The sequence below is a fragment of the Ziziphus jujuba genome, chromosome 12, assembly GCF_031755915.1.
Source record: "Ziziphus jujuba cultivar Dongzao chromosome 12, ASM3175591v1".
NCBI classification, from domain to species: domain Eukaryota; kingdom Viridiplantae; phylum Streptophyta; class Magnoliopsida; order Rosales; family Rhamnaceae; genus Ziziphus; species Ziziphus jujuba.
The window spans coordinates 14728439-14799705 of record NC_083390.1 but is presented as its reverse complement, the minus strand read 5'-3'; the positions used below and the strand labels follow the sequence as shown (position 1 = coordinate 14799705).

Sequence of the window (71267 nt, the reverse complement as noted above, 5' to 3'; positions counted from 1 at the left end):
TTAACTCATTATCAACTCTCCTTCGGGTATTTTGCTTGTTGTTCCACCATTGTTAAGCATAATGTCCAAATTCGAAAGCTACCAACTTAACTTTTTTGCCTCTGAATAGTTATGGCAATTAAAAGTCATCTCTATGTATTCTTTCTATTCTAAATAAGCCTCAATATCACTTTTTCCCAAAAATGGTGGTATACTAACTTTGATATCTCCTAAATCATCATCTTCATCCCGGTGTTGCCTACCTTGGTTTTGTCTTCCTTTGAATGCAAATATATCGTCTTACTCCTCATCAAAATTGTCTCAAAAATCCCTTTGTTTAATTTCTTCCCGAAATGTCCATGTCATCCTTGTGGTTCCACCCTAAGGTTTAGCCTTCTCTGTGTGTTCACAAACTGGTCCATCCTTTTATCGATTTGATCAAATCTAGCATTCATCCTTTGCAATTGCTCCAACATCACCTGCATATCAGTAGGTTCAGCTAAACTTGCCGATGCTCTGCACTCTCCTTTGAATCCCATGGAATCATCCCTAAGATCTCTTATTAAGTCACCTCCTTTCTTATTCTTGAATCTGTCATGTTGGTAAAATAATGTGAGAAACCTCACCAAGTTCACTCCCTCACGTGTATCACTTAAACAAGGTCTCGTTCACTCGTGTTTTTACACTAGTTTCAACTTTTAGCCCTCTTATAAGCTCACACTCTATTGCCTTTTTCCACTCAAAGATTATTTCAAAGTTCTAATAGAACACACTTAAAACAGCAACTAGTTCACCAGAAGCAAAAAACAAGCAAATTCCGAGTGAATTATAAAACCTAATTCTCAGCTTTTACTATCCAACAACAAGGAAAATAATAAGGCAAATTTTGAATTCAATAAGAAAATAAACCAGAGTATTAAGAGACCAACAATTCCTAGAATAAATTTAGAAAATGATTCAATCAATGAATAAGAACACAATTTAAACAAAATATGTGATAGTTGTTGGTTGTAATTTTCGTAATCTAGGTCTTTGTCTCAAATCCTTAAACCAATTTTAACCCAATCAATTACACACAATATTTCAATATCCAGCAACCAAAATATCACACAAAACTTCCAGCAGCATAATCACCACAAAAATGCAACTCCAATGCCTAGCAATTTCTCAATTTCGAATTCACCTTCCAAACAAAACAAATTGCAAAATTTTAGGTTTATGCAATATGTTTTTCTGAAATTCCTTTTTTTTTTCTTTTGAATATATGAGTGCAACTAATTAACATTAAAACCAGAAAAATAAAATCAACAATAAACCAAATGAACAAGAACTAATATGCAAAACCAACCAACAAACTAGAAAGCAAACAAAAATTTGGCTAAGCAAAAAGAAACCCTAATTCAGCTATGAATTCTTTTTTTTTATACAAAATGTGTATGGGTTGAAAACAACCTTAATCTAATGCTAAAGTTACAGAATAACACAAAAATAAAACAAAGCAAATAAGATAAATCAAACCTGAACAGAATTCGGCTTTGATACCAAATGATACGAACCTTGGTCGACTTACTCTTAAACTCATATTATGTTAGCCCATATCAAAATTAAGTTCATATTCTAATGGTCACCTTGACCCCTAATCAACTTGTGAATCAAACCTTGGTATATGTCGAAGATGCGACAATAGGTTATTGATTGTCCTATTGATAAGTCAAATGAAAACACTTTTCACTATTCAATGTTTTAGGTGTTCTAAGAGAATAAAGCGAAATCTTTTTCGCAATAATTTTTTTGGATAAATAACGAGGTGTCATTTATTGACAAAATAAGCTTTTAAATAGGTTAAAGTCATAAAGAAATAAAAACCCTAAAACAATAGGTAAAACCGGCCAATATAGCTAAGAACAACGATGGGGACGATTCTCACATGTCTTTCCTAATCTAATTTGTATTGATTAATTCCTTAATTTTGAAATAAGAATTAATTAATTTGCAATCAAAAATAAAATTCAACCACCATAAATAATTTTTTCCAGAAAATAATTAAATAAAAAATAAAAAATAAAAAACTATTTCCTAAAATAAAGATCAAATTTTAGATTTGGAAAGTAGTTGACTAATTTTCCAAATAAGTTATCCTTGTCCAATCTCTAGCTAATTTAGGCTCCAAATCTGATCCAAAATAACATGTAGGATGTCTAATAGGATTAGAACTGGTCCCCATACGTTGCCATTGATTGGAATGGTCAAAGCTGATTACAAGTAAACCCTTTCCCAACTCCAATCATGCAAAATCCAGTCAATGTGAAATCTTGGACGCTAATGACATACTTGGGTGCCCTTGCTTCTGCCTTGATATGATTTCATGGCCTCTTGGTGAGCTCAAACATGTTCATGGGCAACATACTCTCCCTTTGCTGCCCAGAGTTCTCAAATACACCAAAATAGCTTTCTGCGTCCATTTCTACCTTCACAATTTGGATGCTCCGCACGGGCTTAGAATCTTCTAATATTAATACACCTTCTTAAGATTTAATTACTTTTTGTATGAAGCTAACAAGATTGTCTTTAAACCTTTTAGCTTAAGCTTTAGTTATTGGTCCGGTTTTCAGTTGCACAGGATCAGCACCCCAGCAAGTAGTTGGTTATAAGGTACGGGCGGCTTCTCATCACATGTGTTTTTCAATGGATCCACCATTAACAACCAACTATTTTCTTCCCTAGTGGATGTTTAACAATATCCCATGTCTAATTTTGATCAAGGGCTTTTAACATTTCCTACATTACTTTTTTTTCTTTTTTTCAAAACTGGCTTGAATTTAGCTTTTGTAAAGTCCTTTGCTTCTTGATTACTATCTACTACACTTAAAAATGAAGAATGAGATTAAGTGACATATCGTAAATTAAATAAGCTTGCATAAGATACGAAGTAGAGTGATACATAAAGAAATCTTTCATTCCTTTTGGAGGTCGAGATTGCATTCATGTAAATAGCATTGTTTCTATTTTAGTTTCTACAATTTCTATTGCCTCTACCACTACCTCTTCTATAACCTCTCCTATTACCTTTTTTGTCACCTCTATTGGATTTGGAATTTTGCATTCACTTATATATGTTGTAATTGAAGTGATTCCAAATCAAACGAATACTTTTCTTAGAATCGATTCCCTAAATCACTTTGTGTTTGATAGTAAGTATTTTTCAACAAAATGAACATTACAAAATATAATTACTTTCTAGTTACTCATGTTGTAACATATGTAACCTTTTTTGGTAGACAAATATCTAAAAGAATACACACTTAAAAGCTCTAGCATTTAATTTGTCATGATGAATAGCCTGCTGATGTACATAGCCAACAAAACCAAATACTTACAGATGTGATAAATAGTATTTATGATTGTTGAGACCTTCAAATGGAATTTAAAATTTACTATCCAAAGTAATCTAACATTCATGTCAAACATTAGAGCATGCATAGTTTTTAGAATATGTCATGTTTTCCTCTTAACTACTTCATTCTGTTATGGTGTTCCCACATAGTTTGTTTGATGAATATGTCATGGTTGCATAAATATTCATGGAGAAGGCCTTTGGGATTATTCATATCATTATCAGACGTAAATAATTTTAATCTTAGTATCAAACTAATTAGTCACCATATTATGAAAATCTCTAAAAACCAAAAGCTACCTTAGTTCTATATTTGAATAAATATATACAAGTGGCAAGAGATTGATCGTCAATAAATAAATTAAAATATTTATAACCATCATAAGAATCAAAAGGTGCAAGACCTCATAAATTAAAATGAATTAGTTTAAGTGATGCGGAACTGCGAAAAGACAAACTAGTTTGTTTGTGTTGGGGTGAGAAGGTTATGACCAAGAGCAAGCTAGCTTGAAGTGTTAGCAACAAGCAAGCTTTAGGTGATGCTCTTGGGAATGGTTGTGTGTGAGTTGTGTTTTTAGGTTTTGGTTATGGTGTTTTCTGGTTTTTAGGGTTCCTAAAGTGTTCTAAGGTGTTGAAGAAGAGATAAGAAGAAGAGGAACACGTTGGCTTTTGAAAATAAGGCTTGGATGTATAGCCATTTCATTCATTTTACTATATAAGCTTGAAATTACAACTAGTTCACACATGCCAAGCATGTGAGCTTACAAAATGAGTAAAATATTTGAAATTTAAAAAGTAAAATGGTCAACACCTAACTTTTCATACTCAAAAGAGTCAAAAACCAGCTGCAACATGTCTATTCCAAATATAGTAAAAAGTGGCACATGGTTTGAACTAAGTTCCTATTGTTTAACTAGTTTGGGTAAACAACCAAACTAGCTTCACCTACTTAGTTTCCCTTTGTATCTGCCTATGAAACTTGGTTTGAAACATCCTTGGTCATCAATAAATATTGTTCCAAGAGCTAGGAATGTTCTGGAACCGGATCATGGGCCAAACAGCTCCAAAACTGACCCATACTCTGCATACTGGGCCCATCAGATACAGCAATCTGTTTGGAATAGAAAATGGACTTTCCCATGTCATTTGGACCTGAAATGTGAACTATAGTCTTCTATATACGTCTGTAGACATCCCTCAAAATTTCAGCCCAAAACTCCATTTGTAACCTGAGATATAAGATAAATAGTAGAACTATGTTGCTGGAAATTATGAATCCAGCACCATAGGCATTTCAAGCATAACATTCCTACTCTTTTGTGCATAATTTTGCCCATACTTTTGCATACATAACTTAGGCATAAAACATTATCAAAATATACCTTGCATAAATTAAAAGATACAAAAAATATAAACTCATAAAAGGAAAGGATTTGATACCAAGGTGTGCATGCTAGCCGGTGACATGCACCATCAAGTGGCAAAATTGCCACACTTCAACACTCCTCCTTGGCAATTTTGTATGAGACGTTGAGAAGTCCTCTCAATATCTCAAATCTCTTCTTTCCCAATGGCTTGGTGAAGATATCCGCCAAGTTCTCCTCGGAAGTCACATACTCCAACTTCACTTCACCACTTGCTTCAAATTCCCTTAAGGAATGATATCCGCCAAGTTCTCCTCGGTATGTGCTTGGTCCTCCCATGTTGGACTGGATTTTGTGCAATTGCTATTGCTGAAGTATTGTCACACAATATTACCGTGGCTTCCTCTTGCTTCAAGCTCAAATCCTCCAATAATTTCCTAAGCCAAACACCTTGATTAGCACAACTTGAGCAAGCAATATACTTGGCTTCCGCGGTGCTTTGTGCAACGGTTTGTTGCTTCTTGGAATTCCATGAGAAAGGACCATTTCCAATAGTGTAAATGTAGCCCGATGTGCTCTTGCTATCATCCAAAGAACCAGCCCAATCACTATCACTATAACCAAGCAAAGCTTCATTCATGCCATCCTTGTACCATATACCAAAATCACTAGTACCTTTCAAATACCTTAGGATTCTTTTTGCACAACTAAGATGATTTTGTGATGGACTATGCATAAATCTTGACAAAACAGCCACACTAAACATGATATCCGGTCTAGTAGAGCATACATATAAAAGGCTACCAATTAAACTTCTATAGATGGAAGGATTTACCTTTGGAGAATCATCATCCTTCACCAACTTGGTGCCTTCATTCATAGGTGTGGCAACGCTATTACAATCCTCCATGTCAAACTTCTTGAGCAACTCCTTCACATAGCTTTCTTGAGATATGAAGATGCCCTTGGATGATTGGACAACTTCAATTCCAAGAAAGTATTTCATCTCTCCAAGGCTAGACATCTCAAAGTTCAATTCTAGCTCACTTTTGAAATTGCTCACTTCTTTCTCATTACCACCGGTCACTAAAAGGTCATCAACATAAAGAGACACCAACACCATGCAACCATGAGTCCTAATATACAATGTAGGCTCATTAGGACTCCTCTTAAATCCATGCTTTGTCAAAAAACCATCTATCTTGGCGTACCATGCCCTAGGAGCTTGTTTAAGGCCATACAAGGCCTTGTGTAGCTTGTATACCTTCTCTTCACTTCCTTTCTTCACAAAACCTTCGGGTTGCATAACATAGACCTCTTCCTTCAATATTCCATTCAAGAAGGCTGACTTCACATCAAGGTGATATACTTTCCAAGACTTTTGTGCCGAAATTGCAAGAAGAAGTCTTATGGTTTTCATCCTTGCAACCGGTACAAAAGTCTCTCCATAATCCACACCGGCTTGTTGTGCATATCCTTTGACAACAAGCCTTGCCTTGTGCTTATTTATGGACCCATCCGGATTGTACTTGGTCCTAAAGATCCACTTCACCCCAATAGCATTCTTTCCCTTCGGTTTTGTTACCAAGCTCCAAGTGTCATTCTTGTTTATCACATCAATTTCATCTTGCATGGCTTGTCTCCATTCTTTTCTTGCCATAGTCTCATGGACATTGATTGGATCACTCAATGCCACATTACACATTTCATAAATCTCATTAAGAGGTCTTGTGCCTCTCACACCATCACCAATCTCCAAATCAGCCCCTATGGAGATTTCTAGCTCATTCTCATCATATTCATCATCATGGGCAGCACCTTCATCATTTCCTTGTTCCTCATCATTATCATGAGCTTCAAGACGATTGTCTTCATCCATACTAGCCAACTCCTCCTTACTACAAACCCATTTAGCTTCCTCATCAACTTTCACATCTCTACTTATCACAAGTTTCTTGGTTTCCAAGTTATACACTCTATATCCCTTGGTCACATCACTATAGCCAACCAAGACACCAACTTGTGACCTTTCATCAAGCTTTCCTCTCTTCTCTTGTGGTACTAGGATGTAACAAATGCTTCCAAATACCCTTAGATGATCAAGAGAAGGCTTATATCCAAACCAAAGCTCAAATGGGGTTTTACTCCTCAAAGACTTTGAGTAAAGCCTATTTTGGATGTAGATGGATGTATTAACTCCTTCGGCCCAAAACTTCTTTGGCAAGCCACTTTCAAACAACAAACATCTAGCCATCTCCATGATGGTACGGTTCTTCCTTTCACATACACCATTTTGTTGTGGTGTGTATGGTATAGTGAATTGATGAACTATACCATGATCCTTACAAAGTTGTTTGAAAGCCTCACTTGTGTATTCCCCACTATTGTCCGTCCTTAACACTTTTATAGTGCAACCGGATTGATTTTGCACTAACTTCATAAATTCTACAAACTTCTCCAAAGCTTGTGATTTTCTTTCAAGGAAATACACCCAACACATTCTTGAGTAATCATCAATGAAAGTTATGAAATACTTGCTGCCATTTAAGGATGGAATACTCATAGGACCACAAATATCCGAATGTATAAGTCCTAACTTCTCCTTTGATCTCCAAGAACAAGATTGAAATGCTAGCCTAGTATGCTTTCCTTTTTGACACACTTCACACACATGTTCTTGCTTCTCCACCAATGGCATGTCTCTAACAAGTTCATGTGTGCCTACCAATGACTTAAAGCTAGCATGGCCTAGTCTTTTATGCCAAAGTTGAGAGGTGTTCTCAACTTTGGTGTTCAATGCAACCGATGCACCATTTTCATCCATATTCAACCTAAAATTATTGTTCTTCATTCCAACACACATTAATTCATTTCCATGTGGATCAACTATAGTGCATGTCATGTTTGAGAAGTGTAATGCATATTTGTTCTCAAGCATTTGACCTACACTAAGTAAGTTCTCACATAAAGAAGGTACATAGAGAACATCATGGATAGTTTTGATACCTTTGGTGGTGTGTATCACCACATCTCCTTTGCCTTTCACTTCCATCAAGGCTCCATTTCCAATTTTGACTTTGTTGTGGCTGCTCCTATCCAAGTTTGTGAACCACTCATGCTTGTGAGACATATGGTGTGTTGCTCCACTATCAATGATCCATCCTTCATCATTCTTGATGCTACTAAAACAAGTAGCAACAAACAACTCTTCGGATTCACTATCACTTACATTATCTTTAGCAACATTTGCTTGTTGCTTATCTTTCTTGTTAGCCTTGCATACTCTCTCCACATGACCCTTTTGTTAGCATTTATGGCAAAATGCATCCGGACTCCACCAACACCTTCTTGGATGATGACCTTTCTTCTTGCGATGGTGATAAGGTTCATAGGACTTCCTCTCGGGTTTGCTAGTTTCACCTTTCTCCTTTATGACCTTAAGCTTGTTCTTCTTTTGATTTTGTGTCTTTTGATGTTGTTTAGACACAAATGCAGCCTCCATTGATTCTTCATGTCTAATCCTCCTCCTTTGCTCCGTAGCTTGCAAGGCATTCACCAACTCCGTCAAGGAAATTTCATTTAGGTTCCTTGACTCCTCCAATGAAGATATCTTAGCTTCAAACCTCTCGGGCAAGGAGACCAACACCTTCTCCACAATCCTTTGGTCACTTAATCTTTCACCTAGCACCCTAATTTGATTCACCACATTAAGAAGCCTTGTGGTGAACTCCTTAACCGTTTCTTTGTCTTTCATCTTGATGGTCTCAAACTCCCTCCTTAGGTTAAGGATTTGCATTTGCCTTGTCCTTGCACTCCCTTGGAACTCATCTTGAAGTTTGTCCCAAGCTTCTTTGGCACTCTCACATGCCATTATCCTTGTGAAAATGGTATCACTAATACAAGAATGAATGGCGGTGAGAGCCTTGAAACCTTTAGCCAATTCCTCCTCATGGTGCTTGATTTGGTTGACCGTTGCCCCTTATCTCAAAGGCTCGGGTTCTTGGGGATTTATAGTGACCTCCCAAAGACCATAAGCCTTCAAGTAGGCTTGCATCTTGATACTCCAAATGTTGTAGTTCTCCCCATTGAAGATAGGAGGAGAAGGAGTTGAAAAACTTGAAGAAGCCATGTGAATGTTGCTTTCTAGTATGAAGGAATATGAAAATATATTTGTGCTTTCAAGTATCTCTTCACTCTCAAGGAACGAACCAGCCCAAAAACCTCACAAATCTCACAAAAATGTGCCTCGCTCTGATACCACTTTGTTGGGGTGAGAAGGTTATGACCAAGAGCAAGCTAGCTTGAAGTGTTAGCAACAAGCAAGCTTTTGGTGATGCTCTTGGGAATGGTTGTGTGTGAGTTGTGTTTTTAGGTTTTGGTTATGGTGTTTTCTGGTTTTTAGGGTTCCTAAAGTGTTCTAAGGTGTTGAAGAAGAGATAAGAAGAAGAGGAACACGTTGGCGTTTGAAAATAAGGCTTGGATGTATAGCCATTTCATTCATTTTACTATATAAGCTTGAAATTACAACTAGTTCACACATGCCAAGCATGTGAGCTTACAAAATGAGTAAAATATTTGAAATTTAAAAAGTAAAATGGTCAACACCTAACTTTTCATACACAAAAGAGTCAAAAACCAGCTGCAACATGTCTATTCCAAATATAGTAAAAAGTGGCACATGGTTTGAACTAAGTTCCTATTGTTTAACTAGTTTGGGTAAACAACCAAACTAGCTTCACCTACTTAGTTTCCCTTTGTATCTGCCTATGAAACTTGGTTTGAAACATCCTTGGTCATCAATAAATATTGTTCCAAGAGCTAGGAATGTTCTGGAACCGGATCATGGGCCAAACAGCTCCAAAACTGACCCATACTCTGCATACTGGGCCCATCAGATACAGTAATCTGTTTGGAATAGAAAATGGACTTTCCCATGTCATTTGGACCTGAAATTTGAACCATAGTCTTCTATATATGTCTGTAGACATCCTTCAAAATTTCAGCCCAAAACTCCATTTGCAACCTGAGATATAAGATAAATAGTAGAACTATGTTGCTGGAAATTATGAATCCAGCACCATAGGCATTTCAAGCATAACATTCCTACTCTTTTGTGCATAATTTTGCCTATACTTTTGCATACATAACTTAGGCATAAAACGTTATCAAAATATACCTTGCATAAATTAAAACATACAAAAAATATAAACTCATAAAAGGAAAGGATTTGATACCAAGGTGTGCATGCTAGCCGGTGACATGCACCATCAAGTGGCAAAATTGCCACACTTCAACAGTTTGGAAAACTAAAAAACACTACAAGCTCTAGACTGAATAAAATAGAAGGAAAAAAAACTCCATAAAACATGTTTTGATGGATGACCAAGTCATTTTTACAAAGACAAAACTCTCTTCGAGACTTTGGCTATAACACATTTTCCCTGAATAATTTAATAGATTTGTACATGCTAATAAGTTCCATGTCTAATCATCCTCTTCATTATTCAGTATAGAAAAATTACAAAGGTTGGAGAAAAAATAACTTCACAAATTAAATAGAAAAAAGATGGGACAAGTGTGCTAGAAGTGTGAGAATTAGAACGCGGATTATTACACATGGAAATGCTGGCCTTTACCATTAGATTAGCTCCATAGGGAGTTGATATATTAATAGCTAAAGATAATAATTACACAGATTTAAGGGAAAAAAAAAACAACATAGTTGAACCGTTAAGCAAAATAAGTCAATAAAATATTATCACATTGACAAAAAACTAAATAAAATAAAATGTTAGCACATCATTTGCTACATTAGACTTGGCAATGGATTGTATCAGAATATGTTCATGTCGTCTGGTGTCCTATTCATGTAAAATATTTCAATCCAAATGATTGATGATTGACTACAATTTAAATTCTCGACATTAAAGCCAAAAAAGCTTGATTGTTTCAATTTCCACAACATGGAATACTTAAATAATAATAAAAAATGGATAAAGTATCGCTTCCATTGGAATTGTTATCTATGCAAAAATTATGCTAGCTAATTACCAAAGCAATTCACTAGTCAAATTTATCTAGGAAAACATATTTAAGAGCAATTTGCAAGAAATCATAAATTCTATGCTAAATTAACCAATAATTATACAAAATTCAAAGAAAATAAAAATAAGCACCAACAATTGTATTTGAAAATCAAAGAATTTGAACACCTAGTACCTTGATTTTCCCTATACCTTTTATGTAACACTCTAACTGGTACTTATAACCTCCTTCTTATCCAATTATCACACTCTAACTGGTAATTATAATTCCTTCTTATCCAATTATCAATCAAGGATTCCAAAATTCACTAACTCCTTCTCTCAAAATTAAGGTATAATTATAGGTAATTAATTATAAGTTAGAATTTATTCCTAATTATACCAATTACCCAAGCAATTATGCTATCATTTAACAATCCAAGCCTTAAATGTTTTTTTCTCAAACTATATTAAGACTCAAATTTAGGACACCCAAAACTTAAAAGGTTCTCTCAAGCTTTAGCTCTTAAATTGTGTTTACCTATTGCCCATTCATCATAAGATTGTAATTTAATAATCTAGACAACACCAATCAAATTCTCATTCAATTTAATGTATAATTCCCATAAAAATCCAACACAAACAATGGGAAGGAAATAACATCATGATTAACCAATTAAGTCATTATATTAACAATCTAGGCTACATTAAGGTCCTAAATGAAAGATCTAACCTCATATGCTCTTAGAAAAATCAAATACAAAAATAAAATAGAGAAGGGAGTGTAGGATTAGAGAATTCTTAGGTAGAGAGAAGAGAGTGTAAGACTAGAGAATTCTTAGATGAAGATGGGTTCTACGCAACTCAAAGCCTTAGGCTCTTCAAAAATTTCCAAATCCCTATTCTCTTTCTCAAATTGTCTTTCTCTCTCTTAATTGTGGTGTTTCTCTTCAAGAATCAATACCAAAGCGTTCATCTTTAGAAATAATATAGCCACAATCTTGAAAGCCTAAAGAGCCTGATCTTCACCCTTGAATCTCCATCAAATTTATCATTAAAAATGGCACATACTAGTCACATGCTCTTTTAAAAACCTTTTCTCTCTCAATACTTAGCCAAATTTTGAAGAAACATGAGAGATTTATGCTGAAGCTGGCATGTATACTCTCATAATAGAGCGTGCACACCACTTTCTCTTACTTGGCCCTTGAAAATTGGCATGTATACCCCTTAGAGGAGGATGTACATGCCAATGATTCTATATTTTCACATTTGCAAAGCCTAAGTGACATGTACACTTTCTTGGTGAAAGTATGCAAGCCAAACTTATGTCTTTATGGTTTAACTTCAACTCTTTTGCCTTGGCTCATAAGAAATGGTTCTAAAATGGTCAAAAACTTTAATATTTTAGCAATTTAATTTTAAAATCTTATAATTGAAGTTTTACCTATGTCAAATATAACAAAAAAATAAAGGAAACCAAGAAACAATTAAGCTAAAATAGGTTAGATTAGTGAATAAAGAACTCACTAATCATCAAACAAGACTCATTAAGTGAACGGGTAGAGATATCAAAACCAAAACCCATCTGTTAAAATAATGTATTACCCATTAATAACCCATTTAATCTATTAATACAAAATATGATAAAAAAAAATTTTTAAAATATATAATTAAATTTCATAATAAAGTATACTTAAAATTATAATTGTAATTATAAAAAATTAGATCAAAAAGAGAAACATAGGTTTAATATACATATTAACTTTTTGTAATAAATCAAAAATTAAAAAATTAAAAATTAAAAATATAATTGTTTTTGGGAAAAAAAATAATTGTTAGATAGAAAATACATAACAAAAAATAATATTTTATTCCAAAGCTTTTGTAAATCTCATATGTTTGTAGTTTAAAATATAATTATTTATTTAAATATAGAATGAAACTACCAAAAATGCCCTTTCATTTTTAAACAAGTAAATGGATTTTAATATGTTTACCGTTAACATACCGGATCTTAATTGGTTGATCCATTATAGCCTTGAGCTGTACATTATGTGATGTGATTCCGCCTGAGCCCGCTCAACCGATAACCCGTTGGGGTGCTGACCCAACACGGATGAAGACTAGGCCAATTACAAGAGCTCAAATTAATAGATTTAAGGACAATCTGGAAGCATTTATACAGGGGGTAATTAATCTCAACAGAGCTTGTCCATACTTGAAGATACAAAGCCTATTCTAAGCATCCAAGTGGTAGAAGCCGATACGGAACCGGGTAGCAGTTTTGGTGCAAATATGGACAACGGGCAGCATGAAATGGTTCCAACTCTATGGATTCAATACATATGTCTAAGAGGATATGTAATCAATTCAATGCAGCTTCAAAGGCATTCAAAAAGGGGTTGTACAGACAGCTTCAAATTTGGCCTGTTTTTTACTGTATTTTGTGCTGGCTTTATTGTATTTTGCTGAGTTGCATTTTTCTTCCTCTTCCAAGCATGGGCAACATGTGGGACTTCATATCCAGATTATTTGGCATCCTAAAAAGCATATTGAAGCTGATTAGGAACTCAATTTGGTCAAAGATTGGTCAAAGTCAACTTAGTCAAAAAGTTAGTATTATAGTTTCCTAATTTTATTCTACTTTTTATTTTAGGAAATTACCATTACTTTTTAGATTTTATTTATTTATTTTCTGGAACAATAAGTTTAGGAAAGTTATTATTTTATTATTTTCATTGTAAATTAATTAATTCCTAATTCAAAATAAAGGAAATAATTAATCCAAATTAGATTAGGAAAGGAGTGAGAATTTCGGCCACCATAGGAAACTACTTTGTATGGCCGATTTTCCCTTTGTTTTTAGGGTTTTATTTCGTGGCTTTGTAGCCTATTTAAAGGCTTATTTTTTAATAAGGATACAACTTTGATTTGATAAAGAAAAGACTTCTGAGATTAATTATCTCTTTGTTCTTTGAGAACACCTAAAACACCATTAGAGAATTGGCTGTTTTAGGTTGACTTATCAATAGGTTTTCCATCCCCTATTGTGGCGTCTACATTATACCAAGGTTTATAACCATAGGTTGGTTAGGGGTTGAGGTCCATTCCATTAGAACTTGAACTTAATTAAGATCCGGGCTAATATAATACAGGTTTAGGAGCAGGTAGTCCTAGGTTCGTATCATTTGGTATCCGACCTAAATTTTGTTCAGGTTTGATCTATCTTTATTTGCTTTATTTGTTTTTGTGTTATTCTACAATTTTAGCATTACGTTAAGGTTGCATCCATTCCATACACATTATGCATCTTAAAAAAAAAAAAATTCATTCCTAGTTGAATTAGGATTTCCTAGTTTTACCGTATTTTTGTTTCCTAGTTTGTTGGTTGTTTTTCATCATTGTTCTTGTTGATTTTGGTTTTTTTTTATTTTTCTTTGCTGTTTTAGTCTTAAATATTTGCATTCATATATTAAAAAAAAAAAAAAACTGCACATTTGTGTTTATTTTGAAGTCATGGGTTTGGTGTTTGTTTTGGAGTTGGAATTGCAATTTTGGTAATTATTCTTGCTACTGCAGTTGTTTATGTTCTGTGAGTGAAAAAAAAAAAAAAGAGGTAAAGCCGAATAAAAATAAAATATATATATATATATATATTTTGGGTTATTGGAGTTTGATTTGTTGGAGCTGCTGGTTTTTTGGTTATTTATTCAATATTTGAGTTGCTGGGGAATTATCTTTGTTGCTGGATATTTGGATTTTGGGTGCTTAAATTATTAGGATTAAAATTAGTTAAAGGAATTGATACAAAACTTGAATTACAAAGAACAACAACCAACAACTTTTCTATTTTTTTTGTTCTCATTGATTCTTGTTCATATTTGAATTTCTTTTTCAAGAATTTTATTCCTGAACTAATAATATATTACCATCTGGTCCAGTTCTTCAAAATTCCAAAGTTTTCTCATTAATTTGCTTTATTTTGTCTAGAAAAAAAAACCGAAAATAGGTAGTTTCATTCCGTTCGGTATTTGTTTATTTTTGCTTACTGTTTTGTTGATAAGTTTAATTAAAACATACTAGTGATCTAATTGCTGTTTTGTGGGTGTTTTAATTAGAACTTTGAGATAATTCATTGAGTGGAAAAAGGCAAGAGTGTGTGAGCTTAAAAGAAGGTAAAAGCCAAAACTAGTGTGCAAACACGAGTGTCGAGACCTTATTTGAGTGAAACACGTGAGGGAGTGAATATTGTGAGGATTTAGTTTTTTTTTCAGTATTTTACTAACATGGTAGATTCTAGAATAAGAAAAGGAGATCCACCCTTGAGGATCAATGAGGAAGAGTCCGTAGCATTCCATGGCGATGCCCGAGCTACCGGGAGTGGAGACCAAGTGGACATGAGAGCTGTTTTGGAGTCAATACAGAGGGTTAGTGCTCAAGTTGAGCATATGAATCAAAGAATGGGAAGGCTAGAAGCCTCACAAGGAATGCTGAACACAAGAAATAGGCAAGAATTCCATGGAGGACGAGGCCGAGGATGAGGAGGCCGTGAAAGACCGAGAAAGGAATTTGAGGAGGAGAATTTCGGTGGAGACTTTGAGGAAGGCATGGACGAAACCTTTGCTGTCCAAGAGAGAGCTGGCCGAGGAAGGTATAGGAGGGCAGAAACAGATGACAATCTTAGCAATATCAAGATCAACATCCCACCATTCATGGGAAAAAGTGATCCCAAGGCATATTTGGAGTGGGAAGAAAAGATGGAGATGATATTCGACTGCCATAATTATTCGGAGGGTAAGAAGGTGAAGTTGGCAGCAATGGAGTTTGGCCATTATGCACTCCAATGGTGGACAAATGAGCAAGGCACACGAAGGAGAGTTTGTGATGATTTGATCACAACATGGCGACAAATGAAAGGAGCCATGAGAAAGTGGTTTGTGCCATCACATTACCATAGGTTGCTGCATCAAAGGCTTCAATCTTCGTCTCAAGGAAGTAGGTCCATGGAGGATTATTACAAAGAGATGGAGATGCTCATGACGAGGCTGAATATGAATGAGGATAGGGAGGCAACAATGGCGAGATTTCTTGGTGGTTTGAACCGTGACATTGCCAACCAGCTTAAATTGTAACAATACTTGGAGTTTGAGGAGATGTTGCATGTTGCCATTAAGCTTGAGCACCAATTAAAAAGGAGGGGAGTAGGATCACGGCTTAGAGGTGTTTCCAGCAGTGGGAGATTCAATTCAAGTGGCTAGAGAAACAATTCAACTAGTGAAATTAAACCAAAGCCGAAGGTGGGGGAAGAAAGCTCCAATCGGCCAAAGAAGGAGCATAAAACCGAATCTGTCCAAGTCCATGAAAATGAGGTAAATTCTGATCCTAAACATTCAAAATCCAAAGAAATAATTTGTTTTAAGTGCCAAGGAAGAGGACACATAGCCATCCAATGCCCAAATAGAAGAATCATGGTATTAAAGGGTAATGGTGAGCTGGAATCTGCAAGTGAAGAAAGTGAAGCTGAAACCGAGCAAGAGGAGGATTGCAATGAAGATGAAGCCGAACCTGTAGATACATCTAATGCCGAGTTAAGCTTGGTTTCAAGGAGAGTTCTTGCTGTCTACAAAGATGAAGAGCAGATACAAAGAGAAAACATCTTCCACACTCGCTGCGAAATACAAGGTAAAATTTGTAGTATGATTATAGATAGTGGGAGTTGTACCAATGTGATAAGTAATCTTATAGTTGATAAATTAGGCTTGAAAACAATTAAACATCCAGAACCCTATAGGTTACAATGGTTAAATGATAGTGGTGAGATGAGGGTAAATAAGCAAGCCAAAGTTAAATTTAATATAGGTAGGTATGAGGATGTTGTCTTGTGTGACATTGTACCAATGCATGCCGGACATATTTTACTAGGTAGACCATGGCAATTTGACAAAGATGCTACTCATTTTGGTCGAGAAAATAGTATTTTTTTAAGGTTTAAAGGGAAGAAAATCAAGCTGGAGCCATTGACTCCCAAGGAGGTCTACAAAGATTAACTACAAATGCAACAAAGGAGGGAAGCCGAAAGACTCAAGGAGAAAACAAGTATGGCACCAACGGCTTCACCATCCTTTCAAGAAGGTGAGATTGAGGTTGCTGATCAAGGTAAGCTTTCTAAAACCCAAATTGAGTGGAAAAACCAAGAAAAAGTTGAGAGGGGGTGAGAAAAGAGAGCAAACCCAAGAGTACCAGAAATCTGGAAATTTCCGCCCATGAGAGCTAAACCGAGGGAAGAAAAAGAAAAGAGAGGAAAAACCAGAATTTTTATTTGAGTTTTGGGGATGTTAGTAAGGCTATCTTGGGTAAGAAACCATTGCTGGTTATGAATTATAAAGATGCTAATTTAAAAATGCTTTTGTTGTATAGAACTTTATCTGCATTATTAAAAGCTTTACTTAGTAGAAATTTGAGAATTTGAGAGATATTATTTGCTAATATTAAAAAGTGTGATGAATTTGTATTTTTAGTATTTGTTGTGATAGTGTTTGACCCAGGAGATTTGGTTTTGTTGCACTCAAGAAAGAAGAGGTTCCCCAAACAAAAAAAGTCCAGGTCTATGCCGCATGTGGACGGATCTTTTCAAGTTTTGGAGCCAAATAACAAGAATGCCTACAAGCTTGATTTACCGAGTGAGTATAACATGAGTGCTGCATTTAATGTTGCTGATTTAACTCCTTATTCTGCAAGTGATGGTCTTGATTTGAGGACAAATCCTTTTCAAGAGGAGGGGAATGATGTGATTCCGCCCGAGCCCGCTCAACCAATAACCCGCTGGGGTGCTGACCCGACACGGATGAAGACTAGGCCAATCACAAGAGCTCAAATTAATAGATTTAAGGACAACCTGGAAGCATTTATACAGGGGGTAATTAATCTCAACAGAGGTTGTCCATGCTTGAAGATACAAAGCCTATTCTAAGCATCCAAGTGGTGGAAGCCGATACGGACCCGAGTAGCATTTTTGGTGCAAATATGGACAACAGACAGCATGAAATGGTTCCAAATCTTTATGGATTCAATACATATGTCTAAGAGGATATGTAATCAAGTCAAGTCAGCTTAAAAGGCATTCAAAAAGAGGTTGTACGGATAGCTTCAAATTTGGCCTGTTTTTTACTGTATTTTGTGCTAGCTTTACTGTATTTTGTTGAGTTGGCTTTTTCTTCCTCTTCCAAGCATGGGAAACGTGTGGGACTTCATATTCAGCTTATTTGGCATCCTAAAAAGTATATTGAAGCTGATTTGGAGCTCAATTTGGTCAAAGATTGGTCAAAGTCAACTTAGTCAAAAAGCTAGTATTATAGTTTCCTAATTTGATTCTACTTTTTGTTTTAGGAAATTACCATTGCTTTTTAGTTTTTATTTATTTATTTTCTGGAAAAATAAGTTTAGGAAAGTTATTATTTTATTATTTTCATTGTAAATTAATTAATTCCTAATTCAAAATAAAGGAATTAATTAATCCAAATTAGATTAGGAAAGAAGTGAGAATTTCGGCCACCATAGGAAACTACTTTGTATGGCCGATTTTTCCTTTGTTTTTAGGGTTTTATTTCGTGGCTTTGTAGCCTATTTAAAGGCTTATTTTGCAATAAAGATACAACTTTGATTTGATAAAGAAAAATCTTATGAGATTAATTATCTCTTTGTTCTTTGAGAACACCTAAAATACCATTAGAGAATTGGTTGTTTTAGCTTGACTTATCAATAGGTTTTCCATCCCCTATTGTGGCGTCTACATTATGCCAAGGTTTCTAACCACAGGTTGGTTAGGGGTTGAGGTCCATTCCATTAGAACTTGAACTTAATTAAGATCCGGGCTAATATAGTACGGGTTTAGGAGCAGGTCGTCCTAGGTTCGTATCATTATGGCCAGATTTAAAAACTAAATGATTTGTACAGATTCATATCACATTTAAAGGTGGGGTGGACTTTTGCCAATCTAACTATAATAAATAATTAAAAAAAATTAGTACATGCAACATTAAAAACCGACAAACATTTTTTATTTTATTTTATTTTTTTCAGTAATAATGGATAAACTTTTTATATAAATTTTAATATTATTTTTTTCTCCCCCAGGTACTTTATAGTTTTTTTTTTTTTTTTTTGCAATAATATACTTTATAGTATTAAGTTCCTACAGTATTTCATAATTTATGTTTTTTTGTTCTGCTTGTGTTTAAACTTAAGCCTAGCAAAATCTCATACAATACGATAACACGATATGCACTCACACAATAATTTACGGATTTGGGTTGACGATATCGTGTCTGATCTATATCAGTATCACCCAATACGACCCAATAAATTAATGGATTTTAATGGGCGAAACACGATAAACACGATCAACCTATTAGATCCATTAAAAAATGGTATTTTAGTAATTACACAAGTTTTGTAACATTAAAATTACTTAATTTATTGTTAAATATGTATTAATTTTTTTAATTTAATTTTAAAAAAATCTAAAAGCAAACAAGAACTTTTGTAATTTTTTAAAAAAATATTATTTTATTATTTCAACACTAAGTGAGATTTAAATTTTCAAATTTATATTTATTATTAATGAGTTAACGGATTGGGTGACGGGTTATACGAGAATTTATCGAATGAGTTTGGATTTATCTATTTTCATACGAAAGTTTAACGGATAGTGTTTGGGTCAACTTAATTCCACACGAACATGACATAAGATGACACGAATATGATTTAACACGACACGTTGCCAGGCCTAGTTTAAATATAGAATAAAGTTAAGATTTTTCTTTTTTTCCTATTTGGTAAGTAGAAATAAGGTATCCACTCTTACAATATATTGTGACATTTTACCATTTTGAATAAAAGGAAAATAAATAAAATAAAATGATATGAAGAAAATAATCAATGCATACATGAAAATAAAATAAATAAAAATTTTAAGAATGAAGAAGAAGTCCCATGACAATAACATTATTTCATAATTAATGTTTCCTATTGGATTAAATTGTTATTTATAGTTATATAACACATAAAATTGCAAGGGGTCCAATTAAAACATAAAACCAAATGAAGAATTAAAAAAATAAAAAGATAATTTTCAAACTTTTGTCCAGTAACATTCGTTCAGTTGGTATATTTCATACTCCCTCCATGATATTACAGGTTGGAGATATCACATTTCCTCTGTTTCATTTAAAAATTGTTGTAATGAAAAAGGAAATAAAATTGTTTTCTAAAAATACTAAGGTATCATTTATTAACGTGTTCAGTGTTTTTTTTCCCTTCTAAATTGTATGGAGTTTATGTCAATAATTTATTAGTATAAGTTAATATTAGTTAGACATCTCTATTAAGTATAAATTTAAAAAGCAAAAAAAAAAAAAAATCATAAACACACAATCTAAAATTGTGTTGGTTTTTAGTTTTTTTTTTTTTTTTCTTCTTTCACATTTGTAGTTAATTTATATGTCTAATAAACTTTAATTATCACTAACTAACACTAAAAAATAATTAAAGTAAACAAACTACAAACAATTCAGAAAGAAAAAAAGACAAAAAATAAAAACCAAACGCATCAACGTCCTACGACCTCACAAGTGTAAATGTGAATTAGTTACCAACTTAGACAACTTTATTTAACAAACAGCTAATCAAATTTATATATAAAAGTTTATCCATTGTTTTCCAGTCATTAATGTTATATGTACTAATTTTTTTTATTTCAATTTCCCATGGTATAAACTTTTTAATTTTTTGGTAATAATGAGTAACACCCACGCTTACCTTAGCAGCATCACACTGGCTCACCCTTAGTCGTAACAATCCACCCCAGTGAATTATTCACTGGTTTTGTCATTTGTTATCTCTTTCAAGGCTCACAAGTTTTACATTACACTTCTATGGGGTATAGCGTTCTTGCTAGTATACTTCTCTCAAAGCCCAACATTTTTGTTAGCACACTTATGGCCAAGAACTTGGCTCTAATATAATCTGTAATGCCCTACTCTCTTGCACCACTGACATTATCTCTCATTTACACAACACACTTCAAACAATTTTTCTTCAAACTTTCTAGGAGGTCACCCATCATAGGATTGCTCATGGTATATAATTTTTTTTCAGGCTTCCTAGGAGATCACTTATCCTAGAATTACTCCCGTTGGTGCCCCACCTCATAGACCACCGATATTGTACCTCATTTATCTATCATAGTTTAGATGGTAAGGGGTTTTTCTTCAAACTCTTCTATGAGATATTTGTTCAGACTTTTCAGCAGGTTACCCATCCTAAAATTACTCCTACCAACACCCCACTCTTTTGAACCACCAACATTATCCCTCATTTACCCACCACACTTCAAATGGTATGGGGTTTTCAATCAAACTTCCAAAGATATCATCCATCCTAAGATTACTCCTGCTAGAGCACGCTTAACTTCAGCATTCTTTCAAACCTTAGCAGCATCACACTGGCTCACCCTTAGTCGTAACAACCCACCCTAGTGAATTATTCACTGGTTTTGTCATTTATTATTTCTTTCAGGGCTCACAAGTTTTACATTACACTTCTATGGGGTATAGCATTCTCACTAGCATACTTCTCTTAAGGCCCAACATTTTTGTTAGCACACTTCTAGCCAGGAACTTGGCTCTAATATAATCTGTAATGCCCTACTCTCTTGCATCACATTGTCTCTCATTTACACAACACACTTCAGACAATTTTTGTTCAAACTTTCTAGGAGGTCACCCATCATAGGATTGCTCATGGTATATGATTTTTGTTCAGGCTTCCTAGGAGATCACTTATCCTAGAATTACTCCTGTTGGTGCCCCACCTCGTAGACCACCGATATTGCCCCTCATTTATCTATCACAGTCTAGATGGTAAGGGGTTTTTCTTCAAACTCTTCTATGAGATATTTGTTCAGACTTTCCAATAGGTTACCCATCCTAAAATTACTCCTACCAACACCCCACTCTTTTAAACCACCAACATTATCCCTCATTTACCCACCACACTTCAAATGGTATGGGGTTCTCAATCAAACTTCCAAGGATATCATCCATCCTAAGATTACTCCTGCTAGAGCACGCTTAACTTTAGCATTCTTTCAAACCCTAAAGCTAATCACTTTAAAAATGTATCGATTGTTAATAACATATCTACTTTACATTTGAATCATCATTATTTCCACACTGAACAATATGGGATCGAATATGGTGCCATGTGGCAATACCATGTCAGTTAACTGACACATCAACAGGACATCAGCAATGATATCATCATTGTGTAATTGATGATGTTAGCCCTGGTGGGTGTATAAAGCATTTTTATGAGTGTAGATAGTAATTTTGTAGGTGTATACAGAAATTTTGTGATGTAGAAATCCTATAAAGCCATAAATTTTTGTGTTTTCCTATTGGAAATTGATTATATTTAGTTTGTTAAGATAGAAAATAACAACTAATTGATTTTTGATTTTTGTGATTTTTACAAAAATGGCAAGTGGAGATAATGTGACTGTGCCCATTGCACAAGTGCCAACTCAGACTCGTGTAATTCAAGTATCTTCTTCTGCAAATCATGCAGAAAGATTAGAGAAGTTTGATGGAGCAAATTTTAAAAGGTGGTAATAAAAGATGTTGTTCTACTCGACTATTAGGCATTGCGAGGTTCTTAACTGAAGATGCACCACCAAGTAATGAAGGGAGTGATAAAGAGACACTCATGGCTGTGGATGTATGGAAGCATTCTGATTATTTATGTCGGAATTATGTCCTAAATGACCTATCTGATGCCTTGTACAAAGTATATTGTGGCATAAAGTCAGTAAAAAAGCTGTGGGAAACTTTGGACCGAAAGTACAAAATTGAGAATGTTAGGTCCGGAAAGTTTGTTGTAGGTCGATTCTTGGAGTACATGACGGTGGATACCAAGCCATTGATGAGTCAAGTATATGAGTTACAAGTGCTTATTCAAGAACTTCTTGTTGAAGGGATGTTAACTAACAAAGCCTTTCAAGTAGCTGCAATGATTGAAAGGCTACATCCTAGTTGGGGAGACTTCAAGAATTATCTGAAGCACAAGAGAAAGGAAATGGACATAGAGACTCTTTTTGGCAAGCTTCGTATCGAATATGACAATGGGAGATTGACAAAAGATCCATGAAGGCCGTGGTAAAGGCCAATGTTGTGGAGCATGGGTGTAGCTCCAAGAATAAGAAAAAAAAACTTGGAAAAAGTACTAAGTTGGGGCTTAAAGGAGGCATCTCCAAGGAGGCCAAATTTCAAAGTACGTGCTTTAACTATGACAAGAAGGGTTATACAGCGGCAAAATGCAGATTACCAAAAAGAAAGAAGAACAAAGAGGCACAGGTGATGGAGCACATCACTCGAGAGGTCGAAAAGATTGACCTTAGTGTTGTTGTCTCCAAGGTAAACTTTGTGGGATCTAATCCTAGAGAGTGGTGGATAGATACTGGTGCGACCCACCATGTTTGTTTTGACAAGAATTTGTTCACCTCCTTCAAACCAACTAAAAATGGGGAAAAGTTGTTTATGAAAAATTCCTCCACATCCGAAATCCAAATGGAGGGTAAGATAGTTCTGAAGATAACCTCTAGGAAGGAGTTGACTCTGAATATGGTGTTGTATGTTCCACACATTTTTAAGAATTCGGTATCTGGATCGTTGCTAAGCAAACATGGTTTTTACTTAGTGTTTGAGTCAAATAAAGTTATTTTGTCCAAATGTGGAATGTTTGTGGGAAAGGGCAATGTAGTCAATGGTTTATTCAAACTGAATGTAATAACTATAAAGCCAAAGAATATTAATAAAGCTAGCATTTCTTCTATTTACTTGCTTGAGTCTTCCATTTTGTGGCATGATAGACTAGGTCATGTTAATTTTAATTCTCTGCGGAGGTTAATTAACTTGAATCATATTCCCACATTTGAAATTAATTCCAAACATTAGTGTGAAACTTGTGTAGAGGCAAAATCAACGAGGGTATAATATCAAACGATTGAAAGAAATAACGAACCTTTGCATTTAGTACATAGTGATGTATGTGATTTGAAATTCGCACCAACTAGAGGTGGTAATAAATATTTTATCACCTTTATTAATGATAGCATGAAATATTGCTATGTATACTTGCTTAAGAACAAGGATGAGGCAATAGAGAAATTTATTCTCTATAAAACTAAAGTTGAAAATTAACTCAACAGAAAAGTTAAAGTGATAAGAAGTGATCATGGTGGAAAGTATGTAATTCCGTTTGGAAAGTATTGTGGTGAACATGGCATTATACATGAAGTTACTCCACCATACTCGCCACAATCTAATGGTGTGGCTGAATGGAAAAATAGAACTTTAAAAGAAATGATGAATGTAATGCTGATAAATTCTGGATTACCTTAGAACTTGTGGGGGGGAAGCTGTTTTTTCGGTGAACGATCTTTCAAATAAGGTGCCTCGAAAGGATCAAGGGAAGACACCTTATGATCTATGGAAAGGAAGACAACGTTCCTATAAATACTTATGAGTGCGGGAGTGTCTAGCCAAAGTAGTAGTACCTACTCCAAAGAGAGTGAAGATAGGTCCCAAAATAGTTTATTGCATTTTCATAGGATATGCACAAAATAGTAGTGCATATCGGTTTCTCATGTATAGGTCAGAAATTCCTAATATATATAAGGACACGATAATGGAATCGAGAAATGCATCATTTTTCGAATACATTTTTTCGTATAAGTGTAAAAAAGATCGAGTTCGTCTAAACGAACTTATGATGCTATCAGTAAAGAGAGCCATGATAGTGATCAAGATCAGGAAACTAAAGTTGAGATTGAGACGAAGCAAGAGAGTAAGAACTAAAAAATCCTACTGTCCGGATTTTTGTACTTATATGCTAGAAAGTGAACCGCAAAACTTTCAAAAGGCTATAAATTATCCTAAACAGAATTTATAGAAAGAAGCTGTAAAAAGTGAGATTGATTCCATATTGCAGAATCACACTTAGGAGTTAGTAGATCTTTCTCCATGTTATAAACTTTTAGGTTACAAATGGATTTTTAAAAGGAAGATGAAAGTAGATGGAATAATAGATAAATACAAGGTAATACTTGTAATTAAGTGATACAAGCAACAAGAAGGCCTTGACTGTTTTGATACTTATTCTCCGGCGATGAGAATAAATTTGATAAGGATGGCACTGGCGATTGCTGCTTTGCAAGATCTTGAAGTACATCAAATGGATGTGAAAACAACATTTCTTAATGAAGATCTTGATGAAGAGATCTACATGGAGCACCCCGAGGGATTCTCTACTCCAAGACAAGAAAAGAAAGTTTGTAGATTGGTAAAGTCCTCATATGGACTAAAACAAGCTCCAAAGCAATGACATCAAAAATTTAGTAATGCCATGCTAAATGATGGATTTAAAATAAATGAGTGTGACAAATGTATCTATGTAAGATGTACAGAAAATGGATATGTCATTCTTTGTTTGTATATAGATGGCATATTCAATGTGGGTAGTGTCGACGGTATGGTCTGAACTACGAAAACCATGTTAAAATGTAGATTTGACATGAAAGATATGGGTCTTATTGATGTGATTTTAGGAATGAAAATCATGAAAACTTCGAATAAAATCATTCTTAGTCAAATGCAGTGGATGAAATATTACTAATTTTAATAAAGATAATATTAGTATAGCCAGAACACCCATAGATGTGAGTTTACACTTATCCAAAAATAAATGAGAGGTGTATCTCAAGTGGAATACACAACGGTGATTGGAAGTCTAATATACTTGATGAATTGTACAAGACTATACATAGCCTCCTCTATAAATAAACTGAGTAGATACATGAGTAATCCAAATGATGATCATTGGAAAGGGATCATTAGAGCAGTAAGGTACTTACGATATACTCATGAATATGGACTACACTATACAAGATATCCTGTTGTATTAGAAGGATACAGTAATGCTAAATATCACATATCAAAGATTCAAAATCTACTAGTAGCAATGTATTCACGTTAGCGGGTGCAGTCGTGACATGGAAGTACTCGAAATAAACTATGATAGCTCGATCCACGATGGAATCAGAGTTCATTGCATTAGTTAAATGTGGTGAAGAGGTAGAACGACTACACCAATTTTTGGAGAACATTCCAAGGTGGCTAAAACCCGTGCCAGCAAAATGCATACATTTTGATGGTCAATCTGTGATTGGCGGGGTACCAAATGTCATGTATAATGAAAAATCTAGACATATTCATCGTAGACGTAATTACATTAAATAGTTAATATCAACTGGAGTTATCTCAATACACTATGTAAAGTTGAAAGATAACATTGTGGATTTGCTAACCAAAGGGTTAAATAGAGATTTAGTTGAGAAATCATTGAGGAGAATGGGATAGAAGCCCGTGAGTAAAGTCAATATGATGGAAACCCAACCTAGTTGACTGGAGATCCCAAGATCTAGGTTCAATGGGAAAACACAATTGTAGATTGGTGTGGATTACTGTGGGGGTTAATCCTTTATCCATTCCTATGATGAGACAGTGATAGATGGAGGTTAAGCATAAAGTATGCTTTTAATGATTCATATTAGTGTGTGTTTGGTAATCTATGCGTAGTCATGCTATTACTTTGGAAATGGGAATCACCTATGTGAGAGAGAAGAGTAGCCGCTTTAAAGAAGAATTGTTAAGGGCGCAATTCTTTAGAAACTCTTAGAACCAGGGAGATGTTCAAGGTCAAAATAAACACAACAGTAAGAACTAAAATGTACCAGGAAGGAATCTGTGTGAACTATGTTGTCATTTACACAAATGATGAAATGGTTCAAAGATATCACATCTACCATTAGTCAGTAAAGTAGATATAGTCTCACAAGGGAAGGTTTAAAGAGTAACATCTAATTATCTTATGCAGGTTCCAACTGCAGAGTTTTACCCCCAGAGTCTTGCATGGTCCATAGTCATCAAATCATTCATGTGAGGGATTGTAACGTTTTTTATAATAATGGTTTTGAATGTTTTGACTTTATTGGGCCTTTATGGCTTTAATGGGTCTTAAATGAGTTTTATTAGGTCTTAATGTGATTTGGCATGATTTTTTAGGATTCTCTCCTAACATTTTGGTTTTGAGAAGGAAAAGTAGTGTGCAATCTTCCCCCTACATGAGTTTTGTGAAAAATAGAAGGGGAAAAAAAAAAAACATTTTTCTGCATTTTTTTTTTTTTTTTTACACAGTAGTGTGGTAATGCAAAGGAACACTGAAAGTTTAGAGAAAAGTTTCAGTGGTGCTATATCTAAAAGCTTGAGAATCCGTTATATTCTAATAGATGACCATCATAAAATATCTGTATTGATGGGACGTGAATAATCTTATGGAAACCGTGGTACCATACAGGCCTCGAATTGTTCAAACAACAATCAGATCGGAAATCTAAGGCTTACAGGTTCTTAATCTATTGAATTCTATATCTTTAAATTTTTCATTTTATCATTCCACATATCCATATATATTTACATATATATATATATATATATATATATATTCATATATTTGATTGACATTGCATACACTAAATTTATTTACCAAATGATGTGATAGGTGATTTGTTATTATTTAATTGATTTTTTTTTTAGCTCGCTAATTCATTTAAGGGTTCGCTTTTTTATATTTAAATTATATGAATATACCAACCAATAATATTTTAATGTGAATCATTTGATAAATATTTTGATTACTGTAATATTATTGAAAAAATAAATTAATTAAATATTATAGCATCATCTAACATATTATTTTGTAAATAAATTTAGTAAATATTTTGACAATTTTAATATATATATATATATTTTTTTTTTTTCTTTTTTTTTTGAAGTGCAAGACAATTCTAATATTATTGATAATAATTTAGCTAGATTTAGCACAAGTTCATATATAAATTCCAACCTAAACATTAATAATAATAATAATTCAGCAAAAAAATAATAATAATAATTTCCGACCAAATAATACAAAAAATAATGTTTATGGGTTTTAAGTGAAGGGCCATTCTGTAATTCGCACTCTCTATCGTTTCGAAGTTTGAAACCCAAATTCTGTGTTGCTTTCACTTTCTTGAACAGCCGAAAATGGAGGCCAAGGTGTTCAAAGCTTTAACGCCTGCCTCTTCGGTCCATAATACCTTGACAAAATCTTCAAGACCCACTTCCAATTTGTTTTCAAAGACCACCATTACAGCCAAGCCTCCATATTTTCTATCAAAGACTTCAAGAAAACACTGTCTCCATCTTCAAGCTTCTTCTATCTCTCCTATAAGGTATTATTTTTTTGTGTTTGCGATTGCATTCTTTATTTTTATCAATTCCTTTTTTGTTTTCCATTATTGTTATTATACCAAATTTTAGGGTACGGAATTTCTTTTCTCTGTGACTCTTAATCGTTTGTAGGGGGAAAAAATATATATTTAAAAGTTTAATTCTGAAGTACTACGTTGGGATCATAAAGAGAATGCTTAAAAAAATTAAAACAGATTGGAACATGTTCTAATGGAAGTGAAATTCATGTTTGATATGGAATCACATTGGGTCTGCTGTATAGTCCAGTTGTTCTTAGGCAAGACAAGCACATTATGAGCAAGCAATTTAGAATTGGAAACCTGCGTCCTTGCCTGTTAAAGATAATTGAAATTGGATGATCTCTAAACTGGCTTCTTATACCGTTCGGGGTTAATGAATGGTGAGCTACACACGTACACCAAAAGCAAAGTGCTTGGAAGATTTTACTATGATGTTCTCTAGAGTAAGAAGAATGCATACTTAGCCCCAATATCTGCGGCCTCTGATACCTAACAGTCAAAGAAAACTTCTTCCAGTGGAATGCCGTTGAGAATTTTAACAACCTAATATCTTAGTAGCTTTCTAGTGTGTAGGAGAATATTTATCAACTTTCTGGTGAATAATTTGTTTGGAGTATTCATCCAGTAAACATCCTAAAAGCACTGTATCCCATCGAACATTAAGTGCATATAGCATTCATGCTCATTCTATCACGTTAGCATTCTTACTTTATGTAGTGAAGGTGAAAATGAAGGTGAAGGTGAAGGTGAAGGTGAAGTGTTGCGTGAAATTCACTAATATGGGAAATGTTTCAAATGTTTGTATTCTAACTTTTCTCATTGTATCTTCTTTTTAATACAGATATGCGAAGCGAAGGGTGGATGAGAGTGAAAGCTTAACCCTAGATAGTATAAGACACTCATTAATTCGACAAGAGGATAGCATTATACGTAGCCTTTTGGAGAGAACTCAATATTGTTATAACGCAGACACATATGATCATGGTGCATTCACTGTGGATTGGTTTGAAGGGTCTTTAGTGGAGTTTATGGTCAGGGAAACTGAAAAGCTCCATGCCCAGGTAACCTAAGGGTGATAGTATTTAACAAAAAAGCAGAAATCTACTTAAATTGTACTTGACAATATGAGAACCAGAAACCTCTATTTGAACAAGTAGTTCATATGATGCCAAAAATTTAATGATTGGGTTCTCTTTGCAAACTAGGTGGGCAGATATAAGAGTCCAGATGAGCATCCTTTCTTCCCAGCATTCTTGCCTGAGCCTATGCTTCCTCCTTTGCAATACCCAAAGGTAGTTGCTTACACATGGAATATTCTGCTTGTGTTTCATATAAACCCTAAAGAACTTGTTTATAATTAAAATTATTACATAATTTATAGGAAATCTTTCCATTATATTCTGTTATAACAAGAAAGGTGGATATGCTTACCATTGGAACTTTTTTTACAGTACTTTCAATTAACGAGTACAAAAGCTTATTAGTTGCCATAGAAGATATATCGAACTGTCAAGATATACAAGTGAAAAACAATTCCTTCATATAGTTTTTATTGGATATCAATGCCCATAAGTCAATGAGAGGCTACTCTATGTTGAAAGCTGTCAAATTTCCATTTCTGCTATTGATTTGTTACATGATAATCTGATGCTAAATTCATATTTGTCTACGTGGCTTAAATGAAATTCACTATTTGAAAGTCAGTGACAATGTAAAATTTAATTGTTGGTTATTGATTGTAACTTTTTGTTTATAAAATTCAAAATGCTAAATTCATATTTGTCTACGTGGCTTAAATGAAATTCACTATTTGAAAGTCAGTGACAATGTAAAATTTAATTGTTGATTATTGATTGTAACTTTTTGTTTATAAAATTCAAATTGCTAAAATATCATATTATGCCATGTTTTTAACTCACCTGTGCTTTTAACCTGTAATTGCAAATGATGAGATGCCATCCCTTTTTCATACTTCTTAGCAGATCTTTCTATAGATGTTATTGCTCTGAGTCCTTTTTTCTTTCTGATATTTAGGTTTTGCATCCCTGTGCTGAATCAATTAATATAAACAACAAGGTCTGGAGTATGTATTTTAGAGATCTTCTTCCTAGATTAGTTAAAGCAGGAGATGATGGTAATTATGGATCAGCTGCTGTTTGTGACACACTATGTTTGCAGGTATGAACAGTGAACTGAACTTTTGCTGTTTGAAACACTCTTTTATCGATTTCTATACTGAGTTTGAGACATTACTATGTTGGTAATGAATAGCTGTTCTTGTTTTTCTGGCAACAACTCTCTCTCTCTCTCTCTCTCTCTCTCTCCCCCTCTTCTCTATCTATCTATCTATCTGTCTATCTATTAATTTAATAAAAATAACAGTGGTCTTTAAAAAATAACTCTATCTATCTATCCATCCATATATGTGTGTGTGTGTATATATATATATATATATATATATCTTCTCCTGGGGAAGAAATAATTTAAAAAATGACTGGAAAATGCTGGTAACCGAAGTCCTCTTCTAACTAATACTTGTTTTTTCCTTGGTAAATAGTCTCCTCTTCTAATTAATACTTGTTTATTCCTTGCTAAATAGTCTGGCAGGTGGAGTTCACAAAACAGCAGAGACTTCTAAACCAGCACATTCAACTTGTTTTGTTAGATGTACTCTGCTGGTTTATGCTTTTATGCCACTGGTGTTTTGGTACTAAAATTGGCAAAAGTTTAGCCAATAACACCTTCCATAGTCTTGATTCTTGTATAACTTCTAAATCAATGTGCATCCTTTTCTATGCCTGCTTGTAGGCAAACTGATTTATTCCCTTAACTATTTGATCAATACCATTTTTTATTTTTTATTTTTTATTTTTTTTTTGGGTGCTGAATTCTAAATAGTGGTTTGTGGCCTGAAAGCTGTAATTTTTTTTATCTGACTTTGATATTCATTACAGATGCTCTCAAAGAGAATACATTATGGCAAATTTGTTGCAGAAGCAAAATTTCAAGCAGCTCCTACTCAATATGAACCTGCCATTATAGCTCAAGTAGAATTTCCTTTTCCAACTATGCTCCAATTTAAGCTTTGAAATGGTTTCCTCACATTCAAGGTTTTTTTTTTTTTTAATTTTTTGTTCCCTGGGATTTTTGGTTCTTTTAGGACAGGGCACAGTTGATGGAGTTATTGACATATGAAGCAGTGGAAGCAGCAATCAAGCTGAGAGTAGAAATGAAGGCTAGAACATATGGTGTGGAAGTAAGGATCAATCAAGAGGAAGATGTAGTTAATCCTGTATATAAAATCAAGCCACATTTGATTGCCAATTTATATGGGGATTGGATCATGCCTCTAACCAAGGAAGTTCAAGTTGAATACCTATTAAGAAGATTGGATTAACAGAAAAGAGGTAAACTTACACCGTCTAGGCGCCCTTGAAGGAGTGTTCCTTTGGACTTCTTCCCCAGAGGTCATGCCATAGCCCCTTTCCCTAGGAGAAGTGGAAGAGTTGGAAGGAGGAAGGGTCTTATACCCTAACAATTAGGAAGCTCCACCTTCGTGCCGTCGACAGTTTTCTTCCTTTTCTCCATCTTCTTCCATGGTTTAAGCTGTTATCTCATAGGTTTAAGTTTGATGAAGAGTAGCTTTGAGATTCATTTGTCCTGATTTCTGAATATTGTTCCTTGAATGTTAAACCGACTGAAAGAACCTTTGGCTACAAAGGATCGGCTTTGCCAAACTTGATGATATTATCATATTGTCAAAAGTAAAGGAAGCTTCTCCTTTTGACATTGTTTCTATACATAAGAATATTGGAATATACTTTTTCAATATATATGTATATATATATTGGAATACCCAAAAAGCAACTGGGTTTATAGAGGAAATTATTGAGATGTTGTTGGCTATTTTCGTCCAACAGTGTTTCCAAATGGTGCTGGCTGCCTTTTAAAAAAATTAAAGTATTTTTTAAGAAATTGATACAAGAAAATAAATAAAATTGATTGTGCAAAATATCTTATTAAAATCAAAGGATTGTATTAAAACTGTAGAGAACAACTAATTTAAAAGTTTGTAATGAATTAATTAAATGAAATTTGCCTAAAGAAAATAGTAAAATTTAAACACAAAAAAACAAAAAAAAAAAAAATTGTTGAAAATCTAGAATATTATAAAGAGATTCTAAGGGAAAGTTCCATAGTTTAATTTTGATATATTTTTATGGACTTTTAACTGCTATAATGAATATGAAAATTCCATAAAAAAGATCCCAAATTAATTCCATAATTTTTTCTTAAGCAATTAAACCAATTTCAAATTTGAATTTAAATATCGCCATTGACATAAAACTCTTAAAAAATTAATTTATCTCAAAAAATATCATTTTTGCTTGACCTTTCAATCATTTATTATTATTATTAATCATTAAATTATTATTATTATTTTAAATAATAATAAATATTTGAGAAAATAAATGATGTAAACAAAGGTACACTACAAATTCAATTCCATGATTTGGGCTCTTCAAGTAACGGAGGAAAATAATTTCATTTTTGTCTTTAAGGTAAAGGAAAAAAATAAATAAATAAAGTGATGAATAAATTGAATTAATTAATACTAGCAAAGCATTTTGGAGATGTGGACGCTAGCTGGTATTGGCACACAGCCAAAGAGGATGACTAGCTGCATTCTTGATATGCATGCCTCTGATTTGTTTGTGATTTGGCCTTTGTTCCATCGTTTTCAACTTTTGACATACCAATTACGCAACCTTGACCCACCATGTGCTTGAGCATCTTATTACCCCCCCCCAAAAAAAAAAAAAAAAAAAAAAGTGCTTTAGCATTGTTCACTCAATTATTTCAAATGACCGTTCTTTTTTTTGTCATTGTCAAAGAAGCACAAATTTCATTGACCAAGTAATACAAAACACAAATTTCTCCATGATCTAAGCAAATTAATTTTTCATTTAAAATGGAAGTAAATTTCATAACAAGATGGAAAAAATAAATAAATGTAAACCATTTTTCATTCAAAGCAAAGATAAAAAATAAAAAATAAACCATTTTTCATTGTCAATCAAAAGGTCTCATAAACCAACCATCACTTTAAACACCTTCGCTTTGCAATTACCAAAACGCCCTGCTAATGTTTTGTAATTCCTGTCTTGTCTGGAAGCGTGAGCGCCGCTATTTACACTGCTGCAAAAGCCAGCAAGCAGCAGCATGTTTGTCTTCGTGTGATAAAGCTTCAGCCTTGATGAGTAAATCAGTTGTACGACATTAATGTACTCCTCATAAGAAACAGAGAGAGAGAGAGAGAGAGCTCTAGAGAGAAACCAGGAAGAGGGGGAGGGAGAGAGGGTGAAAATGGAGAAAGCTCTAACAAAAGTGAGCAGCTTAAAAGTTGGGATTGGGAGCTCATGGATTTCAAAGAAAGCCAAGGAAGAGTTTTCTAACATTTCTGAGGACATCAATGTGAGTATATAATTTTTTGTTGGTAGTTTGTAAATGTGTACATTTTCCTTTTCCTTCTTTTCTCTTTTTTTTTGGGTATCCTTTTGCTTTGTCTTTGATTAAATCTGCTTTTTCGAGATTGTTTTGGTCAAGGTTTCTATGTAATGTGGCTTGATTGGATTGTACCCATATGATGATTTCTGCTAGTCTAGCTTTTGTAATTGTCAATGAAATGTGAGATCCGGCAAATATTCCTTTAAAAAATGAGAATTGGAAGATGGGTTTTGGATGTAGAATAAAACAGATTCGAGGGCCTTATGGATGACTGCTTTGTCTCAGTGATATGTTGGAAGCAGACAGTATTTTTGCATTGGCCTGCGATGGGAAGATTTAACTAAACTATGTTGGATGGGAGTGAGATTGCAGTTTTAGCAATTTAGATTCATTATATTACTGCACTTCTTTCTGGCAAAATGGGGTTTTTTTTTTTTTTATTCATATTAATCTCATGCTTTTAGATTGCTTTCATTTTGATGCTTCTGAAAACTTTTTTTACTGGAGAATAAGGAAAGTAAAAGGGAAGGAGATAAATGGGGTAAGAAAACTAATTAGTTGTTTGGATTAAAGGTGAGTTTTGAGTTATTTATAGTGACTGGTAATTTGCTGGCTTCGTAAACCTACTTGCTGGGCTTTACTCCACTCCGTCGACAAACTTAGCATGCTAGATATATGTATAAGGTGAGGTTGTAAGGCTAGATTTTCAAAGTTGTATCAACATATTTTACCTGAGGATTGTGCCATTGGCGGCACTAGTTGTGTTATATGTGCTTTATAGACCAAGTGGTGCATAGACAATAGAAGACTCCGTCACTAAGCTTACAGAACTGGGCACAAAGAGGTATAGTACTGAAAATGATGGAACTGACAGATGAGAAATCTAGTATCCAAACTTTTTTCTTCTATTTGGTAAATTTTCTCCCCAGGATGTCAATTTAGTCAGGTTGCTAGCACGAACTGTGGTCCTATTGTTTAGTATCAATGTTTTTTCTGTCATCTTTCTTTTCTTCACTTTTTTTGTTGGGTTGCAAAGAAAAAAGTATGTCAATATGATAATATAGTAACCATGCTTGCTCTCCCAATACCTGTACGAACTTTTGATGATATTTTCTTTTCCTCCATTATCAAAAGATTGTATTTTGTTTGCAGACTTTCTCAAATACTGTTGAGGAGAAGGCGAAGTGGATTTTCAACAAACTAAAAGGTGCAAACTGTGTTAAAAATGCACATGAGGGAGTAATTATGCATTAAATACCTGTTTATGCTCCAATCATGTTAATCTCTCTGGTTATGCAGACTCCTGATGGAAGTTACATGGATCCTTCAGAGTCTGATAACTTTGACTTCTCTATTGGAGAAAATTGATACTTGAAACTCTAGGCCAGACTCAATCACTCTAGTTGATTTTGACTTTATGTTGCTATTTGGACCTACATAGTTTTAGGATTTTCAATTATGTGCTTTCCACATATAGCGTTAAGCTCCACTTATAGTGCATTATGTTTCCCTCACAATTGAACTATAAATATAAAGCTCTTTCTTTTCAATAACCATTTTGTGGATGCATTAAGAGTTTTGATTGCCTTCTTTATGCGGTTTTTCAATTTTATTGAATTTCCATCTTGAGTTTCGTTTTTGAGTTTAATTCATTATAACATATTAATATGTATATTTTTTCTTTTTCCTCGTGGATGTGTTAGGCTTCTCTAATTTATATGGTAATCCTCATTTCATTTCAGTTGGCATTATTGAATGAGCAAATTCAAGAATGCTTAGTTGCTCACCAATGTTGTTAAAGTTCCTTTCTTTTATGAAAATTTATTTATTTATTTTTCCCCAACTGCATTTGGTTCTTCTTAATATTTCCTACTTTTCTTGTCTTTTCTATAGGAAAGCCTGTGAAAGGCTTACCAGATCTCCTCCGTGAGTACAACTTACCTCCAGGCTTGTTTCCTCATAACATAACTTGTTATGAATTTGATGAAACAAAGGCTAAATTGGTAGTGTACTTATCCTCCCCTTGTGAGGTGAGCTTCAAGGATTCTTCGGTTATAAGGTATGCAACCAGGGTGAAAGCAATTCTACTGAGGGGAAAGCTTACCGGTATAGAGGGAATGAAGACAAAGGTCCTAGTATGGGTTAAGGTCACTTGTGTGGCAGTTGAAAGTTCCAAGTCCGATAAGGTGTGGTTTACTGCCGGTGTGAAGAAATCAAGGCCGAAGGATGCCTATATAACCCCCCGAGATTCTGTCAGGGTAGAAGAATTCTGAGAGTTTTGTGTCATTGGTCTGGAGATGACTTAAAAATCTGTAGTAGCTTTGTTACCAAGTAGGCAATTTTAGTATCATTTTTTGGGATATTCTAAAGCAAAAAGCCAGGTGCTTCCTGTTATGGTTTTACTTGCTACCATGAAAAAAAATTCATTGCTGGACGCATTGCTGATTAAAACTTGATGAATTCGCTATGGTATTTGTTAAAGCACAGGGGAACTAAGAACAAACTTATCCACCTGAGTCCTGGTGATTAAAATTATGAATTTTCTTCCTGATGTCATAAATGAAACCAACTGTAACGAAGTAAGACAATGTGAAATTATTTGGTACAAATTTTATAAAACTAATTCAAAGAATTAAATAAAAACATTAAAGGATAGCAAGATTATAAAGCGGCTACAAAACTATAATAATGATATTCAGAAATACATAAATATATCATTTATAAAACAATTGATACCCCATAATTTTTTCTTGTTATCTGATTCCCCGTATTGCTGTTCCTATATTTCATACACCAGACTTTTTGCTTGGTTTTTTTTGTTATTTTATTTTTATTTTTATTTTTCTTTTCCCTGTTTCCAAATAATATCTGCTCAAGAATTTTAAAACAATATGCAAGATGAGAAATAAAAAAAATATAAAAATTGCTCTATGTGAACCAATAATATGACCCTTTAATTTTTAGTCTTGGCTATCAAAATTTCATCTGCTTGCCAAATTATGCAGTTGAGTCGCGAACAATCTCGTATACTGATATGACATTCTCAATGCTCAACAGGCCAATGACACACCATTCCAAGAGATCTGACTTCCTGTTTTGCAGGACCTCTTGGAGGAAATGAATATTGTGCTGCAAAAAGGAAAAAAATTAAAAAAATAAAAAATAAATCAACCAAAGAATGATGTTCATAATAAAGGAAGAAGATATGTAGTCGTATAGTTAGTCTTATTTTTTCTGAAAGAATAGATTTTCAGTGTCCTTTTCTAGTTTCTTATTTTCTTAATAAACAAAATATATCTAGAATAATAAAGTTCAGAAGAAAAAACCACCCTTTAACAGTCGCCAAACAATTGTCACCTTTGCATAAAGGAAGCTAAAGTGCTTAGATACACTAACTTTTGGTATTCCAGCCTTCAACAAAATTATGGCCTAAGCTAATCAATTTCCTGAGTTTTTCCAAATCTGTTTTTTATTCATAAATCTACATTTTCATCTAAGTAATCTAGAATATATGCCCCTTCTTATAGACCTCTGGACCATAAACTATAAACTCCTTCACATAGAAGTGTTAATATCTTCGTAATTTAGCAGGAACAATACCAAACATGTGCACTAAGAAGGCTCATAAGTTATGGCCTAAGCTAATCAATTTCCTGAGTTCTTCCAAATCTGTTTTTTCGTTCATTATTTTGCATTTTCATGTCTGTAATTTAGAGTATATGCCCCTTCTTGTTGACCTCTTGACCATAAACTCTTTCAGAAAGAAGTGTTATATCTTCATAACTTAGCAGGAACCATATCAAGCATGTGCATCAAGAAGGCTTGTCTGGGAAGAAGTACCTCTACAAATTTTAGTTTGAAATCCAAGTTTCCAAAGCGTTGTGCGACCTCATACTCCTCTCTAAGGTACTCATATATTTGAGCATATTTAGCATCTCTCCAAGCAATTTCTGATCTGGGGGATGAAGGATAAAATTGAATATGAAGAGCCAAGTAATGTGAGATCATAAACCAAACTCATTTTTTCAAAAGTAATGATGATAATAGATGACAATATTTGTAATCTAGAATAAGGAAAAAGGTTGAAAACAATTAGAAAAAACAACCAGAATAAAGCTTGTAGTTGGAAGCACAAGACAAGCATGTCTTAGATTATGTTAAAAGGAGAATGTTTACGACCTTACACCATCCGTTATACAGAAGGAACCTCTTTTCGCAGTAAATTAGGCAAAAAAGCAATTAACATAACAATTACAATGGCATTACCTCTCAAAAAGACCAACTTTGAGAATCACATCAGCTAGGTTTGAGTTAGCCTTCCCAACAAGCTGAAGAAGCTTCTTCTTATCCATGGTGAAAGTGCCAGTTTTCTCCATTCCACGATTTATATCTGCAAACTCTTCAACCATACCATCAACCTGAGATTAAGAGCAACCTTCACATTGTAACAAAACCTTATACGGTTACATCTCATTGCATAATTAGAAGCTGTTTTAAGCTATATTAGCAACGTTTACATGGCATAATGACATGCATTGCTCTTAAATTCTTGTGCTGGCATAATTCTGCCTGGTAATAAGAAATGCAACTAAATGTGGTTTATGCAAAAGCATGAAAGAAATTCAATGGCTATCTATGAAAGAGCCTACTTGGTGTAGGACAGGTGGGGAAGAAAAGAAAATTGAAAATTAAAAGATAGGCTCTAGTGTTCCACTAGAACAATTTTAGAAATCACTCCTAAAATTGCTAGGCATCACACCTAAATTTGGTTTGCATCACACAGAACCAGATAGATAATTCTAAAAAAATATTTGTATTATTAATCAACAGTCTAAAAGAGCTACAAAAATGCCTATTTATAATAAAACCACCTAATAACATTAGAAAACTAAAATAATATCTAAAAATATTAGAAAACAAAAATAATAAGAAATCTAATTAAATAAGGAAACTAATTAATAAAAGTTCCTAAAAACATAAGAATATTAAAATAAGAAAATAACTCTAATTAAATAACAAAACTAAATTAGACTAAGGCTACTAGGATCCTTAAAAGTCAAATAAACCTATGTTCATCCTAGATCATTCCAAATCAAAATTTGGGCTTTAGAATTTGATTTTCCTCTCATTTGATAAGTTTTCAAAGGTTGTTTCCAATTTGTAACAATTTCTTGTTTCCATCTTGCATTAATTCCCCCTAACTTAGAAAAACTCTACCCTGATGAGCTAATAGCATGAAATTGCTCATAGAAGTTTGATTGGATTTTAGAATTTCTTTGTCATAAAATGAATACTTTGGGTTGTCTTCATTAACTTCTAACTAAACAATGTAATAGGATGTTCTTCTTAAATAAGTGTACCCCCAATTTCCTCATTTGATACTTCACATACCACTTCAAAATTCTTTGTAAAATCTAATAGTCAAAGATTTTGATCCTCAATTAACTTTTTTCTCACTTTCTTGTCCAAATTCTTTATTGGAAAGGATGTGCTCCAACTTTTGTGAGTTGTTTGAAACCTTATTTTATTTTTTCACCTTATAGTTATCCATCTCAGTCACTGTCATAGGTGTCATAGTGAAACTTATCTCTACCATAAAGCCAAGGACAACCATGAAGAATATATATTACTTTTATTGGAATCACATCACACCAAATAAAATCACTATAAACTCCACATGAAAAAGATATAAGATAGCGTTGAGTTACAAGAATTGAAGTACTATCAATGCTACCTTATATGGATATGGATGAGGTTCAACAGGAAATTTTTGTCGCCCTACCATAGATGCCGAAACAACATTCATATTGCTACCACCATCAATGAGAAGCTTTTGTGCTTGATTTCCACAACGAACCAACATGTGAAAAATAGATGTGCATTTCCAATCTTCCTTCTCATCTTTCAAAATTGAAAGGATGCATCTAACAACAGCATTTAATGAATACTCCATCTTCTTCCAAATCATTTGGATCGTAGATCCCATGGTTATTGTCTTTGACCACCTCTTTCTGTTGATCTAGTTCTTGGTCATATTCCATACCAAGATGTAAATTTTTCTTGGGACAATCATATGTCATATGACCAAACTGTCCACACATGAAACATTTGTTACCTTTTCCTCTAAGATCAGTAATATTAATATCCGAAGCCAGTGCCTTGGTCTGTGTAGGTTGATTTGATAGCTGATTTGCTACTATTCTAGTGTTGTGATTTAATGTAGTTTAAGGTATTTGGAACTTCCAAGATACTCCTCCAAATCCAAGGAAGCCTGAAAAGCTTGCTCCAAGCTGTAGATAGGTTGTTGTAACAACTCTCTTCTAATGTCAGCCCTTTATCTTGAATATTCAAGTATTTGGCTTCGAGTTTTTAATTCATCAAATGTTTAAATATATTCAGCAACCAACATATTTTTCTGCTTCAAGTTAATTGCTTATTCACATAACTTGTCATAATAATTGGTAGGCATGTATTTTTTCCGAAGTTTAGCTTTCATCTCTTGCCAAGTACCAATGAGTGAGAGTCCCATTCTCCTTATGTCTCTTTCAACACTCGTCCACCAAATTTTAGCAAACCCTACTAGTTTCATTCTAGCAAATTTTAATCTCCGTTCATCCATATCATACCAATTAAAATATTCTTCAATGAACAAAAGCCAATCGGCTAATTCAGTTGGATTTACCTTACCTTCAAAATTTGTTACTCAATCTTTACCCTCTTTGTGATGTCCTCAACAATATTATGACATTCATGTATCGATTAAAATATATCTCTAACCCAATCAAATGTTTGCTAGGCTATAGGAAAGGATATTGGAGCAGTTGTCTTTGCTGACTGCTTCTCTTGATTTTTGTCGTCATTGGCTTCAAGAATCTCATCTTGTTTATTGTCAGTTGAATAACTACTAGGCGGAGATACTTGCATTTTAATATTGCTGACCTGAACACTAAAAGACTCCACTTGTTCGACCATACAAATAAGTAATTCTTCAAGTTGACTGTCAATTATTCTACCACTAAAACTCTTTCTAGATTGCATAATCATGACTACATTTTTTTTCTTTAAGCCAAAGAAACAATTTGATCACTGGATACTGTTTCACATGAGTGCAGGGTTCACATAGGACTGTCCATTCATGCGGGTTACTGTTCACAAGCAGTGTTTTTAGGACAGCACTGTTCATTGAGAAGCTTGGACCCTTGCTCTAGCACCAATTTGATGTAGAATGTGTAGGGAAGGAAAGAAATTGAAAATTAAAAAATAAACTCTAGTATCACACTAGAACAATTTTAAAAATCACTTCTAAAATCCCTAGACATCACACCTAAATTTGGTTTGCATAACACAAAAACAGAGAAATAACTCTTAAAAAAATACTTGTATTATTAATTAACTGTCTAAAAGAGTTATAAAGATCTCTATTTATAATAAAACCACCTAACATTATGAAACTAAAATAATACCTAACATTAGAAAACTAAAATAATATCTAACAATATTAGAAAATTAAATAATAAAAAATCTAATTAAATAAGGAAACTAATTAATAAAAGTTTCTAAAAATATAAGAATAATAAAAATAAAATAATTCCTAATTAAATAAGAATACTGAATTAGACTAAAACTATTAAGATCCTTGAAAGACAAATAAGCCCTTCTTCTTCATCCTAGATCATTCCAAATCAAAGTTTGGACTTTAAAATTTGATTTTTCTCTACTTTAATAAGTTTTCAAAGGTTATTTCCAATTTGCAACAATTTCTTGTTTTCATCTTGTATCACTACTTTCTTCTTTTAAAATCAAAATGTGAGATAAATAAGCATATTTTACCTGCGAAACAAAATAATCTAAAGCAATACTTTGGCCAAGCACACTTCCAATAATGCGGATACTATCGGTGTCTAAGGTTTTGAGTACAATGTAGTCTGGACCTCCCTGCATATCTTGGACCAATAATGGCTTCTCTTTTACTGCATAATCTGATAGAAGGACAGATGAACACCAAATAAGAGAATAAAAACTACTATTTCATAAGCTATTTGGAAAATATAACAGAACTAAAATAAAAATAAAATAAAATAAAAAATGAAGGAATCTAAAAGCTTACTGACACAGAAAACAAGGGGAAAGAAAATCAATAATCATGCCACTAATATATATACATATACATATATATATTATATAAAAGAAGGGATCACATATTGTACCTTATATATACATATACATATACATATATATATTATATAAAAGAAGATCATCCACAAAAATACTTCAATCTATCCTGGTACTTGTTATGAATTTAAAGTTTACAGTTTTCTTTTTATTCGGAGTCAATGAACATTTCATATATAAGAAGACTGCTTTCCAAACTTTATAAGAGATGTTACAGCAGTAATTTATACTACATAAATAAAAAAATAAAAAATAAAAAATAAAAAAAGAAAAAAGGTAAATTATTCTTGCAGTTCTTCATGAAAAAGAATTTCTCGTACGATTAAAATTATACAATGCCATGCAATCCCACCATTCTTGATGCCACTATTGCCTAATTACAAGATCCCAATCATTAGCCCCAAATATTAAGACAAGAGGTGGGAGGGCACATGTATCAATTGCAAATACTAAAATTTTATGATCTGATAGTATAAGATGAATTTTGCTAATGTAACAATAAAGCGAAAGAACTATTTATCATCCTTACAATCTATTATTGCATCCATTCATTTAGGATGAACTTAATTGATAATATGGAAGAAAAACACATTTTAATTCATGATCTCATGCTATACACATGTTTTAGAAAACACAAATACCCATTCTTGAAATGAAATTTAGTTCTATCAGGTGGAAAATTCAAGTAATAAGAACCCATAAGAATATAAGATCTTCAAAAGGAAGTATACCATCTTTCCTCATCTCCGGAAGCAACCCAGAAGCATATCTTCTAACTACTTCTAAGTAGGAATCAATTTCATGGTCATCAATATTAAAAAGCACAGCAGATCCATACTGGAATACAACCATATACCGGCAGCGGTTCATTTTCTTCTTGACTCCACGTCCCTAAAGCAAAAGCATCATTTTTTAAAAAAATGAACCAGTAAAATATATTGCACATGGCAATTATTCTTATAAATCAATTAAAAAAAAAAAAAACACAGAGTAAGTATAGCTTTGTAGGAATTTGGCATTAAATCTGATAAGATACTAGATACATATCCAGTCATAATGTTTCTTGTTAGAAAGAAACCAACAATTAGCAAACACATAAGGGGCATTTTGGAGGTGGTCCATCCCACATATCAACTGTAATGAACATCTCCATCACTAATTTTAACACTCAATACAACAAGCATACGGCAACTGCCAAAGGAGTTTTATAGGTCAGGTAATGAAATTTTTAGTTATTCCAAGTTCCCAACTGCACTGTCATTTAAGAAATCATATGTAGAAGAGTATAAGCCTGATTAATGGAAATAAAGACTAGCATGTAGAACACTGTAACCTTTTAGGTGAGACAAAGGGGGTCCAAAACGTTCCTATGATTTCCAAAAGTAAAAAGTAGGATAATAATGAACTATGGGAACTTCAAAACAATTTGTTTCGACAAAGAATATAAATAATAAGCATAGCGAAAAGTTCAATCAAGCAGAATAACAAGACTGTTCATGGATAACTCACAGTAGTTTCTGAACGTGTATCGCAATATCTGAGGGCAATGTAGTTCGATGAGCGAGACGTAGGAGGAAGTACATAAGTTATGTTATCGGCTTGCATGCTTTTTAAATTTATACTGCCAAAACGATGAATCTGAGAAAGCCAAATCATAAAGAAACAACGCCAGAAAAAAAAAAAACTAAGAAAGTTAAGACAAAGGGAAAAAGGAACCAAACATAATAGAAAGGCATGCTAAGAAGCAAACATAAACTAACGAAAACACAGAAATTCCAAATTCACGGATCAAGAAAGCAAAAGAAGCACAAAACCAATAAGAAAACCAGGATTATACTGTCGAGAAATGCAAAACCAATACAACCGAAGCCGTAGAACATAGGAAAAGAACTCCCTTTATCATTCTCAAATGAAAATTCATTAGCTTGACCCCTCAAAATAATTTTGGACACAAAAGGAGACAGAACTAAAGGGATATATCAAAGAAAAATTCCATCCCACATGTGAATTTATAGAAAGAACTGAAATGACGAACCTGGTGCAGAGAAAATAGGCTTTGACAGGAATCTTTCCTGTATCCTCATCTTCCTGGACTCCAAATCCATAGTTTTGACAAGAATGCGGATCCTCAGAATCAAATTCATCGGTATCAACAGGGACCCGAGATGGGAGTGCAGAGAAACGTCTCAAACTGAGGAAATGGTAAGTGGGTCTTGAACGATTTGAAAGATGGAGAGGCTTGGAAGAGAAAGAAGGGTTTAGAGCAAGAGATTTGGCCGCAGTGGTTATGTGGTGGAGAAGAAAGGAAGCTGGTCTCCACCTGCCCATTCACTGAAATGCTTTGAAAAAGGTAAAATCGCTATGTTCGTTTATCAAAGTCCATGCAAACCAAAAGGAAGAGTTCGGCAACTTTCAATGGCGTCGCAGAGCTTGTTCATATATATATATTTACCTGTATTTTCCAATTCCATCCAACACGGAAGGGCATTTTCGTTTATAGCTTAGCTGTCTGAATGGACGATATGTCGTTTCTCTGACTAATTTCTTTTCTAAATAAATGGCTTGTCGTCTCTTTAGCTTACGGCGTCGTTTTACAATCGTTTGGATTTTGAAAGCCGGCTTGTGAGCCGAAAGAAGAAGGGCTGAGGGGTGAGGGGTGAGACTCTGAGTGAGAGAATCTGCGAGAGAGGACGAGAGCGAAGCCAAATCGTGAAGAAACAATGTCGACTTTTGGAAATCTGAGGGTCTCAGCGACACTGGGTTCTTATACCACTCGCACTCTCCGAAGTTCTTTTCCATCTTCAAAGGTTTGAGAATGTTTTTCCTTCTCTTGTTTGTTTAATTGTTCCTCAGGGTTAATTTCTCATTTCTGTGAATAATCCTGTTTATATCACCAGCTGGGTTTCGTGAAAAACTTTGTTTTCTGTTTGTTGGGACGTTTGTTGTCTGGGAAATTGTGAGAAAGAAATGAAAATTTTGACAATTGGTTGAGAATACTGAAATGTTCTTAGTTTTCTTTTGTTGTACCTCGTACTATTAGCGACGAATGGAGTGTATAAGTAATTTGGGTCTAGTGGTGAAGCAGAGTAGCACCATATATATCCGTATCTGTAATTGTAAGTGTACTCTACTTGGAGGTTTTCTGGGGAACAGGAAGGAAAAAGGTTCTGATAGGTTGTACCCATTTTCTTAACTTACCAGTTACTCTAAGAGCTGAAGTTTATATGAAAATGCCGTATATATTCGATTGTGCTTTTAAATAAATGTAGGTTGCATATAGCTCAAAGAAAAACTACAAACTTGACGTTGGAACTAGTCTTATTAATCTTACATTATACCCGTGACTTGAAATTGAACATTTTTAGCTGCAATTTCGTTGCCTTTTCTATGTACATCTCCAGTGTAAATGTCTAATACCTTGTAAAGCAGCATAAACATGAATAGAAAACTTGCAACTCTTTTGATAGCAGGACCATGGTGTTTTCAAGGGTTTAGAACAAATATTATATCCATTTTTTGGCACATGCTAGTCACTATCCAATTGGAAATTAGGTGTTTTCTAGTTGGTTGAGTTTCATTTGATATGTTGCTTCTTTGCAGTATGATGTTGTCTAACATTCACTGGAGTTGCTCTTCATGCTATTGTGTCCATCTTATTCATAATTTCTCTTACTTGTCTAATAGACGGATTCACAATTTTGTGGTGAAACATTATGACTTTGCAGATCATTAGTCAATTAGTCTGTGATAGCAGTTGGATATGATTGGGTATTAAAGTATAAACCATATGTTCTTTGTTGTGTCGCTGGAAAGAAGCTATATATACTTCCCAGTATCCTTCTAAGGTGTTCTTATATTCATTGTATTGATTACTTGATAATTAACACAATCAATCATAGTAACTTGTGAATTGGTTAGATCAGTTTTGGAGAGGCAGCCAGCATAGTGATGTTCAAACCTTTCAAGTTTGTATCTATAATTATGGGCATTCTTCTGATTTTATGTCGGATGGTCAATTAATATGTTTTCATGGTTGAAATTATCTATATTGTTGCAGCTATGCTGTGTTTAATATCGTTTCTTGATGCTTAAGATGACAGGTAAAGAATTTGATTATTTGATGTCTTGAAGGATTTCATAAGCTTGTTTTATAGTAATTCACCCATTTCTCTCCCCCATATGGAGCCACCATTGTCGAGTTTAAGCTGTTGAGTGACTTGCGACTTAATAGTTACCACGCCCTCTGCGCATATCAACGTTTAAATGAAAATAGTAGGAAACTAGGGGTTAAAAAACATGTGAAAAATGCCTTTCCCTACTTGAGTGTTTAGTTTTGTGTTTTATTATAGGTAGACTTCAATCATTTCTTTTGTGGAGGATCAAGCACGTCTGAGATCACAACTAAATGGCCCTACATGGTACTTGATAACCGTGATATGCGCAGACATGCGAGGAGAATTTCTGGAATCACTGGAGACGTTGAAATCTCACCAAAGTCCATAAGTGAAGAAGCTGAGAGTTTTCTCCTTAATGCAATCAACATGAGCTTCTTTGAGCGCTTAAACTTGGCTTGGAAGATAATTTTCCCATCACCAACATTTAAGAGGAGCTCTAATGCGAGGATTGCTAAGCAGCGCTTGAAGATGATCCTTTTCTCTGATCGATGTGCGGTTAGTGATGAGGCCAAGCAGAAGATTGTTAAAAACATAGTGCATGCTCTATCAGATTTTGTTGAGATAGAATCCCAAGATAAAGTTCAGTTGAATGTCTCTACAGACACAGATCTCGGAACTATTTACTCTATCACCGTACCGGTAAGGCGGGTGAAGCCGGAATATCAAGATGTAGATGAAGTTGGAGCAATAACGAATGTCGAGTACAAAGATACTGGTGAAAGCTCTGGTTCTGTTGATGTCAGGTTTGATTTTTTCATTCCAGATGAAAGAAATAGTGGTTTCTAAGCTCAGGAACGTTCATGTTTGACCACTATTTAGAATTTCTCTTTAACATGTTTGGATGTTTAGCTAGGGAGACAGCCTTACAATTCTGTACATAAATGAAAATTCCTGTAAGGTTAGGGATTTTGTTGTTGAATTCGCAGTTTGATTTGATGTTTGTGGTTTTTAGATTTTGGGGTGTGTGTGTCTGTTTACGATACTCATGATAGATTTGGTTGAATTTCTTGTCCTGATCTGAGTACCACATTCATTCCTACAATTTTATGTTAATGCCATATTTATTGCATAGCTGAAGGTCAAATTCTTTTATGACACAAAAAATAATAAAAAAAATAATAATAATAATAAAATAAAATAAAGAAAGAACATGCAAGAATAGGCTAGGACATTTTTGATTTCAAGTTAAAGAAAATAAAACAAAACCACCGTGCATAGAGGATCTCTTAGCCCACTATGGTTCTCTTTTCGCACTTGTGAATTCTAGAATCTCTATTTTCTTATTATTATTATTGTTATTTATTTTTTTAAGTTCCGAGCAGCTAGTTAAGCCAAGTCAAGGTTCAAAATATCAATGTCGACGGAAATATCGAGAGTTCAAAATACGGAAATTTCCATGGAAATATCGAAAAATATCGAATATCGATAAAAAATTATAAAAAACGATGGAAATTTGTTTTAAAAGATGGAAATTTTTATTGAAACTTTAGAATTAACTTGTTTAATTCATCAATTATCAAATTGATTATAAAACTTACTAAAATATTGAATGGATGTTATGTTCTTCTTAGTAAATTGATTTATAATGAACAATTAAACATTAATAACCATAGATGAATTATTATTAATAAAAATATATCAAAAAATACATATATGATAAAATTATTTATTAACTAAAATATATAAAACGATTATTACAATTATATTGTAGTTCATAAATGTCATTTTAATACCACATAGAACTTCTGGGTGGTTGAAAATCATCGGTTTCTTCTTCATTTTGATTTTGAGATGTGAAATGTGAGAAATAGTTATGAAAAGATGTATCTCCATAATAGTTTTGCATATAATTATTAATATGCAAACCATATGGATCTTCCATTATTGGTTGACTATGTGCATAACTACTACTCTCTGATGGTTGAGTTTGAGATGGTACCCATGAGTTGCTACTTGATGACATTCTATAATTATTAATTGAATAAGAGTTATGAAAATGACTTCCAACCTTCATAGATCCAAAATTCATAGAAATTGAATCTTCTTCTTGTTGTGACATCTCCATCATAGATTTCTCTTTACGTGTATAGTCTTTTCCAACAGCACCGAATCCTTGACCTGCATCTCTACTCCCATGATCTTCATCCTGTGTTGCATGTGTGTAATATTGTTCACCAGTAAATGGGCCTAATCCAACTTCTTAACTTGGTGATTCCCTTTAGCCCCTACCTCTTCTACCTTCTAATTCAGATAATTTATTGAAGTTATCTTCATCACCACTGGAGCTAGAGTGACTACTAAGAGTCTCAAATTGTGAATGTGTACCACTTGATGGAGCTGAAGCACTAGTAGTTCTAATTGGCTCTCTCATAAGCCTTTGAAATGAATCACCACTACTAGAATTTACTTATTCGGTAATCACTTTTTGAACATTTATCCCTTCTTTTTCAGTTTGTTGAGCAATCTTTGGATCAGGATTCCCCTCATGATCATCTAAATGAACATCTCTAATCCATTGGTATATTTGGTTGCCCTCTTCATCATCATCTTCCATTATAGTTTCAAATATTATTGTTGGATCCAAGTCTTGATGATTTTCTTCTTCAGCTTCCATATCTCTCAACTTGAGTTTCATATTATAGTAACAATAGACTAGTTTTTCAACTCTACTATATGCTAGTCTATTTCTTTGTTTTGTACGTATTAGTGCAAAGTGCTCCAATTTCTTTCATAGGTAGAGGATGATGCTGTTTGTGACAAAACTTTCAATGCCAATTTTTTTACTGTAGGTGCACTATCACCATACATGATCCACCATTCAACTGTTACAAAATAATTATTATATGATTACATATTTGTACTATTACATCAATTGATATTCACATACTACAATATTTAAACTTACCAGGAGACATCTCTTTTCTAGAAGCAATTGCTGTTGGTCTGCAAATCCTTTCCTTGCATCCTTGAAGTATGTAAGCTGTAAAATAAAATAAAGTTATAAACCCTTAAAATATATTATGTTAATAAATTATCATAATTATACCTCCTTTCCAAACTGGCTAATTGCGGCCGATTTAGGATCCAATGTAGCATAGACATCGTGTATAGCCTTTATAATATTAGAATCTTCTCCAACCCCAGGTCTATATTGATATTGTTCCTTTTTTTTTTTTCCCCTTTTTGTTTGTTTCTGATAGAAGATGTTTTAGTTTTTCTTGTTGTTGATTAGAAAATGTCATTGTTGACTTAAGTAAACGCCTAGAAAATTAGTGGAAACTTTACTGGGAGTATATATATATATATATATTAGTTTAATTAAAGATAAATAATGAAAGATATAAAGTATTTTACATTAACAACAAAATAAAAATCTAACATATTTTATATAAATTGACTATGAGCTCATACCTGCTGCATGTAATGGATGCTTTAAGGTTTTATCCCACCTATTATTGATAATTTTTAATATCCACTTTGCACCATGCATTTTGTCAAGTTTCTCTTTAACAATTCCCATCAACTCATACATTGCTCCTATTGTTGGATAAACCTCGGTGTCAACAATACGTAAAAACTTATATAAAGACTCAAATAATTGACACATCTTATGTGCTTGATCCCAAAAAGTATGATTAAGTATTATATTTTCCACTGTTTGGCCTTCTTTTGAAGCACTATAATTATGATTAGTCCAATCAGTAGATGTGAATAGTTGCTTAAGTCCTGCTTTCTTTTTAACCAAGCTATCAAGCGCAAGATAGTTTGTGGCAAATCGTGTAAGTCCCGAACGAATGATGTCACCTTTGCAAGTTTTACACATTTTTGCTAGCAACCAATTATGATTGTAAATGTAAGTTGTGATTGCTCTAGCTTGCTTGATCACAATAGCCACATTCTCATTCTTCCCAATATCTTCAAACATGAGATCAATGCAATGTGCTGCACATGGAGTCCAGTACAAATTGTAATCTCCCATTAATTTCTTCCCAGCTTTAACAAATGCAGAGCCATTGTCTGTTACAATTTGTACCACAGTTTTCTTCCCAACTTTCAGAATTATTTTCTTCAATTGCTCATATATGTATTTATGATCCTTTGTTTGATTTGAAGCATCAATAGATTTTAGAAAAACTGTGCTTCCTTTTGAGTAAACCATGAAATTAATAATAGACATCCTGGTGGGACCTGTCCATCCATCACACATGATTGTACAACCATAGGTTTCCCACTTCGCTTTCATTTTGTTTACATGGTCTTTTATCTCCTCATACTCCATATCCAAATATTTTGTGCTGATCTCATAAGGGGTTGAAGGTTCTATACCTGGCCCTGCTTGTTGGCATCCTGCTACCAAATTCTTGAAATGATGGGATGATGCTTTATTTGCTGGTAAATTTTCATAAATAAAAAATTTACTTATTATTCTTCCCATACCTTCTTTTATTTTTCCTCCAGAAAATTTTTTTTTTATATTTTTTTGCTTTGCTTGAGAGGACTTGTATAAGCTTGGTGCAACAAATCTTGATTGTGGATCTTTAAGACTCTGTGTTCGTTATACTGCAGGTTTAGCACGACTACTAGATTCGCCTCCTTCAGCTTGATATCGAACTTTGTGGAGATGACTTCTTTCCCACTCTGATTGTTTAGAAGCATGAATTGCCTCTCGATAATCATTTTTCTCATATGGATCCATCTCAGGTGGATATGCTATGTCATCATCCACATCATATGTTTCAGCATGCAGTTATCCTCGTAGATCTGCACGAATTTCCATTCTATTTGCTTTTTTGATCTTACGTTGTTGTTTTCCTTTTAACAAATCTATTATGAATTTTTTAACTTTAGGAGGCACTTGACCACAAGGTTGTACATTGTGTGAAGGATCAATACCACTAAGGTGGTATTTTAATCGTGTTACTCCACCACTCTTCATCACGCAATTACAATATTTGCATATTGTTCCACTTTTATTACCTTCAATTGGAAAACCATGTTCCCATGCAGGATCATGTTTGCTTCCTCCACTAGCCATTATCTTATAATAATAATAATAAGAGTAATAGTAATAGTAACAATAACAATTTTAATATTTGTCTATGAATATATATATATATATATATATATTTGAATTTTTGATTGGAATCGGATAGAGATATTTGATTAAAATATTTTCTTATAACTATGAAAAATAATTTAGTATAACAAAAAAATCAAGATCTTTGAAATTAAATAATTCGTTTTTAATGAATGTACCTAGTACGAAAATGATTCCTTACAAATCTCCAATGCCTTGAGTATAGATGTTTACAATTGGAAAAGGGACAAAACACTACATAAAGAAATAACCAATATTTTCAAAGCAAAAAAAGAAATAACCAATATATTTAGGCAAATTTAATATACTTTAACAGTGTATATTCTAGCCGACATATATATATATATGTATAAGATTTATTTTCTAATCAAGTTTTTATTTATTGTTTATAAGTTTTAACATATTATATTATGAAGTTTTGCTTACGTAGAAGATAACATGAAAAAATTAAATGACAAAGTGGGTTTTTTAAGTTATGCTTTTTATCCAATAAGAAAAAACAATTATATTTTCAATCACACATCATACATTAAGTTTAAGTTGGGTTTGTAAATCTAATCATTTATGATTACTACATATATTTATATATATATATATATATATATTTATACATATATACATGTTACATTTTCACCATATATATATAGAGATAGATACATATGTTAATATATAATTAATTAGCTTACAATTAATAATTCAAATAACAATAATACAAGTGAATTAAAGAATTTAGATCTTAAAGTATAAAAGTAAATATAAACCTCTTTTTTTTTTAAGATAAAAAAACTAACCTGTAAAAAGGATATCCAAAGAAGTTGTATGAAAGAACTTGAAATTTTGTGAGAACCGAAAATATATATAAGAAAAAATGTTAAGAACAAAGCATCAAATTTACTCTTTAAATAAAATAATAATGTGAATTTTTTTTTTCCATGGAATATTTTATAATCAAAAGCACACTCATGACTCATGAAGAATATCTATTGGCTCTGGTAAAATATAAAAAACATGTGAAATTATGCAAAGATAAGAGAGTGGACAACCAAGTATAGTATATAGAGACAAGAAAGTGCCTAAGCAATTGTCAAACACACATTTATGAAGAATATATTTTAATTTCAAAATTACATAATGATGTACTAATATAAAAGACACGTGAAATTATGCAAAGACAGGAGAGTGGACAACTATATAGAGACAAGAAAGTGTCCAAGTAATGGTCAAACACACATTTATGAAGAATATTTTTTAATTTCAAAACTACATAATAATGTACTAATATAAAAGACACGTGAAATTATGCAAAGACAAGAGAGTGAACAAGCAAGTATAATATAGAAAGATAAGAAAGTGTCCAAGCAATGGTCAAACACACATTTATGAAGAATATTTTTTTAATTTCAAAATTATATAATGATGTACTAATATAAAAGACACGTGAAATTATGCAAAAACAAGAAAGTGGATAAGCAAGTGTAATATACAGAGACAAGAAAGTACCTAAGCAATGGTCAAACACACATTTATGAAAAATATTTTTTAATTTCAAAACTCTATAATAATGAAGTAAGATTCTCTAGCATAAAAATATTTTTTCTCTAGCATAAAAATATTTTTTCAAAACTATATAATAATGTACTAAGATTCTCTAACAAATTTTTTTTTTAATTTTAAAACTATATAATACTATTGTAAGATACCCCATAGTATAAGAAATTCATGGAGAGTATTTGGTTGATTGATATAATTGAATGATATAATGTCTTCTTCTTAAAAGAAAATGAAAAATAAAATTTATGAATTTTTAAAAAAATTATGAATTGTCTTTTTCAATAATATTTATGAATTTTTTTTTTAAAAAAATTCATAGATATTTTTGAAATTTTCATGGAAATTTTGGAAATTTTCATGGAAATTATAGATTTTTTAACCAAATCATTAAGGAGTTTATGTAGATATTTTACAGAAATTTCCATGGAAATTTTCATGAAATTTCGAAAATTTCCATGGATATTATGGAAGTTTTATCCATTTCCATGTCGAATTTAAATTTTATATCGACCCCTTCAAAAAATAGAAATTTCGAAAAAATTTCAAAAAAATATCGGATAATTTAAACCTTGAGCCAAGTGAACATTAAACTTATCAAGAGAAAAATTAAATTAAAATTACATATTCATGCACTGTTTGGTTACCTATAAAAATGAAAATTTTCAGATAGGCAGGTTGGTTATTTTGAAGGAAAAAAATAATGCTATCAATGTAAATCCCAAAGCCAAAAGTTTGATTCTCCATGAATGTCAATGGAAATGCGGCAATACATATTATTTTGTATTAAAAGCTTTGCATTTGAAACATTTATTATTGTAAAAAAGTGATCATGAATCAAAGTGAAATAATAATTTTGGTTAAAGTATGTAAACGAAAAAGTTATGGTTCATAAATAATAATATATGTGTTGGGTAAATAATATAGCATAAAAACTTTATCAAAAATCATGAAAATAATAGAGTGAAATTTGTAATATTAAGTTTTTATATTTATGATATACTTTTTATTTAATAATATTATAATATACTTAGAAATTTACAAAAACGAGTTACGAGTATGAAAAAATAATCATAATAATAATAATAATAAATTGAAAAAAAAAAAAAACAAAAAGAAAACCCAAACTGGCAAAATTTTGAGAAAAGGGGAATTGAACCCGACGTGAATCGAACACGCAACCTTCTGATCTGGAGTCAGACGCGCTACCATTGCGCCACGGATCCACAAGTTGAACATGGACAACATTATTATTATTTAAAATAAAAATCGTAACTCCAATATATAAATTTAATCCCTCGGATTTGAAATTCTGAGCGGGAATTTTTCAGGTTGGAGAGAGTCTTTCCTTCCAAATCTTCTTAGGGTTAGTTTTCTGGTACCGAATTGGAGTTCATTTTTCTCGTTTAACCAGAGAATCTTTCCCTACAAGTTCGTGTTTCTTAACCTTCTCAGGTTTTGATACATGTTTTTGGTCTCTACGGCTCTGAAATGAGCAAAGCTCCTCTACAATTCGCAAACCCATTTGAAGATGCCATTTCCAGAATTCGGTTTGCTCCCCATTCGGACAACCTTCTCATCTCTTCTTGGGACTCTGTGAGTTGTTGTTGTTGTTTTTTTTTTTCCTTTTTATTTAAAGTTAGCAATTTAATGTAGTAGATTGTGTCGTTTGCTTTTTGAAATGCTATAAGGTAAATTCTTTGGGCAGAGTCTTCGACTGTACGATGTAGGTAGCTCAGTGCTTAGATTGGAAGCTCATTTCGAAGCTGCGCTTTTGGATTGCTGTTTCCAGAATGAGTCCGTTGCTTTTACCGCTGGTTCTGACGGTTCCATTACAAGGTTTGCAAGTTCGATCACTGAAACTATGGTCATGGTTTGGTTTCAGTTTTAAGCATCCAAGTCAGTTTCTATATTATGTTTAATAAATATGATAATTCTTTTTATGCATGACATTTTGGGTAGTGGGTACTGAAAAAGGTGAATTATATGTTGAATTGGGAATTTGGAATGTGATTTAAGGTTGAGGAAGTCGAGTTTTGAAATGGGTTTTAGTCTATCAGATGCTTTCATTAGCATATTGTTTTGGATAGGGACTGATGGATTACTTATCTAAGTACAGACAAGTGGACAACTTCATTTAAAAAAAAAAAAAAAAATGCTGATTTTTATGGTGGGCATTTATTTTGGCTCTTCAACTCAAACAAAGAGTTAAAAATATTAAATTTATTGACAAACAGCTAATGTCTTCAAATAATATGAATTTGTGGCCAAAAGATAGAAAATTCTCCATTCCATTAGATATTTTTTGTTTAGGTGTAATAAGAATTCCTTCTTTTTCTTTTTCTTTTTTTTTTTTTTTTTTTTTTTTGGGCATCACATTGCACGTTTTGATAATTCAATCTGAAAAATAAATTTCTTATATATTCTTACAACGGTTATCATGGCTGTATGTTTTCACTATTAAACATAAATGTTTTGACTTTTCTTGGGGTATTTTTCTTTTAGGTATGACTTGCATTCAGCAATTTGTGATACAATTGGAAATCATGATGATATTGCAACATGCATTGGATATTCTGATGAAACCTGTAAGCTAAAACTATACTGTTCGTTCTGTTTTATGATTCTTATTTATCCTTTAAGCAGTTGTCAAATTTCTGGTTTTCCTTTTTTCTTCTCTTGCTGTGGAATCTGCAGGGGCAAGGGCGTTTATATATGGGGAAAAAGATGTTCTTTATGCGCCTTGTTAAGAGATACAATTAGTAATCAATATAATATAACCATCTAGTTTGAATGCTTTCTCCTATTTTTTCAAGTGTCTTCCATGCCTGAAAAATAATGATTGCAGCGGTCAAGTTTTACAATTAGTATACAGTTTAGTAGTTAGGACTTACTTCAAAAGCTCAGAGACACTATTATGATCACAATGTCAGTGGAAAATCAGTAATGACCTATTGCGATTTGTAGTCTCTCTTCCATTGCTCATAATGGCATTTTTTTTTTATTTTTTTATTTTTTTATTTTTTAAGTAGTAAATTGAGGCATATTATTAGATGTAGTTGGGTGGAAACTTGCTTTGCAATTCTATAAGAAGTATATTATTGTACTGGTAATAATAGAAATACTTTCATTAACATGTTGATAAACAATGACACATAAACTCATAAAATATTTGGGGCTGATTGCATTGTGGTCATTATGGCATTTCACATAATAAGCATTTTTAACTCCAACTGGAACGATATCCACATAAATCAGTCAATCTCTGACTTTGTTACTTGACACAACTGCTAAATAAAATTTTCCATTGGTTCTTTGTAGGTCAAGTAATTACTGCAGGTATGGACAGGAAGATATTGTCCTGGGACACACGATTGGTGAAAAATATGTGCTTTGCACACCTGGGATCAGAAGTGGATTCTATGTCACTCTCAGTATTTGATATGGTCATAGCAATTGGAGCATCAGTACACATGTATGACTTGCGTAAGATAGAAAGACCATTTCAGTCAAAAAAATTAGATTTGGGCCAGATAAAATGTGTCGGTTCATATCCTTATTTTAAAGGTATGTTTCCAAATGTTTGCTTGGTTTTGCATGAAATGTAACTGTTGTTGAGGCTGCAAAGAACCTCAATTGAAAGCACTGCCTGTGTTATTAATAAAATATGATCATGAGTGGGTTTATTTTATTTAATTGAATCAATCACTTGAATAAAATCATAAGGAGCCATTTTATTAGGGTTTATTTATGCTAGTTTGGAAGTTCATGAGTTCATGTTTTGTCTTGAGTTTGGAACTTTATGTTAAATGGGGCTCGTTTATTATTAATTTGTTGTCTTTTATTTCCTTATTTTTATCTGGTTTTACTTTTATATTTTTGTTTAGATTGCCTATAAAAAGATGGGTATTACTGTAAAAGTAATTCAAACTTGACTTTTGAACTTTGTTGATTATTAAAGCATTGGTTGCTCCCCTTCTTGATTCTTCTTGTGCTTCCTTTTCTGTTAGCTATGTTCCCTTTCATCCATCCTACATCACCACTATTATATTTTCTATATGTTTGGACTATGGTAAATTTTTAGTATAGTTCTGTGTTGGGGATTTAATAAGGTAAAACTTATTTCTTTGCAGGATTTGCAGTTGGCTCAGTAGATGGTCGAGTGGCAGTGGACCTTTCTTTTCCATCTGATTCAGATGACATAAGGTCAAATTTCATATTATAGCTCGCTTAAGCTTTTGTGGTTTATTCCGTTTTCTTTTAGGCCAGGGGAAAGCTCTGAATAAGTCGCTGAAAATTTTAAAAAGTTCCGTAAAGAAAATATTTTTGGTTTGGTACTTTTAATATCTTGTTGTCTTTTGTCATACTTTTTTTGAGTGCATCTATTATTCCTCATTAGCAATGTGTATGTGAATGTCACTTCTAAAACATGTGAGGCACTAATGTGAGATGTCAGATATCCAGCCTGGTTGCATTGCCAAACCTGGGCATCATCCTGGAATCTCCTTATTTCAGAAATCCACTTAATGTACCTGTGACATGCTTTATGTTGAAACAATTCTGAATGTTGGTTCTCTGGCTGATCGAGAAAATAAATAATCTCAAAATCATCTTTTTACTACCTCATCCAAGCCATAGCATATAATGTAGTTTTTGTTTTGTAAAAATTATTTGCTTTGTATTATTATCAGTTAAATGTAACAAATAACTTGTTCCTGTGGCTTTCACCTTGAGGTGCATTTTTGGTAAAAACCTTCTAATGAAATGCTGTTCCGCATACTATTGCAGATATATGTTTCGATGTCATCCAAAGTCCACAGATGGAAGATATCATCTAGAAGCAGTGAATGACATTGCATTTAACCCACTGTATGTCTAATGATATTTTCTGTTCACCATTACTAATCTTGAGTACTTACACGGTTTTATGTCTTCTTTAGCTTCACTGGTGCATTCGTAACAGGTGATAAGGAGGGTTATGTTATTGCATGGGATGCTCAAAGCAGGAGAAAGCAATTTGAGGTATTACTCATTAATCTAGAGTCACACTTTGAACCCCTGCTTTTTGTGCTGAAATTTTGATGTCAGATACTTCCAAATATGCACTATTCATATTCAACTAATACATGGAGTCGTTTTATGTCCTCCATATTTTTCTAATCTTGTATGGTTTCAGTTGCCTAGATTCCCAAATAGTGTGGCATCCTTATCATTCAACCAAGGGGGTCAACTGCTGGCTATTGCATCAAGCTACACATACCAAGAGGCTAATGAAATGTTAGTCGTTCTTCTATCTTATTTATTTGAAATGTTTGATTTTTCCAATTATCTGAATTGAACTATGTTTATCACATATCTCCATACATTGGCATCAGATGACTATGTTGCGTTTTTTTATAAAAACTTAGGGCCTGGTAAATCTTAATCTTCAATCGCAATATCGTTGCATCAGTCTGCCTTGACTTTTCTTCCAAAATTCAATCCTGTTACAACTATTCCAAATTATGTGAGCCTATAATTTAATGGGCTGGAGATTTTTTAGCAATCAAAATGTCTCGTTTCATTGCTACATGATTAAATTGGAGAACATATCTGGATTGTTGACCGTTATTAACTCCTTTTTTTATTGTCTACACTTCGCCTGAAATAGAGAAGATCTTCCTCTGATATTCATACATAAAATTGATGATGGCAACATCAGATCAGTCTCTTCTGCAAGTTCAAGCAGGAAATAATCATACACATTTTGGTTTGCTATGAAGGTAATAACCCAAATGTGTATCTTTGCTGCTGCAAACCATGACTTGAACACATTTTCGATTTTCTAACATGGATTGTGGCCTTTCTTACATTTTGTATATGTTTTCCCATCATTTTTATATAATTCAAATGGATTTCAGGCTTTAACCAGATCCACTTCATACCTTGGGACTTTTTGGATCCAAACCTTTGATTGCAATTGGCATCTCTTTGCTTGCATGGTGGTGTGTGAAAATGAATCATAGAAGCATAGACTGAGATGAAGAACAACTGAAGGAAATATCACGTGGCAACAAAATTCAATTTCTAGTTCGCTTTTCCCCAAGAAAGTTTAGAGATTGTAGAGTATTTTGTGCTTGATCCTGTTAACATTTCTTTTGTACCAGTGTGGATTCGTTCAATCATCATTTTGATGGGTCCATTAGAGAGATGCTAATCTTTTAAGTGTTTTTTTCAAGATGGTTGATGCTTCTATCTGAAGCATCTTAATTTTAACGTATATCATTTTTTTTTAATACTAAATTTTAGTTATGAATATTACATAATTGGCAAATTAATAAACCTAAATATATGCAAAGTAAACCCATTAACTAACTTTTTTTTCCCCCCCTTATGATTATTATTGTTGTTTGTTTTTATGATATGGGTGTTATGAAGGTTGGAATTCGGAATGGTGTTTAATATTAAGTAAATAAATTTGGTAATTATTGTTTTATAGTCCTTAATTAAAATATTAACATATTCTACCAGCTGTTTGGCTAGAGCAACAATTGTTTTAGCAGTAAACCTTTAATGGTTATTGATTATTCGTCTTCTAATATTTTTTTTATTTTTTCTAAGAATAATTAGGTAACAAAGATCAAATAATCTGACCAACCTAAATGATGATCCTCCATTTGTAATAGAAAGGATCCCGGTCTTTCATTGATACTAGCCATCAAATTTTTGTTGCGATATTATTTTATCTGTTCACTTTCTATAATTGTTGGAAAAATCTAAATATGCAGGCATGCTATAGGCGTGCTACCTTAAATTTGCAATTCAAAGATATGTTATTTCAAATCTGTAACAGTTTAAAGAAATAAAGAAAATAACAGTTGAAAGAAAGAAATGAAAATGAATGTCAACGCATGCTACTTCAAACTTGTAATGGTTCAAAAAAATATATATATATGCTCCAATTAAAGCAATCTACTCATGCAATTGTATTGATTATTATTGGAGAATAAAATAATCATAAAGTTCAATTGCCTTAATAATCAAAGGATTTTAAAAAATAAAATTTCAACTAAAAATAATGAATTAATAAAAGTAAATTCTAAAAAAAGAATAAACCAAAAATCTAGAGTTTTGTAGTTGTATATGGAGATATATCTCTTCAATGAGCAAATGGAGCTTCAATATATAGGCAAGAAGCTTGTCCATATGATTGTTGTATTTTCGATATAGGATTTTTCACTTTGTATTTTTTAACAAATCTCATTTATAGTTGTGACTATTCAAAAATTTTCACTTCTAATGCGGGATAATCCATTCTTTTGCAATATCTAATCATTTTTTATCTAATAATTAAAATAATATTTGAATAAATATTAAATTAATAAAAAATTCAAATTAAATAATAGTCCAAACATTGCCTCCCTTGCTTTGTAATTTTATAGTGGAATGTAAAAAATTGCAAAGCAATATTTATCAAGCTCCTTAGTCTTGACCTTGTAACTTTGTAAAATTCCCTAAGTACAAACTACTATGCACTAAATATATCCGTTGACCTAACTAGCCTTTTATGTCTTTGATACTTCATGGGATTCCCAACTAGTTAGGTAGAATTTCTTTAAGAAGCGGTTATTGATTGGGTTGGAATGCTTTATACCATCAATATCCTGAAGTTGATACACCTATTTCCCTAATATTTTGTTGATAGTAAAAGGCCCTTTTCAAGTAAAAGACCATTTACCATATTTTGGATCCTTGGAACTAATTGGCAAGATTACTTTCCACACCGAGTCTCCTTCGTTGACGTTCTTGAATCGCATTCTTTTGTTATAAGCTCTTGCCACAGCTTTCTTGTGTATTTGGCGATGATCCAGTGCTGCCAATATCACTTCATCCAACTCTTTTATCTCTTATATCATGTTTAACTACATTCAGCTGGAGTAAAATTATGTTGCTAGGCAATTCATAAATACCTTGTAGTTATCTCCATAGGCAGAATAGCATCATGCTCATATGTTAGTGCACATGGTGTTGTACTATTGCCGGATCTCTTTGAAGTCCAATAGGCCCGTAAAGTTTCATATAACAAGTTATGCCAATTTCTCGGATTTTCATCCACCATTTTTTCTAAAATGCCTTTCAAAACTTTATTTGTTGCCTCGGCCTGACTATTAGCTTGAGCGAAATATGGGGTTAAATGAGTAAGCTTGATCTCATATTCTTTGATGAATGTTTCAATCGCTTTACCAGTGAACACCATTCCGCGATTGGCAATAATAGTTTTCGATATGCTGAACCTGTGGATTATATCTTCTTTGATAAACTTGATCACATCGGCCTGATTTACAGTTTTCATCGATCATGCTTCGACCCACTTAGTGAAATAGTCAATGGCTACTATGATGAACATGTGCTACTTGCTCGATGGAGCATATACTTGGCAAATCAAATCATAGCCTGAAAACGGCCAAGGTTTGATTATTGGATTGAATGGTGCAACCAGGATGTATACTCCTGAAGCTATCTAGGCCATCTTCTTGGCCTCAAAATTCAATTCCCTTGGCACATGTGAAAGGATTACATCGTCAAAGCTTTGTATAAGTTGATTTGCCACCATGTAATATTCAGATAAAGCTAAACTATGACAACTATATTCACCAGTCAAATGTTTCAGAGCCAACATTGAATCGCTAATTATTTCAACTGTAGACGCTAGGGCTGGGCAAAACCCGACTCGGACAGACCAACCCGCCCGAACCGAACTATTTGGGTCGGGTTGGGTTGGTTTTTAACTGTTAAGCGGGTCGGTTCGGTTACATATGGATTGAACCCGTGGTTTTCGGTTCGGGTTACGGGTGGGTAAAAAATTTACCCAACCCAAACCGAACCGACCCATATCTCAAAATAGTAAAAATAAAAAAATTTGGGCCGAAATCCATTATGAGGTCCAAACTGGCCCAAACCAAAAATAAAAAAAATTGGGCTGAAAGTGAAGCTCATCATAAGGTCCAAACCGGCCTAAACCAAAAATAAAAAAATTTGGGCCGAAGCCCATCAGAAAGCCCAACCCGGCCCAACCCGTGAACCCAACCCAAACCGAAAAATATTCATTCGGTTCGGTTCGGTTTGGGTTGAATGTAACGGTCGGTTCGGTTCGGTTTTGTACCCAACCCAAACCGAACCGGTCGGTTCGGTTTAAAAAAGTTCACAAAACCGAACCGAACCGAACCGAGCCCACCCCTAGTAGACGCTCCCAGTTCCTTCAAAATTTCCAAGTTGATGATTAAAACTTCATATTCGACCTGATTATTTGAACATTTAAAGGCGAGTTGGAAGGAAAATTGTGTCTTTCGTCCTTTCAGGGATTCAATTACAATTCCCACCCATGCTAAAGTTTGTATCCTTGATCCGTCGAAACTCAATTTTCAAGGTGTAAGAGAAATTAAAGCTATGTTTACTGGATCCATTTCACTTTCCAACTCCAAATATGGACGATCAGCTAGAAAGTTTGCCAAGACTTGTCCTTTTACTACTTTTTGGGACATATACTTAAATGAAAACTTGATAATACTATTGTCTATTTTCCAATCTGTCATCTAATAATGAGTTTCGAAAACATATACTTGATTAAGTCAGCTTGAGAAATAATAAACACCAAAATCGATAACATATGGTGTTGTAACTTTGTTGCTTCAAAATACAACACCAAGCATAACTTTTATATAGGAGAGTGCTTCAGCTCATTTATCATGAAAATTCTACTCAAGTAATATACAACTTGCTCTTTTTCGAGTTCATTATATTGGGCTAGCAAACATCCAACAGAGTTTTTTATGGTCGAAATATAGAGTTTAAGTAGCTGATTCTTACGTGGAGGCGTGATGATAGGTGGTTTTACCAGGTACTCTTTTATTCAATCAAATACGTCCTGGTAATGACTTTCCTATTTAAATTTCTCTTTATTCAACTTCAATAAGGCTGAGAAAGGTTGGATTTTTCCAAATGTGTTAGAGATGAATCTTCTAAGGAAGTTGATCTTTCTAATAAGGCTTTGCAGCTCCTTTTGTTCCGCAACAGTTTGACTTCCGAAATTGCCTGAGCCTTATTTTTTTTTGACTTTGATGCCCTTTTGGTGGATTAGAAAACCTAGGAAGTTTTCTGTAGAGACACCAAATGCACATTTCAGGGAATTTATCTTCAACTTGTATTTTTTCATCCACTTGAAAGCCTTTATCAAGTTAGTCACATGATTTCTCTTGGCATCCAACTTCACAATGACATCATCAATATAAACCTCTAAAAGATGCTCAATCAAATCATGGAAAATTGCATTTATAACTCTTTGGTATGTAACTCCTATATTCTTCAAACCAAATGGTACAACAACCCATTCGAATGTTTCTATTGCACCTAGGCCCCCAAAGGCTGTCTTTGACATATCTTCTTTTGTGATGAAAATATGATTATATTCAGAATGTTCATCCATGAAGGAAAGAATTACATGCTTGGCCACTCCATCCACAAGTAAATTGACCAAGGGCATAGAATACTCATTTTTGGGTGTAGCCAAATTAAAATTTTGAAAATCAATACATACTCTGAGCTTTCCATTATTCTTCATTACTGGGACTACAACCACTCTGTAGATCGAGCTCTCCTAATAAAGCCAGCCTTAATCAACCTTTCAATTTCTTCTATCACTTTGAGTGTGATCTCTAGTGACAATTACCTTGGTGGCTGTTTATGTGGCCGAAATCCTTCCTTGATTAGGAAATGGTGTTCTACCAATTTTCTATCCAGGCCAGGCATGTCATGGTAGTCCCATGCAAAACATTCTTTGAACTCTATCAAGAGTTCAATAATTTTGTCTCGTAAATCAACTTCCAATAAGCCGCTTACAAATATTGGCCGAGGAACTTCATCAATTCCTAAGTTTACTTCTATCAGTGAATCCTAAACCTTGACTTTGGAGTCATCCATCTTAACTGGTGCCAATCAAATCTCATTGAAGTTGGACTTATCATAAACTTTAGAATCATCCTCCATAATACATTCAGCCAAGTCAATGGTCGAATTATTTTTCGACTTCTTTTCTACCATGTATGCCATTAACTTCCTGATGACGGTTTGAACTGCCACCATCTTTCCTTCCTCGTTTTGGTGTATATTCATTTAGAACTGTTTATGTTGAACTCTGATATCCGGGCTACTATTGGTCGAGCTAACTTATCCCTAACTTCTTTTCCCATTTTGAGCAGCCATTTGATATCTTTCTAAGTCGTAAACCTTGCTGTGTGGCTTTGTTTGTCATTATCAAAAGTTGGATAAAGTCGACTTCATCCTCATAATATTAAACTTCAACTGCATTGGCAGTAACTAAGAAATGTTAACTATTGGCCTAAACCACTTCAACCTCCTCGCCATTCCAAAACCATAGAGCCTGAAGCAAGGATGATGGCACACATAAACTTGCTTGGATCTAATCACGACCACATAAAGCATTATAGCTGGATTTGGACTCTAGCACAAAAATGTAGTCATGATAGATTCCCCCCCCCCCCCCCCCCCAAGGGCAATCTCTACCAGAAGAACACCTTTTGCTTTTGTGGCCCCTCCTTGGAAGTTGCTAACTGTCAACTTGGTTGGGATAAAATTATGTATGCTTTTGGATAACTTGGCCAACATGGAACCATGCAAAATATTCATCGCAGCTCCATTATCCACCAAAACCATATTTACAAGCATGCCATCAAAATGGGCATTAATACAGACTGGCTTCAAATGTTGTGTTATTCTTTTAGTTGGTTTCTTCAAAATCATCTCTGAAAGCCGAGAATGGTTTAACTCCTTCCTTAGAGGCTTAGTATCCTCTATAATCTTTGCCTCGACATTTCCATCTTCCACAATATCTCCTTCCATCACACTTGCTTGGTTAGGGTGAGATTCAAATGTTAATGGTAAGACAAGCATCACATTACAAGTCATTTCATCTACATTCTAAATTTGATTGTCAACTTCTTGTTGGTTGGAGAATCATGTCTTCTTTCATAAGGTCATCATCCAGATTCTTTATGTATCAGATAACTTCAGCGCTTTGTTTCTTAACCCATACTATAGATTGCTTCTTCATTTTAGAAGGGCTAGCTCTTAATGAGACAATGACTTTTTTAGTCATGACTTCAGCCATTTTCTTCAGATTCTCTAGTCTATCCTCTGTACCACAAATGTGTGACTCTAATTCCTTCAGTATATTATTATCTTTCTAATTTTCAAGCTAGGTTATTATTGTCAACGGCGTTGTTTTAGCAGTCTTCTCGTGAGACTCTGCTTCTTCCACCAGTCTCCTTATCATAGCATGCTTCCGCTGCGTCTGTCTCTTCTGAGTCCTGATGAGCGACTAATAAGACTTATATCCTGCACAGTACCAACAACCTATTTTTGTAACTAATGGCTGGAATGTCCTTAGCTTTTCAATTTTCTAAGAAACCAATATTGTCCAATTATCCCTAAAAAATGTGACCTCGAGCTTGGAGCTAAATTGCCCCCCTTAGTATTGACAGTTCAGTTTCTAATGCCTATATTGCACTTTTAGTCCTAGTCACTGGAACACTGGCTTTGGACTATGAGGTCTGTAGTTCTCTGGTAGCAACTTTGAAACACTCAGCTCACATAGCTCTATGGGCTGCTTCTTCCCATATTTAACCTCATGTTTGTAACGGATACAAAGCACCTTGGTGGGTTGTTTGGCCTTTTTGGCCAAATACTCCCTTCTAGGTTTGTTCCCACTTTACCAGATGAAGGTTGTTTTAGCTCGACCTTAATTCTAGATTTGGTTACTTTTTCTGAAAACTTTAGGGTGCCTTTGTCAGTTAATGCTTGGATTGCATTTTAGAACACCATACAGTAAATAGTTTAGTGCATCCATATACCATGTCACTTGTAGTATGGTTTCTTTTTCGTTTCTTCAGCTGTTGCCAAAACATGGCCATTAGGTAATTTAATTACCTTGTCAACTAATAGATGGTCAAATATTTGGTCTGCCTTGGAGATGTCGAAATTGTAAACCTTCTCCAGCTCAAGCCAATTCTTTTTGTATCCATGACCAATTGAGGAATCCTTTAGTCACCTGTTGGTCATGCTAAAGCTTTGCATATGTATGGCCTAGTGGCCACTACTTCAGTTGCATCGATTTCAGCGGTGGTATCCTTGATTCCTTAGTCCTTAGCCTCAACTAAGTAAATCTCAGTATTTAAGTCTCTGTAGTATGAGCCATAAGATGCATTCTTCCTCTGTTACTTCTATTTTAGAATGCTTTCATACACACATGCCTGAGAGACTAACTCAAACAAATCATGTAACTTGTCCCTTCAAACTTTTTCTGAAGCTTGTAATCAGTTCGCTCTAAGCTAGTTTGACAAATTCTCTTTCTGGTATATCCAAATGACATATAATCCTTGCCTTCTTGAACCAAACTATAATATACGGGTAATATATATATATATATATATATATTTTAAAAGGAAAAAAAAAGGTTTTATAACTATTTTTTTAAAAGAAAAAAAAATAGAGTTTTTATCCTAATAGGTTTGATATTTCAATTTTATTAGGAAATTGAAAAAAAAAGAGGGTATTTACTCTATTTTTGGCTTTATAAAAAGGAAGAAAAAAATACGTTTTACTTTTACGTTGTTTTCAACTTTGCGCCGCTAGAATATCGGGTAAGTCTTCCTTCTCTATTTCTTCTCTTCTTCTAGCCTTAAATGCTATTAGGATTAATAGTAAGGGCTTCTGATCTTAATCTAGGGTTTTGATATCCATTTAAGATTGTTAGAAATTCAGTATCTTTGGAGATTTCAATTTCTGATCAAGTTTCGGGGCATATAGAGCAAAATCCTGAATCTTTGAAGTTATTCAAGGTTGGTTTTCTTATCTTTTTATGTCATATGATCTTATTTGAGATGTTTTGGAGTTATAGAAGTAATGATTAAGGATAATTTGAAATATTTTTGTTGAAACCCTAATCTAGAATTTATTTTGGATCTGTACAAAGTGACTGTTCGAATTTATTTAAAATATTTTAAAGTTTATTTTGCCACTGAAGTTTATATGGATGAAAATAGACATTTTTATGAATCCTTAGAAATTTATTTGGGTTGATTTGGATCTGTTCAATTTATTACGAAATTTTGAATTTATGCATTCTGTCTGGTTTTTCTATGCAACTACAGTATGGTTCGCATATAAAAATTTCAAAACAGATCCAAATGAAATTATTTTTACCTGAAAATTTGTATACTTTATTCTCTGTACATCTAATATTTGGCCGTGGTGATTTTCTGAGTTACCAATATCTAGCTGTCTGAATTTATTTTATTGTCCATTTAGTAAAGAATAAAATTCGATTTAAAATAGTCTTCGATCTCTATTTGACCTAATAATTTTTATACAACATTATTACTATATATAGTTAAATGCTGTAAAATATTACTGCTTTTTGGAAAGGTATTTTATTTTTAATGAATTTTTGTATAGACGGATTTCCCTATGAAGTATTATTGATTTACAATTTCTGTCAATTAGTTACCAAATTTAATTTGACCATGTTTTTTACCTTTGTTTGGCTTTTAAAATTTTATAGGAGTATATAAGTGTGTCTAGTTTTAATCTGTAAATTTTCAAATAAATACAAGATTTCCTGAAAGAGAAACAAATTGAACAGTAAATGAAAGTTTCTGAAAATCTAATAGTTTCAGTATTTTCTTTGTTAACTTTTTAATGGGTTTTGAATGGTTTTCATTATTATTTTATGAAATTGTTTTAATCACAGTACTTATGCATGTGTGTAGTATCCTCATAACTTTTTAGACTTAGATGATATCATTTGAATAAGGAATTGAATTCTTGTTTAAAGACTGTTCATGGATTAATAGGTTTTTATACAACTTCTGGTGGTTTGATCTTGTTCTAGGCTTATGATTTTAAGATTTAAGGGTTAGGCTATGATAATCTTATGGTATCAACTCTAATTCATTTAGTTTAAATTTAAGAGCTTGATTATGGGATTTATACGTAAGATATTTATGGTATATGATGATTTTGTTTTATACTGATGAGAGACTATTGGTATTATTTATAGATTGTTAATCTTTTGTAAACTTTGCTGATTAAAGTAAGTTACTGGACTTTAAAACTGAAACCTTAGCAAATATGTACTTGTGTTATTAATTTATTATATTTTCTACAAGCTTATGTTTTATGAAATATATATGTATTGTACAAATAAATTGTTGGATAATTGATATATGTATTTTTGCTTTGGTTGTTGGTATTTAGTAGGCATTTATGGATATATTATGATATGTTTCCGGGTGTTGAGATAAAACATGTAAGGGTATTTCCTAGTGATTTATGGTTCTTTACCTTCAGGTTTAGACATATTGTTTCATGTGGGAGGACCTACTGATGATCACAGTAGGGATATGACTCATATATTCAGGTGTGAGTATTTGTTTTTAAAATTTATGTTTCCCCACTTGTTACATGCCTCACACACGATTTGATTCAGATTTCGGATTACCGACGGATAATATTATATTATGGAAAGTCCTACTAAGTACTTAACAATTAGAGTTTATATGAAAATTATGTTTATATTGTTAAGATTATTTTTGAATATTTTTTTGTTATGATTTTAAGTATTTTCTTATTTTATATTTATGAAAAAGCCAGAAGCTTGCTGAGTTTTATACTCATTGTTTATTGTTATGGTCTCAGGTACTCCATAGTTTCAAGGTAGCTGGATTTGGTATATGATAATGGTGTTTAGTTGTTTATTTTTATTTTTATATTAGTTAGCTTGAAAGACCTTTTAGGTATTGGAGTTTATTTTTGTTCATTTTTTTTGGAGTTATTTTGGATATTATTTATAAGTGATAATTGGAGAGTTTTTATGTTCCGCACTAGAAGTTTTATTAGTGTTTTAAGTATGACTTTTGTCACATTCTACGTATATAGACTTGGGGTGTGACACAGACAATAAAGTTATCCATCGATTCTCCTTTCATTCAACGCAATTGAGACAAATCAGTTATGGAAACCTCTCGTTCAATCTTATAAAATTGCTCATGGAATTTCTGCTCTAATTCCTACCAATTATGAATCAAATTTGATTACAGATTGATGTACCAGGGGAAAGCAGATCTATCAAAGAATTTGCAAATAAGCAAAGCTGTAAAAAGTCATTGGCTACAACTTCTCCACACTAGATAATGAAGTGACCTATATGCTTCATAGTAAACTGATTCTCTTCACCTGAAAATAAAGTGAATTTAGGAAACTTGAATCCCCTGGGAAATTCTACCTGATCAATGGCCTGAAGATATGGCCTTTTGTAAGAGGTCAACAAAATTTTCTTAATGCAAGGCCAATCATCTACTGAAAGATGGTCTCAACAATCTCCCTATCTATGTCATGGCTATTGTTCATCCAGTTCTGAATTTTATGTCCATATCTCCATGCTGGATCGTGGTAGTTGGCTTGATAGTGATGCTCCTTATTGTGGCCATATTGTTCAGCATGCCACCCACCATGGCATTGATCCCAGACAGATGGGAAAACATGGGCTAAAAGTCTACTCTTCCGCCATGAATAGTATTTACTGCCTGAGGGGCTTGCATCCCATAAAGTGTGGCTTGAAAAGCCCACACTGCATGAGGTACGGCCTAAGGGGCCTGTACAATCTTCTCTTCTGATGTTCTGGCATTGGTTCTCAGTTGATCCTCCACTATGAATTGGATTCCAAGTTGGTGAGGGAATATAAGGTTGTCATTTTGGGGTAACTGTCCTCCTTTCATTTTCATTCGTTCTCACCGAAAAGATTGGTGCGTCAGTCATTAATGTGTTGTCTTCAAACACAGCCAAAAAGGTCTGTACCTATCCTTTGTGGTTAGTAAATGGCCTTGTGCCACTTAACAAAGCTTGAGTAACCTGCAATTATTGATGCAACAAATCCATAATTCTTTCTATCATCCATTGTTAGGTCTCATGGAATGCTTCCATCTTCCTTTGACCCTCTTTCAGATCTCGAGATAGCTCATAAATCGACTCTAATATGAACATCTCAGTTGAGTCTAGAGTCTTTCTAGCTCCTTTCTCTTTGTTGCTATCACGGGGTCCGAACTCCTAAGATATTGATCAAGTTTATAGCATTGTCCTCAGTTGAAATTTTGCGTGTCCCACCAAGCATGCGAAAAAAGATATGTTGGAAAATTATTGGAAATATCTCCAACAATCTATTGTCTTTTAAATATGTTGGCATGCCACTTTAGACTTGCAACAATTCAAAGAAAGAAAAATGTGCGCCAAGGCGTGCCAGCTTAAACCTGCAACCCAAAAAAAAAAAAAAAATGTTTGCCAAGGTGTGCTACTTTAGACTTGCAACAGTTTAAAGAAAGAAATAAAAATGTATGTCAAGGCTTGCCATTTCAAACCTGTAATGGTTCAAAAAAAGAAAAAAAAAATGCTTCAATTGAAGCAAGCTACTTAAGCAATTGTATTGATTATTGGAGAACAAAATAATCATCAGGCTCAATCGCATTAATGATTTAAGAACTTCAAAAAATAAAATTTAAACTAAGAACAATAGACTAATGAAAGTAAATTCTAAAAAAAAAATGAAACTAAATAGTCTAGAGTTCTGTAGTTGTATGTAGAAAGGTGTCTCTTCAATGAGCAAATGGAGCTTTAATATAAGTAAGAAGCTTCTCCATATGCTTGTTGTATTTCCAGTGTAGGACTTTTCACTTTGCATTTCTTTAACAAATCACATTTATAGTTGTGACTATTCAAAGCTTTTCACTTCTAAACCATATGGGACAATCCATTCTTCTTCAATATCTAACCATTTTTTATCCAATAATTAAAATAATATCTGAATGATCAAATATTAAATTAATAAAAATTCAAATTAAATAATGGTCCAAACAAGTGCTATAGGGATCAAAATATTTACTAAAAATTCTATTAAATAACATATACTAATATATTATTATTGGCATATTTATATTAGTAAAACCATTAAAGAACTTTTAATACCATGTATTAAGAGTTAAAGGATGTATAAATAGCCTTATGTAGTTCTTGGTTTGGATTAACCTATTAAACGAGGTGCATAAAATGATATGGGCTCCACGATCAGGTATATCCTGCATGGGATCGAATTATATTAACCTAAGGATGTTTGGTTATTGCTGAACTAAGCTATTCAATCTTTCATGTATAGAGCATTCTCAATGGAATATTCATTGATTTTGTCTATCTAAAAACAATTTTGCACATCAAATGGACAAACAGTTTTTTTTTTTAAAAAAATCTTCTCCAAAGGTGTTATGTAAGAAGTTTGTTAAGATAAAGTGACAATAATATCTAAAAGAAGTCTAATAGAATCTTTACTTATGGAAGTTCTGTTAAACAATATGAGTCATAAATTCAACTTTTTTTTTTCTCTCTTCTCTCCTCATCAATTTAGAGCCTCTTTTCTCTACTCTCTCCTATGCCAATATGTCAACTTATTTCATTTAAAATTATAAACATGACCCATT

General features: G+C 33.3%; 7 protein-coding genes and 1 non-coding gene across 9 annotated transcripts; 4 read left to right on the top strand and 4 right to left on the bottom strand.

Moving 5' to 3' along the window:
* Positions 1-27758: 27758 nt before the first annotated feature.
* On the top strand, positions 27759-31999 carry LOC107429026 (chorismate mutase 3, chloroplastic). Its single transcript, XM_016039650.4, has 6 exons — positions 27759-28152; positions 29033-29252; positions 29397-29483; positions 30226-30369; positions 31146-31238; positions 31352-31999. The coding sequence occupies exons 1-6, from the start codon at positions 27965-27967 to the stop codon at positions 31586-31588; spliced, it is 969 nt and encodes a 322-aa protein (XP_015895136.2). The 5' UTR covers positions 27759-27964; the 3' UTR covers positions 31589-31999.
* A 1290-nt stretch (positions 32000-33289) lies between these two features.
* LOC107429032 (uncharacterized protein At5g01610) lies at positions 33290-36180 on the top strand. Its single transcript, XM_016039658.4, has 3 exons — positions 33290-33666; positions 34852-34906; positions 35593-36180. Exons 1-3 carry the CDS (start codon positions 33559-33561, stop codon positions 35970-35972), a joined length of 543 nt encoding a protein of 180 aa, XP_015895144.2. The 5' UTR covers positions 33290-33558; the 3' UTR covers positions 35973-36180.
* Positions 36181-36352: 172 nt separating this feature from the next.
* Positions 36353-44338, bottom strand: LOC107429030 (protein RETARDED ROOT GROWTH, mitochondrial). 2 transcript variants are annotated; one of them, XM_016039654.4, is made up of 7 exons: positions 43907-44338; positions 43381-43492; positions 42603-42762; positions 41530-41678; positions 37966-38117; positions 37540-37654; positions 36353-36828 (listed from the first exon to the last, which is right to left on the bottom strand). In XM_016039654.4, exons 1-7 carry the CDS (start codon positions 44197-44199, stop codon positions 36697-36699), a joined length of 1113 nt encoding a protein of 370 aa, XP_015895140.1. In that variant the 5' UTR covers positions 44200-44338; the 3' UTR covers positions 36353-36696. The 2 variants fall into 2 exon arrangements, with proteins under 2 accessions (XP_015895140.1, XP_060669348.1); XM_060813365.1 differs by lacking the exons at positions 36353-36828; positions 37540-37654; positions 37966-38117 and adding an exon at positions 40673-40903.
* A 107-nt stretch (positions 44339-44445) lies between these two features.
* On the top strand, positions 44446-47059 carry LOC107429031 (cell division topological specificity factor homolog, chloroplastic). Its single transcript, XM_016039657.4, has 2 exons — positions 44446-44678; positions 46221-47059. Exons 1-2 carry the CDS (start codon positions 44592-44594, stop codon positions 46830-46832), a joined length of 699 nt encoding a protein of 232 aa, XP_015895143.2. The 5' UTR covers positions 44446-44591; the 3' UTR covers positions 46833-47059.
* A 1690-nt stretch (positions 47060-48749) lies between these two features.
* LOC107429022 (uncharacterized) lies at positions 48750-50325 on the bottom strand. Its single transcript, XM_025077961.3, has 3 exons — positions 49458-50325; positions 48952-49026; positions 48750-48868 (listed from the first exon to the last, which is right to left on the bottom strand). Exons 1-3 carry the CDS (start codon positions 50323-50325, stop codon positions 48750-48752), a joined length of 1062 nt encoding a protein of 353 aa, XP_024933729.3.
* A 3521-nt stretch (positions 50326-53846) lies between these two features.
* Positions 53847-53918, bottom strand: TRNAW-CCA (transfer RNA tryptophan (anticodon CCA)). Its single transcript has one exon. It is a non-coding gene; the product is annotated as a tRNA-Trp (tRNA).
* Positions 53919-53989: 71 nt separating this feature from the next.
* Positions 53990-58994, top strand: LOC107429029 (mitotic checkpoint protein BUB3.3). The gene is made up of 10 exons (XM_016039652.4): positions 53990-54288; positions 54401-54531; positions 55198-55280; positions 56014-56259; positions 56826-56898; positions 57481-57561; positions 57633-57714; positions 57869-57969; positions 58343-58454; positions 58593-58994. Exons 1-9 carry the CDS (start codon positions 54184-54186, stop codon positions 58425-58427), a joined length of 987 nt encoding a protein of 328 aa, XP_015895138.3. The 5' UTR covers positions 53990-54183; the 3' UTR covers positions 58428-58454; positions 58593-58994.
* Positions 58995-60389: 1395 nt separating this feature from the next.
* On the bottom strand, positions 60390-61024 carry LOC132800141 (uncharacterized). Its single transcript, XM_060813147.1, has 2 exons — positions 60706-61024; positions 60390-60577 (listed from the first exon to the last, which is right to left on the bottom strand). The coding sequence occupies exons 1-2, from the start codon at positions 61022-61024 to the stop codon at positions 60390-60392; spliced, it is 507 nt and encodes a 168-aa protein (XP_060669130.1).
* Positions 61025-71267: the final 10243 nt, after the last annotated feature.

Bases quoted from the DNA above. Each gene is read 5' to 3' on its own strand.
- LOC107429026 (XM_016039650.4), top strand. From the start codon at position 27,965: ATGGAGGCCAAGGTGTTCAAAGCTTTAACGCCTGCCTCTTCGGTCCAT. The intron at 28,153-29,032 runs GTATTATTTTTT...TTTTTAATACAG, and splicing joins TCTTCTATCTCTCCTATAAG to ATATGCGAAGCGAAGGGTGG. The intron at 30,370-31,145 runs GTATGAACAGTG...TATTCATTACAG, and splicing joins GTGACACACTATGTTTGCAG to ATGCTCTCAAAGAGAATACA.
- LOC107429029 (XM_016039652.4), top strand. From the start codon at position 54,184: ATGAGCAAAGCTCCTCTACAATTCGCAAACCCATTTGAAGATGCCATT. The intron at 54,289-54,400 runs GTGAGTTGTTGT...TTCTTTGGGCAG, and splicing joins TCATCTCTTCTTGGGACTCT to AGTCTTCGACTGTACGATGT. The intron at 56,899-57,480 runs GTCAAATTTCAT...ATACTATTGCAG, and splicing joins TCTGATTCAGATGACATAAG to ATATATGTTTCGATGTCATC.
- LOC107429030 (XM_016039654.4), bottom strand. From the start codon at position 44,199: ATGGGCAGGTGGAGACCAGCTTCCTTTCTTCTCCACCACATAACCACT. The intron at 42,763-43,380 runs GTGAGTTATCCA...CTTTTGCTTTAG, and splicing joins ATACACGTTCAGAAACTACT to GGACGTGGAGTCAAGAAGAA. The intron at 38,118-41,529 runs GTAAAATATGCT...TCTTAATCTCAG, and splicing joins TAGATTATTTTGTTTCGCAG to GTTGATGGTATGGTTGAAGA.
- LOC107429022 (XM_025077961.3), bottom strand. From the start codon at position 50,325: ATGGAGTATGAGGAGATAAAAGACCATGTAAACAAAATGAAAGCGAAG. The intron at 49,027-49,457 runs GTATGAGCTCAT...TTTATTTTACAG, and splicing joins GCATCCATTACATGCAGCAG to CTTACATACTTCAAGGATGC. The intron at 48,869-48,951 runs GTAAGTTTAAAT...ATTTTGTAACAG, and splicing joins TAGAAAAGAGATGTCTCCTG to TTGAATGGTGGATCATGTAT.
- LOC107429031 (XM_016039657.4), top strand. From the start codon at position 44,592: ATGTCGACTTTTGGAAATCTGAGGGTCTCAGCGACACTGGGTTCTTAT. The intron at 44,679-46,220 runs GTTTGAGAATGT...GTTTTATTATAG, and splicing joins GTTCTTTTCCATCTTCAAAG to GTAGACTTCAATCATTTCTT.
- LOC132800141 (XM_060813147.1), bottom strand. From the start codon at position 61,024: ATGAAAACTGTAAATCAGGCCGATGTGATCAAGTTTATCAAAGAAGAT. The intron at 60,578-60,705 runs GTACAACACCAT...ACATGATATAAG, and splicing joins TTCAAAGAGATCCGGCAATA to AGATAAAAGAGTTGGATGAA.
- LOC107429032 (XM_016039658.4), top strand. From the start codon at position 33,559: ATGGAGAAAGCTCTAACAAAAGTGAGCAGCTTAAAAGTTGGGATTGGG. The intron at 33,667-34,851 runs GTGAGTATATAA...TTTTGTTTGCAG, and splicing joins ACATTTCTGAGGACATCAAT to ACTTTCTCAAATACTGTTGA. The intron at 34,907-35,592 runs GTGCAAACTGTG...TCTTTTCTATAG, and splicing joins GATTTTCAACAAACTAAAAG to GAAAGCCTGTGAAAGGCTTA.